Consider the following 70,165-nt stretch of genomic DNA (forward strand, 5'->3'; position numbering starts at 1 on the left):
GGCTATGAGCTCTCCCCAAAAAACCTCTATCAATCTTGCCCTTTGAGCTCATGTATGGGAGACCAATCCTAACTCCTGGTCTTTCAGCTAAATCCTCGCCTCTTCCTGACCATCTGCTTACTCCTTTACTTTGTCATCTCCGTTCTCTTCTATGGGTCTTTACTGACCACTGTTTACCACAGCCACACACTAACCCCTGACCATCTCCTAATAACATCGGGGACCAGGCCCTTTTCTCCCCTCCAAACCAAAGTCCCCCATCTCTTTCTCCTAAATGGCAGGGCCCTTTCAAGGTGATTCTTGTGACCCCCCCCCCCCACTGCTGCTAAGCTTGAGGGTTTCCCCTCACTAGATTCATCTATCTCTCCTCAAGCCTTTCACCCCCTCTCCTCAAGATAATGCCCCCTCCTCCATATCAACTCCAACAGGACCCTGCTCCCTTAAGCTCCAAAAGATGCCAAGATCAACCACCTTGTCTCAGGTTCCAGAGAAATGAGACATCACTACAGCAGCTGTGTACGACCCTACTAGATTGGATATGTATTTTTCCTCCTCTCTCTCTTGCCTACATGGGGATTCCAAGGTAATCCCTACGTATAGAGATTTGAGGTTCAAGAAACCATCATTAATAATAAACAGTCTCCAAATAGGGTTGGAAAATTGCTCTATGGGAGGCTGCCAGGAGCCAACTGAAATAGCCATCACCCTCACATCTATCCCACCTCTCTTATTTGATAGAATTTGTTTGCTTCTTCTTTGATCAAACAAAGGATTATTGCAAAAAATGGCCAGACAGATATGGAGGCTGCCCATATTGGTCTTGCCAAATCCACACACCAACACAGAAGCTCCTTCACCTGTACAAACCCAGATGGGAAGGAGGAAAACTCTACGGCCGCTACACACCTGATTTACCAATAAGTACTGTCCATATCCAGAGAAAATACATCCCAATTACCCAATCCCTGGGGATGGGAGAAGTAGAGAAGGTAATTAAATACTCCTCTAAGTTCATTACCTCTCTAACATCCCCTCTCCTAAATAATACAAACCTGTCATTTCGTCTCCTACTTCAGACTCTGACCTCGACATACAAGCTCTTAATGTGACCCAACTGGGCCATTTTAAAGCTTGCTGGCTGTCTGTCCCACCTGGGACCAACTCAGAACTACCGCTGACAGTTTCTCTGGTGACTCTGTCAAGTAACCTTACTTCACCATTTACTAACTGCCCTGGCTCTGATGTTGCCACAACCCCCGCCCCCACTTTCTTCATATCACCCTCTTTGGCGTGGCAGGCTGTTTCAAGGCATCCAGGACACACTCTGTAGGAATGCCAAGTTCCTTAGAGTGTAATAAAACTATAATCCTTGATTCCCCATCTCAACCCCAATGCCCTACTGCTAATAACACCTCCATTCTTTGTAGCACTCGGGCATACCATCGTCTGCCTGCTGGTTGGTCAGGAGTTTGCACACTCATGCTCCCCTTCCCCGAGCTGGTGGTGATAAATGAAAAGGAGCCCCTACCAATGCCGGTCATGGACTCAATAGCTGCCCAGCCGGATACGAGGGCAATTCAAATCTTCTGGCTGTTGCAGGAATCACGGCAGCTGTCAGGACTGGGACAGCAGGACTAGGCACTTCACTAACTTTGATTATCAGCTTTCTTCCCACTTCATCCAGGACCTCCAACAAGTAGCTCGGACAATAATAACCCTCCAAGGACATACGACTCCCTGGCAGCAGTAGTACTTCAAAACCAACGTGGATTGGATCTCCTCACAGCTAAAGAAGGTGACCTTTGCATCTTCCTCCAGGAGGAAGGCTGTTTTTATGTCAACCAGTCAGGTATAGTAAAATCCAACAACTCCAGACAGATTTACAAAAGCAAAGAAAACAGCTCAAGGCCTGTAGCTCTTGGGCCTTTGAGAACCCCATATGGAAATGGATTCTGCCCTTCCTCATACCTCTTCTGCTTGTCTTTCTGCTTTTGCTTTTTGTACCCTGTGTAATTAACTTCTTCTCTACATTCCTCCAACAACAAATGCAAAAATTCTCTAACCAAATCATTAGTCAGTTACTCTTACAGGATTATCAATCGCTGCCCACAGAACCAGATGACAATGACCTTCCAATGGACCCTGATAGTGGGGACCAACTATGCCCTGAGAATGACAACATCCTTAATCAGCAGAAAGTAGCTTGAAGAGCAAAGGTCACCCCATGCCCTCCCCAGCATCACCCCTTCCTAGCTCCTCACTTTTTAACAAAACAAAAAGGGAGGAATGTTGGCATCCCTAAGCAGACATCTCTACAGCCAGCCCTAAGGGACCAGATGACCGAACTGGTTATCAGGCATCTGTGAGGTCCCCTACGGACCACCTGAAACTACCTGCTCATGCTCTGGGTCACCTTATAAGAGAACAAGAAGCCCTCCTCTCTCTCTCTTTCTTTCTCTCACCTGCCCTGTCCAGAGATGGTCTCTGTGACCCCTTCCCTTAATAAACCTCCCATGTGGAACCAGTCGCGTGGCGTGACTTGTGAACCAGCCGTGTAACCCTGTTGCACAATCTTAACAGTACCCTCTGAGGAATTACGCCACACAGCAGATCTAGAATAAGAACTTTTATTGGGAGAAGGAAGGAGTGAAGGCCTGGAGAAGGAAGGGGTAGAGACAGTGAGTGAACCATGAAGGCAGAGAAGGGAGAAAAACAGAGAGAAGGGGAAAGGGAAAGGGAGGGGTGGGAAGGAGAGAGAGAGACCCGGTCTACACAGGGGTTGGGGCTGGGCACTTGGCAGGCGGTACTTTTACCCCACAGACACCGAGCATACCTGGCAGCAGCTGCTGTGGCAGGTGATGTAAGATGTTTCTAGGACCCTGAGGGCAGGCCAGCAGACCTTTTACCTAGAAAAACAAAAGGGATGTTATAAAACAACAGCTATTTTTAACTGCCGAGCCACCTCAACCGTGGACACTGATGCCAAAGCCCTTTTCTGGCCTCATTCATTAATTAATAATTAATCAGTTAAAAATAAAAACAACAGCTGCTCTTAACTTTAAACGGAATCTCTAATGTTCCTGTGGTCCTGATGCAGTTTTGCTCTTTACTGAGAAAGTATCCTTCCCCGGAACAACAGCTTGCCGATGTAGTTACGCTACTTGATTTTTCCCATTGCTGTGACAAAATGCCCGACAGAAGATTCTGTCACAGCTCATCGGAGATGAGGGTCTTAGCGCCTGGGCTGAGTTGGACCCCTGCATATTCAAACGAGATACTAGCTACTGTAAAGAGCCAAAAGGGTTCAAGAGTTTTGGGGACGGGTTACACAGACAGACTTCTGGGTAAGGCAGCAAAGAGAAAGAATGCGGGGGAGGGGATGACCCGGCGCATGCGCAAAAGGAGCACATGTGTCTTGCGGCAGTCGTGAAAGTGTCGTATTTATGTTGTGCTGGTGGTGATGGGTCTTGCTGGAGGTGGCCACAGAGATGCCTGATGTCACGCTTCTCAGGTCCTCTGGGGGCTGGCCGTAGAGATGGCGGTTTATCAACGCCAACTCCTAACCTACAGACCCAACTACAGCAGATCAAATTGTTTAATTTGGGGGCCTGGTGGGATTCCTTAGACACTGGATTCCCAACTTTTTGGGGGACAGGGTAGATTTTTTCAAGACAGGGTTTCTCTATGTAGCCTCGGCTGTCCTGGACTCGCTTTGTAGACCAGGCTGGCCTCAAGCTCACAGAGATCCACCTGCCTCTGCCTCCCCGGGAGCTGGGATTACAGGTGTGTGCCACCACAGCTGGCTCCAATGGTCCTCCTATATAGCCAGTCTCTTGGAGGCCCTCCAACTCCCAGCAGAGATGCCCATAATTCACCACTAGAGGCACCAAACCTCTATGGATCCAATGTCACAGATCCTGGGTAATGCCAGGGCTGGCTCGGTGGCCTGGGTTCTGGCTTCCAGCTCAAGACCCATAGGGCACACCCTCTTCCTAACATCTTCTTACAAACCTCAGTACCAGCGGAGAAAGCTTGGCAAAGGTTTCACACTGGCAAAAGATGGATGGCTTTACCTAAACAACAGCCTTACCTTTGCCCCCAAACAGTCACTGTCCATCATCTCCAAGATCCATCATTGCCTACACATTGGCCCCAAGGCCCTATTTCAATTTCTAGAGCCCCTTTGTGAGCCCACCAGTCTCAAAGCCCATATTTTACAGGCCCATGTTTCCTGCCCAACGTGTGCCAAGACCAACCACAGGAGGCTCCCTATATGTCCGCCCCTGTACCAGCTCCGAGTACACAAACCAGACTGGCAAACTGACTTTACAAAAATGCCTGCCAACAAAAAGCTCCACTCTCTCCTAACCCTTGTTGACATTTTCACAGGGAGGAGGTTGGCATTCCCCACCTCCGGGGAAACAGCAGACATGGTGGCCCATATCCTCCTATGACGTGTCAGCCCTTGGTTTGGCATTCCAACGACCATCCACAGAGATAACAATGCAGCCTTCACTTCACCTCTGAAGCCTTGAATGTCTCCAGGCAGCTTCAAATTCTGTACCACCCACCGTCATTGGGAAAGGTAGAGAGAGCTAATGGCCTCATAAACAAAGACTCACCAAACTCTCACCTGAGCTCATCTTGGCCTTCCCTTCTCCTCACTGCCCTCACCCGCCTCCGAGACACCCCACCATCTCCTACAAGCTTTGGCCCTTTTGAGGTTCTGTATGGAAGGCTGTTTCTCCTTAATCGCCATCTCCCTGTGCAAACTACTCCATTGGCCAGCTACTAACCCTGTGTCTCTCTCTCTCTCTCTCTCTCTCTCCCTTCTCCACTCTCACAGCTGCCTTCCCAGCCCCACATCAGCGGACTCAAATGCTACCAACCCCTTTTCCCTTTCCTTTGGACCAGGTATGTCTCAAACAATCATCTCCTAAGTCTTCAGAGCCCCAGTGGACAGGACCCTACATTGTGATTCTCACCACCCACTCGGGTGCCAAGCTCCCAGGACATTAGTGTTGGTATCATCTATCCAGGCTCAAAAAGGGCCCGGCCCAGGATGGACGGTCCATCTAGCGGCTGGAAGGCACCACTCTCAGGTTCTGCACACAGCCTCAAAACCAGGCCCGAATGGTCAGACCTGACTATAGTCACTCTGTTTACCTCTTTCTTTTTCTGGGTCACATTCTTTCTCTGTCACCACAGGCACCAGGGACTACGACACCCCTGCCAGGTCGATTCTTTGTTTAGTTGTCTCGATCTTTGTCCAACTGGGGGAAACTGTGCCAGTCAGCTCCAACATACTGCAGGGGCTTCTACGTTCCAGAAACTTGGACTGACGGTGCTATGAGACCCACAGTGGCATCATGGTCCAGTCAGACTGTCCCTCTAAGGGATGTCATGATGTTCTTTCCAGCCCAGTATCTCTCTTAAAATGCACAGAGAGGTATGGCTCCCCCATGCTTTGCTTTACTTATAACCAGAGGGACAGGGCCTGTCGCATCCTGTACATGGGGTATCCATGGGGTTATTGTAAAAAGAACATCCTAAGATGGTGGGGGGAAAAAAAAGAATGTAGCTGATTATGGACAAGGACGGGCCAAACTTTTGGTTGGATATTCCCCACTGAAGTACAACGCTACATTAGTAGCCTAAATCCTTGGAATGACTGGTGGGCTACGGGGTAATATGAAGTGAAACATCTTCATACCCATATGAACAAACAGAAAGCCAGCGAGCCTACATCCTGACCCTGCCCTCTGCCCTCCAGAACCTGGCAAACATGACAACACAGTACAACAACAGGGGCCGCCCCTCCAGTCACACCTGGGATACCAGCTCCAATCTCAGGCAAAACACGGAGGAAAAGAAACCTTTCTCCTGGCTGGGTCTCATCCAGGAGGACACCACCCTGCTGAGCCTCACTAAAGCCTCCCAACCTAAACAACTGTATTCTCTGCTGCTCTGGGTCGCCATCCTCTGCTCGCAGCGCCCGTGACCAGTCTGTTCATGAATCCAAGGGCTGATTCCCCAATCAAGGACAGATACTCTACAAGACAACCCCCTCTTCCGGGCTCTCTTCCGGGCTCTCTGGACATTCATTTCCCTTTCTGCCCTTGGACTCCGGCCTGAGCCATCTCACCGGCCAGGGCAGAGGACCCTGGTTCTGGTGCTACTGAATCTGCCCAAAGTGACGTCCCGGGGGGGGGGGGGGGGGGGGCGGGGCGGGCGGACTCCTCTCTCCCAGGCCGGCAGCTTATCCTCCGGTCCCCCGCAGGGTAAAATGCAAAGGCACAGGGCACCCGCAGAGTCTCCGGAGTACCTGGAAGGATGGAGGTGCTCCAACGTTGGGGCCTGGGTCTCTCCCGGTGTCCCCAGGAAAGCAAGCCTGGGAGCGGGGCTAGGCGCACTGGTCCAGCGCCCTCTAGACAGCGGAAGTGGTGCTGAGTGTACATCCGTCCCCGCCTCACAGAGTCGGGACCAGACTGGTTGGGTTTGAGGGGTGTGCAGGGGGGGAAATGCAAGAGCAAAGTCTCTATACGGTGTAGAGAGAGCCGTGTGGCGCCTGGGAGTGGCACCCCAAGGTCTTCGGCCATGAACGGGAGCGGCGCGGGCAACTGCTTCTCAGGATCGGTGCAAAGTAAGTGCCGGGTGGAGGCAGCTGGACTGGGGCCTGAACACAGCTAGCAGGCCTGGGTCCCTGGGATTGGTTGACCGAACCAATGTATGACACCGCCTGTCAGCCCCGACTGCCCTCTGGGTCAGGAGCCGCCTGGAACTCCTGCAGCACCCGCGGGAGGCTCAGCCAGGGGAGGCCATGTGGTGCAGAGACGTTCACCACCTCCCCTGGAGTTTGGGGAGTAGCGGAGGGAAGGAGAACGTGGGGTGACCCAGGCCAACTAGTAAGGAAACTTCTGCCTCAGTGGTTCAGGTTAGGGGATCCCTGGAAGGGCTTGAGGGAGGGGTTGCAAACCCTTCCCCTTACTCGGAGGAGGGGGGAATGTGGGTGAGGCTGGGGTGGCTTACACTGACTTTGAGGTTCTCTGTTGTTTTCTTGACATCACATCAGCTTTTATTTTATCCCGTGCAAGTTCTTGGTAGCTCCGTGTGCCTTTGTTCCCAAAGTATGGGCCAGGGACTGAACCATTAAAGCCACCTAGAGCACCAGGGTGCACCCTGAGCCAGGCACCTGGCGCGCCAGCATGTGTTTAAAAGCGTGATATTGGTGCGGCTGGGTCCGCCGGAGGCGAGGGTTGGGGCGGGGCCGGAATCACCAGTGTTCCCCTGCTGACCAGAGCACCGGAAGTTTGGAAATCCCTGGACTAGGTTTGCAGACCTTCCTAAGTACTGCTGTTGGAGCCACTGGCTCCCAATCTTGCCAGAGTGCTCCCTGTATGACTTAAGGAGAGGTAGATGTTTTCTAGAATCCCAGTTCTCCACCCTAACCCCCCCACCCCCCCAGCGCTTTGAAATGGGAAATCAGCTCATTTCATCAATGGCGGTCCTAAGAAAAGACCTGCCTTGTCCCCATTTTCCAGGCGGGAAACCCAGGGGTAAAGTTGATAGTGACCATTTCAAGATGCTAAGAAAAGCCACTGGTGTGACTTTTGTGAGTACCGGAAGCATAACTTGGTACCAAAACTCCATCCTGGACACCAATCTTGCACCACCGTGAAGACACTCTCAGCTGTGTGCAAATTTACGGCTTCAATCTCTGTGTTTCCCTGGGACTAAGGCTGTTCCTGTAGCTACCAGAAGTCCAGAGGAGGAAGCCTAGTTCAACTGTCCCCTTCAGCATCACTTTCCTTGGGACATCTACTACAGGACACCACAACACACAAATAAATGCCTTGTCTAGTCCTGGAGGAAATTGGACAGAATTGAAATAGCTTATAATTTGCAGAATATTGCACTGTACAGCCCCTGATGGTATTATACAAATGTGGTCTTTTAGTATTTGACTCCGCTGGTTACAGACATTATTTTATAATGTGTGGATACCGTGGATTACATGTTCCCACTAAACAATTACATGTATGTGGCATGTGGCATGCTCCGAAAGAGCACTTAACTACTGAGCAATCCCTATAACTCGGCAAACGAAAATTTTAAGAATAAAAATTCAGATGTTCATGTTGAGACTTAGTAATTAACTGTTATCCTATTTAATAAACGTTTATACAGTACTTTCTTTTGCTGTTGTTCGGAGAGAGGGTCTAGGTGCTTCAGACCCCAAGACCTTGGAGGAGTCTTAAGAACCTGTCCCCCGGCCTCTACCTCTAGTGTCTGGGATTGCGTTACTGGCCTGTGTGCCTCCACCACCCCATTTTTAGAAGATGCTGGGCATTGATCTCAGGGCTTCGGGGATGCAAGGCCAGTACTCAGTACTCCCGGTTAACTGCCTCTGAAGCTATGTCACTTTCCAGGATAGAACTGGGTACTGTGTTAGATGCTTTGATGTTCTCACTACAGGGTTAACTCTGCCTCATTGCCGTAGAAAGATGCTGTCCCTGTCAGCTAAGGATGAATTTAGTCTACAAGTATCAGAAACCTGAACTCCACTATTCTAACTGATTGATTGACTCCATGGCTTCTTTCAGGGACCAGGGATGTGAGAACAAGAATCAGGGATTTTAGCGTATTTTCTTCTAATTAGCAAATGTCTGCAGAAGTGCCACATTGTCCCTGCCTTCTCGTGCAAAAGCAGAGGAAGCCATAGCTGGCCTTTCTGCTCCCTTTGTCCTGTGTGTGTGTGTGTGTGTGTGTGTGCGCGTGTGTGTGTGTGCGCGCGCGCGCGCTCACTGGAGGAGTTCACACATGTGCGCCCCCATCGTGAACTAGGGGGTCTCAAGGTGATGAGGCGTTTGGAGATGTTGTGTTGGGATGAGGATAGTTTTCATAATGACCTCTCTGTTGGGACAGAGATGACCTCAGGACCCGTGAAGGACTGGCAGAGGCAACCTCGGTATTGTTCCTCGGGAACTTGTTTTGAGATAGGGTCTCTCCCTGGCCTGGAGTCTGCCAAGAAGGCTAGGCCAGCTGTCTAGCAAGGCCTAAGATCCTGCTACCTCCTCCTCCCAATCCCAATCTTACAAACACACCCCACACCCAGCTTTTTACATGGGTCCCAGGGATTGAACTCAGGGCCTCGTGCTTGTATGGCAAGCAATTTGTAGACTGTCTCCTCAGCCCCCAAAGAACTTTCCTGTAAAATATAAACCCCAGGCCCTCGGCGGTACCCATGATCAGCACTTTGTCGTGGGCCATGGCCCCCTTCTGGGGACGCAGCTGCTGGGATGGAATTTGGAGTAGGCTTGTTACTCCAAGTCGTTCCTAGGATGAGACAGAGACCATCCACTGGCAGTGTGGATGCCTCCTACCATGAAGCTGGTATGTTTGGAATTAACCTGTGACTTTTCCTTTGTCCCGTGAAGTCCCAGAAGGCACCACGGTGCTGGTAGAGCTGACCCCGGACATCCACATCTGTGGCCTTTGTAAGCAGCACTTCAGCAATTTGGACGCCTTCGTAGTCCATAAGCAGAGCGGCTGCCAGCTGACCAGCACGCCTGTGACGGCCCCCAGCACCGTCCAGTTTGTGTCGGAGGAGACTGTGCCTGCCACCCAGACCCAGACCTCCACAACGACCATCAATTCAGAGACCCAGACCATCACAGGTACATCCGGGCGTGGTGGGGAGGGATGGACAGAGCCTGCATCCCCCACCTCTTCGGGACCTGTTAAGAAGGCCTGCCCAAGCTAACCCCTCAGTCGCCAATTCTGTTTCCTCATTGTCATTATCATCATCATCGTTGTCATCACCACTATTGTTGGGGGTGTTGAGACAGTGTTTCTCCATGTAGCCCTGGCTGTCCTGGAACTCTCTTTCTGTAGACCAAGCTGGCCTTGAACTCAGACATCCACCTGCCTCTGCCTCCAGAGTCCTGGGACTCATTATTTTTAACCAGCACCACTGAGAAGCAGCTGCCAGGCCAGGTCTGAGAGCTGCTGGGTTCAGATCAGGAGCGCAAGCAGAAGCAAGAAATGTCAGGTGTTTAAGCAAAGCAAAGGTCAGGTCCCTAAAAGCCGAAACCTCTGGGAACTGAGAAACAGGGGTTTGGGCTGTTAGCATAGTTGTTTGACAAAATGGGAACTTCTTGGGTTTAATCTTGTTTTGTTTTGTTTTGTTTTTTTCAGTCTATAAGTGAACAGCTGTCTCCCCTCCTTGTACAGCCTCCTCACTCCATGTAGTCGGTCAACATAAATTACAGAGGCTTACAAAAGTTGAATATAGCTAGAGGAGGGGGATGGACATGTAATCCCAGAGGTGGAGGCAGGAAGATCAGGAGTTCAAGGTCATCTCTGGCTATACAGTGAATTCAAGGCCAGCCTGGGGGGAAATTTTAACTAATTAAGAAAGAAATGTAATATACAGAATGAAACCATAAAAAGTTCTGGGGTCTGTGGCTGGAGAGATGGCCTCATGGTTAAGAGTGCTGGCTGCTCTTTCAGAGCACCCACTATTGGCAGCCCCCAAATGCCTGGAACTCCAGCTCCTGGGGATCCAATGCCCTCTTCTGGCCTCCGAGGGTACATGTGCGCACATATATTGATACACAGGTAGACATAAATAAAAATAAATCTTTTGTGTTCTAAAGAGCATATCATCCATACAGTGACAGATACACACACCCAACACGTCCATAACCCGCCTTAGAAACTGTAAAAGTACCCAGCTCTGAGATGCTGGGTGCTGTAGGAATTATTTGATAATGCATTCCTTCATGATTGGACTACCCTCCCCAGAGGAAGAGACTCATAAATGTGACTGCAGTGAGGTTACTTGCTTTCTTCCCAGAAAAACAAAATCTAAAGATGAGCATGTTGAGAGAAAGTTTGCAGCATCCTTCCTATATAAAGAACATCTAAAAACCAACAAAGTGGAAGAAAAGAAGCAAGTGGAAGAGTCAGTAAAAGACAGCAGAGAGATACAAGGATGTGCTGAGCACATCATAGGGTGGTGTCCCCCCAGAATGAGAGCCAGGCACATGAAAACCAGGCATGTGTTCTGCAGATGGAAATTCCTAGACCCTGGACAATTTTGTGATATCTTTCAAATTTGAATTCTTAGGTTTTAAAATTCTCTGTTTTAAAACTTATTGGAATAGTGGGCAGAAGAGATGTCTCAGAGGGTAATGGGACCTGCCAACAGGCCTGATGATCTGAGTCTGATCTGGGCAGACCTGAGTTTGGCTCTCCCAAGGGTTGTCTTCTGACCTCCACGCAGACGCACTGTGACATGTGTATGTGCACATACATGCACACACAAATAAATAAGTGTGAAAGAATTAACAAAATGTGCTTAAATTCCTTTAAAGGGTCTGTTTCTAAGTATTTCTCCTGTAAAACTTGACAGCATATGAAGGTTGTTCGTTACGTTTATCCTGTGGAGAAAGTCGTTTTTTTATATGTAACCGTCAGGAGAGAGGTGGATAAACCGTGTCAGACATGAGTACAGTGCAATGTACTTGAGCCTCAGAGACAGGGACCAGGTCCCTGTGAGGAGCACGTGGAACAGTGCTGCACCCAATAAAGGCTTCTACAACAGGAAGCCGAATCAGTGAGAGTCCACAGGGTGTGGTAGGGTATAGCAGGAACTGTGCTAAGGTGGAAAAATCATACACAAAGCAGCTGATCATTGGGTCTGGCCAGTTCTGTGTTTTGATTTTTTTTTTAGCTACAAAAAATGGGAATTTTTTTCCAATTGAAAAATTTAAATTACAGTTTTTGTGCATGTGTCCTAGCATGCATACTATGTCACACATGTAGAAGCAAGAGGACAAGTTAGTAGGTTGGTTCTGTCCACCGTGTGCATCCTGGGGCTTGAACTCAAGTCGTCAGCCTTGGCAGCAAGCACCTTTAGCAGCTGAATCATCTCAATAGCCCAGATGTTCTTAATTTTTGAGACGTCATCGGTCAAACAAAATACATCAATAAGCCTGACCAAACCTACAGGCTTCTTCTAGCTGACTCTCAGAGAATGTTCACCAACCAGATCCACTGGAGCTGAGGAGCAACCAACTTCCACTTTATCAACTGTTCATGTGCTGTTTAAAATTTGGGGCACGTGGGCTGGAGAGATGGCTGAGTGGTTAAGAGCACTGGCTGCTCTTGCAGAGGACCTGGGTTCAGTTTCCGGCTCCCACATGGCAGCTCACAACCTAAAACTAGTTCCAGGGGATCCAGTGCCCCCCTCTTGCTTTCTGAGGGCATGGCACGAACACAGCACACGTACTACAACTCAGGCCCACACACATGCACATAAAACAACATGGAGTAACAGCAGAATTCCATGGGTGTTTTTAATCCTCCCAACAGGTGTGTCTGGAGAGGTTTTAGAACTTGAAAATAAAATAAATCTTCAATGAGGTGATCAAGAAAAGGTAGAGACAAGAAGTCAGCTTGGAGGTGGCCTGCCGTGACCTGCCTGTTTCTCAGACAGACAAGGAGAAACTGCCCTTCTGAAGAGCTGTGTCCAGGAGGACCCCACAGACCCAGGGCTGTCCTGGAACGGGTGCTCAGGCATTTCCCTGAGGAGAGTTTGGCTTCCCAACTAGAAAGAATTGAAAACAAATAATGAGGGAGTCCACCATGTGGAAGGCCCTGAGCTACACCCTGCCTGAGGCCTTTGCAACACTCTGGCTTTGTTTTTGTATTGTTTTGTTTTTAATCTGTTCCCTCTGCAGGAAATGTCTTTCCCAGCTTTGGCTGGCTGATGCCACCTGGTGACAGACTCTGGCTTCCTTAGCACCCGTGCACTCGCGAGCACACACGTGCACACACCCTCCACATATGCAGCAGCACCGTGAAGTCCTTGCAGTTCCTTCCAGTGAACCCCATTTCTTAACACCCTAGAGCCCTGGCAGGCAGTTTTCCTCTGCCTAGAACTGGCTTAATTCTTATGCTCGTATCTGAGTTTTCTGAGCTTGGCTTGGGGCCATTTCCTCAAACACACACACAGTGTATTCCCTCGGGCCAGGTCATTTTTCCTGGTGAAATGATCATTGGAGAAGCAGAACTCAGGTCTGTCCACCTCTACTCCGTGAGGTCACGGCTGTGGCGCTCCTTAAACTCTGTACACCCAGGGCATTTATTATGGGCTCTGGTGGGAGAATTTGTTGCTTGTTGAGTGTAAACATGGCCTGTGGGAAGCTGACCCCACAACCAAATAGCAGCCTCCTCTTCCGTCCCTGTAGCTCTCTCTTCAATGGTCTACGTGTCCTCTCAGCATCGCCTGCCTTGCAGCCTACGTGTGCCCCGTGGTTTTTGCACAGCAGGCCAGGCATGGGGTCCTCTTGGTACCCAGCTCAGTGAGCCGCAACAATCTAAGCCCCGAGACAGACCCCAAGTATCACATCCCACCCGCAGTCTGATGGCTCCAGCCACAGCTAGAGTCCCTCATGCCTGGGCTGCCACAGGACTTCTGTGATAGTCCACTAGAGGGCACAGGTGGTCGCCGGGGTCCGTGAGCTACTCCTGTTCATAGTGCAGTCTAAAGCGTTAACTCAAACATCGGGCCTCTGCCTAACTAGCTGCCCCTCTCCAGACAACCAAATAGGCAGAGTCCTGCTTGCCTTTCTCTGCCACAGTGGTCTGTCACACCCACCACCAGTTTGGGCTTAGCTGTCAGTTCCGAGACCCACTTGTAGACCAGGGTCCTTGGGGAACTTATTAGACCCCAACACGCAGATTCCATCTCAGAAGGAACCAGGATTTCTAGGGTGGAGACTCCAGCATCAGTGTAATAAGTTCCCAGGGGACCCACTCCTCTACCAGGTTGGGAAGTCAGTCACTTGGCTCAAGGCCTCAAGGCGCTAGCTCCCTCAGGGCTATAGCTCCTGATGGCTCCCCTGCCCTCATCCTGATACTGCCCTTGATGAAGCCAGGCCTTCCCCTGGGCAGTCCTGGCTGCCTAGGAGCCATGGAGCCACCGGAAAAGTGACAAGGGCATTAATTAAATGTTTTCCATACTTCATTCCTAACCCTCCCAGTTACCCCAAGAGATAGGGAGGGAAAAGCCCCATTTCCCAGATGAAGTAACTGAGGCCAGAACCAGCAAAACGGCTGTGTAGGTAAAGGCACCTGTTGTAAAGCCTGAAAAACCTGAATTTAATCCTGTGGAGGACCCATGTGGTGGAAGGGGAAGACAAATTCCCACAAATCCTCTGACCTCTCCATCTGTGCCATAGCACACACAAATAAGAAATGTAATGGAAAGAAAAGGTGAAGCCTCACAGCCCATTCTCCTTAGCCTGTGACTCTGCCTTGGGGTGACTCGTGGATCCCACATAATTAGTGCCATCGCTAGAATGACCCCAGCTGGTGCCCAGCTGTCCCTGCTGGGTTTCACCTGCCCTACCCCTATGCGTCCATCTGATGTCAAACCCTGACATTCAGAGCATTGGTGGCCACAAGTGAACCAAAGAGCCACCTCTGGCATGAGAAAGAAGATAATCAATCAGGACTCCAGGAAGGGGTCAGAGCTAGACTATCACCGTGTCCCCACAGGCCTGTAGGCAGAGACGGGAGGCAGGTAGGAGAAGCCCACTAGAAGGCTGAGTCACGAGGCCCAGGCTTGCCTTTCACCAGGGTTGTGAGCATCTCGGGAGCGGGCCGTAAAGTCGAACAAACACTGCCCTCGTTACCACACTCTGGGGGCTTTTCCCCACAGGGGCCTCCCTGTTCAGACAGCTGTGAGACAGAAAGTAGAAGGTCACCTCAGACTGCCCCGCCAGCCTGTTTTCAGTCCCAGGTCTCAGGGAAGCCCTCAGCCCCACAAACGGCGATCGTGAGCACAGTGGCTGAGAGCTCGCTGTGGTGGGTCTAAGGTCTAGGTCAGTCCAACTTTAGTGGCTGGGGTTGCTGGCCACACCCAGAGCCACTACATTCCCCTCCTTCAGGTTTTCAACAACTTTATGAAGTGTGGACTTGAATGGTCCCATTGACAGGGGAGGAAGCAGGCTCAGTGTCTCAGTTAGGGTCACTGTTGTGATGAGGCACCATGACTAAAGTGACTTGGGGAGGAAAGGGTTCATTTGGGTTCATCTGGTTTGCACTTCCACATCACAGGGCCTCATCAAAGGAAGTCAGGGCAGGGACCTGACAGACGGGAGCTGGTGCAGAGGCCATGGAGGAGTGCTGCTTACTGGCCTGCTCCTCGTGGCTTGCTCAGCCTGCTTTCATTTAGATTCTCAACCTGTGGGTGGCGACCCCTTTGGGGCCTGAACCACCCTTTTACAGGGGTTGCCAAGACCATCAGAAAATACAGATATTTAAGATTCATAACAGTAGCAAAATTACAGTAATGAAGTAGCAATGAAAATAATTTCATGGTTGGGTTGGCACCACATGAGGTGCTGTATTAAAGGGTCGCAGCATTAGGAAGGTTGAGAACCACTGTTAGAGGACCTAGGATGGGCTGGGCCGTCCGACAGCATTCACTAATTAAGAAAATGCCCAACAGGCTTGCCTACAGCCTGATCTTACAGAAACACCTTCTCAATTGAGGTTCCCCCCCCCCCGATTGCTCTAGCTTGTGTCAAGTTGACATAGAATTGCCAGCACAGCTGACCCCTTGTCCACTTGACAAACTCATCACTTTTCAGTTAGGACCTTTCATTTATCATTTATTCCCAAGATGGCGTGTTACTATTACCACCCTATAAAACATGCATAGTCCTTACAGATTCAAACACAGTCTGTGTTTAATCTCTTTAAAAAATATCCAATTTCTTTAAAAATCCCAAATCTCTTTTAAAAGTTCAAAGTCTTTCAGCTGCGGACTTCAATAACAATCAAAACTAAGTTAAATATGTCCTTCAAGAGGGAAGAACCGGGGCACAGCCACAATCCGAGCAAAGTGAAACCAAATTCCGACAATGTGAATAACTCAATGTCCAGTTATCTGGGATTCACTCACGGTCTCCTGGGCTCCCCCAGGGGCTCAGTCACTCCTCCAGCTCCGCCCTCTGCAGCACACACAGTCTCCCAGGCTCTGACTGGCTCCACTTCACTGCTGCTGCTGTTCTTGGAGGTCATCCCCTGGCGCTGGCCTCTCCAAAGGTGCTGCAGCTGGGCCGCCAGTAGCCTCTCCTGGGCTGTCTTCAGGGCCTCCAGCCTAGCTACACAGGGCCGAGAGCCCCAGCTGCTCTCCGTGGCCCCTTCACACCTTCAAAACCAACACCACCTGGGTGACTCTTAACGCTACCAAGCTCAGGCACCAGCACGGGACGCAACCTTGGCCGCCTCTAGAACACAGCCTCTGTGCGCTGACTTCCCAGATTTCACCTGAGTGACGATGGGTTCTGCTTAATCACCATTAATTTCTCAGCTCCACCTGACCACCCAAAGGTTTTACTTCAGGAATTCTGGTCTCTTGTTAATCACAGCTGATTCTTCAGCCCCTCTGACTGGGACCACAGATCCTTCACACAAAAGGCCCAGGAGAGTCTTTGGTCCCCTCTAAACTTCACAAGCCAAGCCTCCATCTTCCGCACTGCTCTCAACATTCTTCTCTTCCAATCTTCCACAGAGCTCTTGACACTCAATGGCTTTTTAGCCCAAAGTTCCAAAGTCCTTCCACAGTCCTCCTCAAAACCTGGTCAGGTCTGTCGCGGCATATCCCATATCCTAGGACCAACACCAACGTGTCTTAGGCCAACGTGTCTTAGACCATGACCAAGGCAACCTGAGGAAAAAGAGTTTATTTGGCTTACACTTCCACAGCACTGTTCATCAAAGGAAGGCAGGACAGGAACTCAAACAGGGCAGGAACCTGGAGGCAGGAGCTGATGCAGAGGCCATGGTTTATACCCAGACAGATGGAAGAAGCTGTTCCAAGCAGTGGCTCTCATACCCAGCAAGTGCTTTTTAGAAGCCACATTCCTAGAGACACCCGCAAATGTCTGATTCAGTAGGTCTGGGGTTCAGTCCTGAGGAAGCTCCAGCATGAGGACTGAGGTGGCGTCTCTACCATGTAGCTCCAGCTCTCTGGTACTCCAGATGTAGACAAGGCTGGCCTGGAACTCTGCCTCTGCCCCCTCAGTGCAGGGATTAAAGTTGTGCCCCACCACATCTGGCCACTTGATTTTTTTTTTAATTAATTTTACTAGTAAAAAAATAATTGCAAAGCCGGGTGCAGTGACGCACGCCTGTACTCCCAGCACTCTGGGAAGCAGAGGCAGGTGGATCTCTGAGTTCCAGGACAGCCTGGTCTACAAATCAAGTGCAGGACAGCCAAGGCTACACAGAGAAACCCTGTCTCAATAAATGAATGAATGAATGAATGAAGTAGCAATGATGATAATTGCAAATAAAAAATCACATAGCAAAATTAAACAATTTCTTTAAGGTTTTTGTTTTGTTTTAATGTTTCAGAGTGTTTTCCCTATGTGTGTCTGTATTCCACTTTCATGCCTGGTATCAGAGCAGACCGGAAAAGGGCCCCAGGTCCCCTGAAACCACAGTTACAGGTGTTTGTGAGCCACCATGTGGGTGCTGGACACTCTCGAAGAACAGCCAGTGGTCTTAGCCATTGAGCCACCTCTCCACCTCACACACATGATTTTTGAGTGAGAAAGGAAACTCTTTCCACAGATGTTCTCTCGTGCTTCGATAGCTGGAACGAGTTATGTCATTATTCGTCATGATCCTGTGGAGATTGGTAAGCACTGTGCTCTTTAGTTTCAGCTCCAGAGTTCGTCTTTGAACATGGCTATCAAACTTTCCTGCCCACGGAGAGCAATGAAAACCAGACAGCCACCGTGATCTCTCTCCCGACCAAGTCACGTACCAAAAAGCCCACAGCGCCCCCTGCTCAGAAGAGGCTTGGCTGCTGCTATCCAGGTAAAGGGGGCAATGTGCACTGTATGTGCCCAAAGGGTTCTTGGGGTTAGTTCTAATGGCGGGGAAGCTGGAGCCTGACACTGTAGCGTGAGCAGACCTGGAACTCACTACATAGCTTTGGTGGACCTCGAACTCATGAGTCTCCTGCCTCAGCCTCCAGGTGTTAGAGCTAGAGGCCTCTGCCACCATACCCAGCTTCTGCACATAAGTCTATATACCACATGTGCCCACCGAGTCAGAAGAGGGCATCAGATCTTCTGGAACTAGAGTTTCAAGTGGTTGTAAGGCTCCGTGTGGGGGCTTGGGAACTGAACCTGGGTCCTCTGGAAGAGCAATCAATGCTCTTGACTGCTACATCATCTCCAGCCCTCGCTGGTTCTCATGAGTCTTTAGTCTCCTCTAAACGGTGAGTCTGTCTCTTTCCCTCCTGATGGCATCTCTCTAGCCTATGGGCCATGTTGTAAGTTGAGTCCGTGTGTCCATCTGCTGGCTCCTTGTGGGTTTTTTTAGGTTGTACCAGAGCAGTGCTGTTTTGTGTCAAGCATGTAACATCAGTGTCTTTCCTGCATCGCTGGCCGTCTCCATGTGGTGAGGGAAGTCTCTGCCCCTCCGCTTCCCTCCGGACTTTTCCCTTTTTTCAGGTTGCCAGTTCAAGACTGCCTACGGCATGAAGGACATGGAGCGACACCTGAAGATCCACACGGGTAAGTGACATGTCGTTAGCTAGGGTACCTGAACACCCACCCAGCGAGGAGCTGGGGACCCAGAGATGTCAGCCATAGGGCAAGGCCCAAGCCTCATGGAGGCCACAGGAACACAGGTACAGAGTAAAGAAAGACACTGTTTGTGCGTGTGATTTTTGTTAGAAACATATTTAAAGCAATACAAAGCCAGCAGTGGGGTAAGTAGGCGCTCAGTAGGAGGGCTGGGGCCTGCCATAGCCGTGTGAGAACTGGTCTGCCATAATTCATTAGCAGGTGGCTGTGTGCTGAAGTAAATGCCTGTGCGTGCTTATCACATCAGTGACGAGAGAAAGAGAAGAATTTTTTTTTTCAGTGCTGGAGATCAAACCGGATAATACACATGCTCTGTTTTGGTTGCTTTTATTTGAATTGTTGTTGATGTTGATGGCTAGAAAAGATCTCACTGTGTAGCTCAAGCTAGACTAGAACTGCTGTATAACAGGCTTCCTTCCAACTCCCTATACCCCGGCCTCACTGGGGTCATAGGTGCGTGCCACCATGGACCTGGTCAAGGATAGTAGTTTTTTGTTTCTTTTGGTTTTTTGTTTGTTTGTTTTTAAGGATAGTAGTTTTCATGCGTCTGCTTTTGTTACCTGTGATGCAAAGGGTGTGTGTTCACTCTGCAGTATCAAAAGGGGAGAGTAGTATGGTTTATTTTAGAACAGAAGAAAAGGCCAGAAAGATGCTCAATGGGCAAAGGAGCTTGCTACGAAGCCCAATGCCCTGAGTTCAAACCCTGACACCCACATGGTAGGGGGAGAGAACTGACTTTGGAACATTGTTCTCTGACCTCCACGTGCGCTTTGTGACCCACGAGCTCGAATGCACACACGCAGATTTTAAGGTAATCAAAAGTTTTAAGGAGAGAAAAACATCCAGTGCATAGAAAAAGAAGAATGAAGAGTTAGGGTGTTTTCATTGTCTTCATATAGTCCTTCTTTTAGACCCTCCTGGGGTTTCTTTCAGGGAGCCCTCCCTCCCCAGAGATGCCAGAAACTAAGGCTGTTCACTTCCTCAGATAAGAAGAAGCGGCATCTGCAGTGGCCACACTGGCCCTCGCAGACAACGCTGACCCTTCCTGCCAGAGTGCCAGCCCCCCGCCGAGAGCTCCTGTGCTGTCTTCTCAGTGCCGTTATTGCTTATACTTCAACTACTGTTGAACGCACAGAGGCAGGGCCAGCGGATTCCCATTAGACCTCATCCTGTCAGGTCACGTGGATTTATTCTAATTACTCCAATATTAATTTTCATAAGCAAGCAGTTACTTTCCCCATATGAGCCCCGTGGGTTAAGGTTTCGTCAAGTGAATTGCACTCATTATCCCTGACAAACTGGGAAAACGAGGGCAGAATATAAACGAAGGTGGATAAGTTACTTTATTGATGACTCGAGAAGTTGTCTGGCCAGTGCCACTTAAGGAAGGAAGGAAAGGTGGGTTTGTGGGTTTGTTGTGGCTCGTGGCTTGAGGGTACCATCCATGGTGGCCGGAGCATGGGGCAGCTGGTCACATGGCATCCACACTCAGGAAGCAGAGAGAGATGGATGCTGGTAGTCAGCTCACTTCCTCCTTTTTATTTAGTTCAGGGCCCCAGCCCGCGATGGGGCCACGCTCCCTTCTCAGTTACAATCCTGCACACACCCTCACAGACAGGCTCAGAGGGGTGTCCTAGGCTTCTCCTAAGTTGACAGCGAAGATGGACCCCCGAGTGGTGTGGCAACCTTAGATCCGTTCTGTACACCTTCTGGACACACCCCTGCCCAGCAGGACCATTGACCTGAGGGTGTCCGTACTGGCCGCTTTAAGGATGGTGGTTAATAGCCGCTGGGGGACACATGGTTCCTGCCCAGCAGAGCCACTGAAAACCAGCCTCTTCGTCACCAAGAGCCAACAGCGGCCAGTGCAAACGGCAATCCAGTGGGCACAGGCAACCACCAGGCAGCTAATGGTGCTGAGAGATGAGCCATCCAGGAATTTGTAATTTGATTGCTAGCAATTTCAGTAAAGTGATTTTACTTTTGCAATGTTGAGGCATTGTGCATGCAAGGCAAGTGCTCTACCCACTGGGTTACAACCCCAGGTCAACAAAAGTATCCCATTAAGGAATTGTCAGATGTATCCTTTTTTTCTCTATGTAGCCTTGGCTGTCCCCATACTCTCTCTGTAAATCAGACTGGCTTCAAACTCATGGAGATCCGTGTCTCTGCCTCCTGAGTGCTGGGATTAAAGGCATGCACCACCATGCCCAGCCTGTCAGATAGATTAAGTGGCAAACCCTCTCTGACATGATGGTGATCAGCTCTGGCAGACAATGTGTCAGTATGAGGCTCTGACCCACAGCTGTAATCCCAACACTTAGGTGGCACAGGCAGGAGGATCAGGAGTTCAAAGCCAACCATGGCTACACAAGCAAGATCAAGACCAGCTTGAGTTACATGAGAACCTACCTCAAAAAAGGAAAGGAAAGGGAAGGCTGGGCTGGTCTACATGGTAAATTCCAGGACAGCCAAGGCTATGGAAAGAGATCCTGTCCTTGGGGGCAAGAAGGGGCTGAGGGGAGAGAGGAGGTAGGAGTAAAGATTTCCTACTTACAACACCTTACTTCCTAATCTACCTCAAAGTCAGCAGCCTTTGCAGTCCACTGTGCAGTATTCTGATTTTTTTTTTTTTTTGCATGCAAATGTAAGCCTAAGACAGATACACTTCTTTATTTATTTATTTTGAGACAAAGTCTTATATAGCTCTGGCTACCCTGGAACTCATGCAGATGAGGCTGGCCTCGGAGTCATAGAGATCTGCCTGCCTCCACCTCCCAAACGCTGGCATTAAAGGCATGCGCCACTATGCTCAGCTCCAGACACACAATCTTATCGTCTCTTATTAAGCAGATACGGTGTTCGTCTTCCCACTGGATAGAGTATGTCTTTATTATTTGTAAACTTTATTTTGTGCACATGTACATGCATGCATATCACTGTATCCTTGTGAAGGTCAGAGGTCAAGTATCATGTTTCTGCTGCATGGGCATGGGGGTCTCAGGAATTGAACTTGGGTCACCAGACTTGATGGCGGGTAAGCCATCAAGCATCTTAATGTTGCAGTCTTTGTTCGGCTGTGTCTCTCTCTGCTTCATTCTTTTTTATTGTCAACTAGGGAATTGATTCAGTAATTTATGGGACCATCCATAAAGTAAAATCACTCAGCCTTAGCTGTTTAATGATGTGGAAATGACAGAAACGACTATATGAGCAAAACGAAGTCAACAGGGAGTGGGGTAGAGTCTGCTGGAAAAGCAGGAGAGCCCCGGAGTCTAGTCCCAGCTTTGTAAAGAGGATGAACTACAGCAATCCACATTTGAACAAGTGTCTGAATAGATGTAAAAGGCCGTGGCCCAGGGTGTGTGGCTCAGGCAGTAGAGCACTAGCCTGATGGGAGTGAGGTTCCCAACACCTTGGAGATAGAGTCACACTGTCAGAAGTTGAGGGTCATGTTTGGCTTCTTAGCAAGTTCAAAGCCAACGTGGGATGCCTGAGACTCTGTCTCAAACAAACAAACAAAAAGACATTAGCTGGCAGGGTTTATTGTAAAGGAAGAGTAAGCCTGTGTAAAAAATAATTAATTAAAGGAGGTGGGACTGCAGCCAGCTATGGAACGCTTGTCCAGCAATTCCAAGACCCTAGTCTGTTCCCTAACAACACACACACACACACGCACACGCACATGCACACGCACACACTCACTCACTTGCTCACTTAATAAATAGGGTGCCACAGGTCAAAGTGAGCCATTGACTGATATGTGTCATCAAGGGTTAGATTCAGCTGCCTAAACAGAGAGACCTAAACAGCACCTTAGGCAAGATAGCTGTGTCCCTCACCTGACTTCAGGGAGGAAGCAGGCAGTCGAGGAAGGCAGGCCACTCTGTGTAAAGGGAGTGGAGAGAAGACGTGGCTGTTTCACATTCCATCAGTGTCCTTGCATAAATGTGTGTGTGTGTGTGTGTGTGTGTGTGTGTAGTATAAAATAATGCTGTAGTGGGGGCTGGAGAGATGACTCAGAGGTTAAGAGCACTGGTTGCTCTTCCGGAGGTCCTGACTTCAGTTCCTAGCAACCACATGGTGGCTCACAACCATCTGTAATGAGATTTAGTGCCCTTTTCTAGTGTGCTGGGCTATATGCAGACAGAACACTGTCTACATAATAAATAAATAACTCTTTAAAAAATAATAATACTATAGTATCGGAAATATTTAAATACCAAAATATGCAGCTAAAAATATATGTCTGGTATGGTGGTGCACACCTTTAATCTCAACACTTGGGAAGCAGAAGGAGGTGGGTCTCTGAGTTCGACGCCAGCCGGGGCTACATAGTGAGAACCTGTCTGTAAAAGAAAAAAATACAATAGTCAAAATTAATAAGATGATAGAAGCGGGGTGTTTGAGTGGACAGAATGTTTATACCAGACCTTCCAAGGCTCAGAGACGATCAAGTAAAAGGGGCAGAAATAACAGCCAAGCCAGGAGGTGAGCTAAAAGGCTGCCCCAGTCTTATTTTAAAGCCTGGGTAGTGAGCCATACCCCAAATAAATACCAGCCCTCAGGATTTGGGGGCAGGAAAAGTTCAAAGCCAGCCTGAACTACAGGATCCCTGTCTGGAAACAAGAAAATATTTTATTCCTGTTCTAGTTGCTGTGTACTTTTAACTAATAAGGAATTCGTATTCATCTCCTGAGAAGTTTGAAAATTCTAATAACGCAGCAAAGCCATCACCACCCCCAGGCCTCTGAGGTTTCACCCTGGGGCCCGAGGGCAGCTCCCCTCCTAGAGGCGCTGGGAAGTGAACGGTAACTTTTCCATCTTTCTCCCACCGCGGCTGGCGTGCGCACCCAAAGGTGACAAACCCCACAAGTGTGAGGTGTGCGGGAAGTGCTTCAGCCGGAAGGACAAGCTGAAGACGCATATGCGCTGCCACACGGGCGTCAAGCCCTACAAGTGCAAGACGTGCGACTACGCGGCGGCCGACAGCAGCAGCCTCAACAAGCACCTGCGCATCCACTCGGACGAGCGGCCCTTCAAGTGCCAGATCTGCCCCTACGCCAGCCGCAACTCCAGCCAGCTCACGGTGCACCTGCGCTCGCACACGGGTAAGCGGGCTGCGGCTCTGGGCATGCGTGCCTGCGCGCAGAGGGGGAGGGGCTGGGGGCGTGGCCTGGTGGGTAGCGCACTTAACCAGCCTGGGCCGCCTATGAGGTTGGCGGCACACACCCGGAATCCCAGCACTGGGGAAGTGGAGGCAGGAGGGTCAGGAGTTCAAGGCATCCTCAGCCGCCTATCAGGTTCAAGGCCAACCTGGGCTGGGGGAAACCCTGTTTTCTACAAACTAAATTAAAAGGAAAAAAGTCACTGCTACTGTCGTTATTTTTAATTTGGGGTCTGGGAATGTGGCTTTATTGGGAGGATGCTTACCTAGCATGTGTGAAACCCTGGGTTGGGTCCCCAGCACCACCTAAACCAGGCCCGTTGGCAAGAACCTGTTACCTCAGCACTCAAGAGTTTGGAGGCGGGAGGGTCGGGAATTCAAGGCCAGCCTGGGCTACCTGAGACCCTGTCTCAAAGAAACAATTTTAAAGGCCACTCATCCTTTTATTTGCCTTTTCCTTTTCATCTGTGTGAAAGAGCCTGTCCCAGTGACACTGGAGCAGCTTGTCAGGCTGATCAGTTTCTGTGTGATTTTACGTAAGTGTGTAAGTGTGGGGTTGAGGAAACATATTCCGTGAAATAGATACAGACGATGCATTTTTAATAATCAGCCCAGTTACAGTCAGTCGGTTCAATAATTTTTAAATGATGCGCAGACACGTTCAGAATAGGATCTGGAAGCATGACGCACACAGCAGGGCCTGAAGGAAGTGACTCTGTGATGACACTTGCCTGGCATGTGAGAGGCGCTGTGTCCTCAGTGTCTCAGAACATACAGGCGCATAGCAAGGTCAGCAGAGGCAGTGGCTCAGAGTATGTAATTGGCGTTTCTTTCGCTGTGTGTATCAGCAAGCTGACGGCGAAGTGGTACTTAGTGACAACCATGCCTCGACGGTGTATTATAGCAGAGCATGTGAAAAGGCTAGACGTCTGCCCACCTCTGCTGGGAGCAGCCGAATGTAGGTTTGTCGGCTGGGGCGATCAGGCCGTGCTCCGCCTGTCTCTGAGCCTCCTCTCAGGCCTGTGGCCTGCCCAGGCGTGGCATCGTCATGGCTGCCACAGAGGAACATGCAGGCAAGCCCAGTGTGGAAGCTTACCACAGCTTCTGATTTCGTGTGTCCGCAAACACCACATGGACGCCTAAAGCAAGTTACAGGTTGGAGCTGGTGTCAGGGGTGGAACTGAGCTCACCCATGGGACAGGCCACCACCAGATTACTCGCCAAAGGCCCAGGACAGGAGTTGGGTGAAGATTTGAAACCATTAATGCAAATAGTCACTGTCCACCTTTGTCCCTGCCGTGAGGCTCATCTCCCTGGCATTTAAATCATCTCCAGGACCCCCATAAATGTCAACCAGCTGTAGGATCAGGCCAAGAGATGGGGATTGAGTGAGCCTCCTCCGGTCAGAAAAGGATAAGAAATCTGGTTCCGACATGCCATGTCACAGTGGAGTCCCGACAGTGACAGGAATCCTGGTCTTGAGCAGGAAGTGGATGGGAGCCCTTTACTGGTTCTGAACTTTGTCAGAGCCTCTCTTGACATATCCCCCCAGGTCCCTTTGTTCAGGGACACTTCTTGGTTCTGGGTGTTAGTCATAGCTTTGGCTTATCACTCCTCCATTTGGGACATCCTTCCCGGCTACATTCTAAAAGGTCCTGGCAGGAAGGTCAACACATATTCTCCTGAGTTCCATCCTCAGAACCAACACAAAGGTGATGGAGAGGACTGACCCCACAAGGGTGCCCTTTGACCTCCACATCTGTGCTGTAGCATTCGTGTGCTTGCTGCGTGCAGGAGGGAGCGTGTAGACGCGCACACGTGCAAAGACCGGAAGGAGCTTTTTCTGTTCTGTTTCGGTGTAGAATGGTTTGTGCCATTTGCGGCTAAAACCATCTAAGCTGAGAATGGTAGCACACACCTTTAATCTCAGCACTCCAGAAGCAGAAGCACTCAGATCTCTGCGTTCGATCCTAGCCAGAACTACACAGAAATCCTGTCTCCAAGAAAAAACAAAAATTGAGTTTCCTGCATGCTTGTTTGATTTAAAATTAGTTGTGGGGATGTGGAGGAGCAGTCTGCCCCTTCCTGGACTCCGCTGTAGAAATTCTTCCTCTGATATTCACAGGGAGGCACAGTCTGGAGGTTTGGACAGAATCTTACATTAGGGTTCCCCTTTCTCATTTGGTCTTCATTCAGAGTTCATTTTCTTAAGCATGACCTTGGTCTCCATGCTTTTGTTTCACTTTTAAAAGCTAGTCGGAGGAGCTGGAGAGATGGCTCGGGCTGGCTTTTCTTTTAATCCCAGGTGTGGGACATGGGGCTGCTTCAGGCTGACCACAGCGGCTAACCATAATTTGTCATGTGCTCTGGCTAAGAGTTCTGGCTCCTCTCCCAGAGGACCAAAGTCCAGCCCCTGCTTCAGGCAGCCTACAACCAGCCACCTATAACTCCAGCTCTGGGGGATCCATAGCCTTCTCTGGACTCCGTGGATATAGCCCGGCTTTCGGTTACTTTATTGGATTCTTTTTCCTACCTCCCTACACCACGCCTATCCCTTCCAATCTCTTCCTACCCCCAACATTAGGTAGGAGAGACAGAAGGGGAAAGAGGGTATTGATCTCGTTAGACTACTTCCTGTTGATTAGGGGCATCTAGTTCCTTGGGGTGAGTTTGATGTTGGTCCCTGTCGGGATGTCTCCAACCAGCAGTCCAGCAGGAGGCAACAGCAGCAGCAGGAGGAGGAGCAAACAGAGGCCGTGGCAGCAGCAGCAGCAGGAAAAACAGCAGCTCAGGCCTGCTCGGGACTCTGGCATTTATACCCTCTCAAGAATCCCCAGAAATCCAAACGTAAACTATCTTCCGCTGGCAAAATTATTCTCTTGCCAGAGCGCATGACAAATCAGTGTCAGCTGCTGTGGTCAGCCTGAAGCAGCCCCACGTCCCACACCTGGGATGGAAATAAAAACATGCACATAACATTTCTATGTTTTTAAAGAAACCAGAATTCTCACTACACATGGTTACACACGTACACAAAATGCACTTAAGTAAAACTCTCAGTGTTTTGTTTTGTTTTGTTTTGTTTGGAAACAAGGTCTTATCATGTAGATCCACCTGCCTCTGCCTTCCAAGCACTCAGTTAAAAGTGTGTGCCACCGTGCCCAACTAAAAAATACTTTTTAAAAAGCTAAGTAGTAGGAGATGAAGGTCATGGAAGCGGGCTGGAGATCTTATGTCTAGATAAGCGTCTTTCCCTCCAAACTCTTCTTGGGAACCACTGGCCCTTTAGTGACCTTCTCTTCTGGTACAATTATTAGCACCTGATAAGCCCCAACCTGCCTGGGTGTATTTACCAGTGTGCAAAATTAAGGTGTGTGTGTGTGTGTGTGTGTGTGTGTGTGTGTGTGTGCTTGGTGTGTTTGTTTGGTTGGTTTTGCTTTGTTGTTTTTTTTTTTTTGGGGGGGGGGGGGTTGTTCTCTTCTTTCCTTTTTTTTTTTTTTTTTTGAGACAGGGTTTCTCTGTGAAGCCCTGGCTATCCTGGCTGTCCTCGAAGTCAGAGATCCGACTCCCTCCCCTTCCTGAGTACTGAGATTAAAGATTAAAGGCGAGCACCACTACCAGTTAGCCAGCTGAGTTAGATTTAACTGAGAGATGTCTGCTGTTACGTGTGAATTACCATTTTTGCAGCTTGATTCCCCAAGCCCATGCTGAAGATTTTGGTCCTCTGCTTTGACAATCTATCATTCTCAGCTACCTAATAACCTCTCTAAATGCAGCAGCGTCCTCCTTTCCCATGCTGAGGATCCCCTGAGGTAACTCTGTCCTCAGCTGGGCTTTAACTGAGAAGCTGCTGGCTGTGACTAGAAGTCCCTGTCCCCTGGCCTGGAGTGATCTACCTGAGCACCATATGTCTGTCAGCACTCTTCCGGGACCAGTGGGCTAGCCAGGAGCAAGACAGTCATTTCAAAGTGCCTCTTGGGACTGGTTTCCTGTTATCCCAGCACTCTGGAGGTGGAGGCAGGAGGATCAGTAGTCCGGGGTCCTCTTCAGCTCTATCAACAGTTCAAGACCATCTTGGGCTACATGAGACGCTGTGTCAACAACCCCTACCAAACAAACAACAAGTAAACCTTTGTGTCACGTTCGCTCGATCCTGCTAAACAGTAGTGGCCAAATCCAGTGACCTTTGATCCCGACGTGTGTCACAGCACATCACCCCGCCCTTGCTTGTGTAATGATATGAGTCAGAGGCCACAAGGAGGGGCTAAGGAGATGGGTCATTAGATAAAGTACTTGCTACGCTGTGGACAGAACTCCAGGTAGGCAAGGGTGGCGGCCCGCCTGTAACTCAGGACTTGGGAGGAGGGGATGGAGGAATCCCTAGGGCAAGCTGACCAGCCAGACTAACCAAATAGATAAGCTTCAAGTTCATGGAGACCGTGCCTCAGCAAATGAAACGGAGAATGGTGGAGGGAGACGTCAGCCTCTCCCACATACAGGCACACACAAGAAAAAAATAAATAAAATATATACAAAACCAAGGTGAAAATGAAGAGAGCAGAGCCAACGGTGGCTACTATCGGTACCTGATCTCACACACCACCACCAAAGGCCCGCTTTGGCATACATGGTGGAGCCCGGTCATTAGTGGCATCTTTAGATGGCTGCAGAAAGGTGTCTCTCCTAACACTTTAGATGTGTGCCAGTTAAGTGTCGCCTCCGTGGACTGTTCATTTTGTTTTCTGCTTGTGTACAACGTTGAGTTGAGAGTACTCTGTGTCAGCTGCCGGTCAGTCTGAGGCTTCATGCGCCGATCGCTTTAGTAACTCAAAGTTAAGAAAGCACTGTCGGTGTAAATGCAGCTCATTCACTCAGCAACCTTAACCTTAAACCCTACTTAAACCCTACAACCCTGCCCTGGGTTGCTGGGATCATTGGTTACTGAAGAACTTACAATAGGGCTTTGACCAGTATACTTTATTTACGAAGTACATTTAGGGCCAGGCGGAAGTGACGAAAGCCTTTAATCCCAGCACTCGGGAGGCAGAGGCAGGCGGATCTCTGTGAGTGCAAGGCTAGCCTGGTCTACAGGGCTAGTTTCAAGACACAGCCAGGGCCACACAGAGAAAAACTTGACTCCAGAGAGAGAGAGAGAGAGAGAGAAATACATTTAGGGCTAGAGAGAGGTCCTCAGGATCCACATGATGGCTCCCACAGTTGTCCTCGGGGCACCACACAATTGGTAGATAAACAATAGTTTAAAAATGCCCAGCTATAATAAAAAGAAAGTTAGAGAGCTAGTTCCAGGGTTAGGGTGTTGTTTTGGCTGTGAGCACAGAGTGTGAGCCCCGGCATACATATGAAGGCTCACCCCCATGTGATGCCAGCCCCGGGGATCTGTGGCCACTGCACACATGTGGTGCACAGACACACATGCAGGCAAAACACCTATACACACAAAATAATCAAATAGACTAATTAAAATAAAATGTGACTGAAGAAAAAAATAGGTGTGACGCAGTGATGCACAAGTATAACCACAGCGCTTGGGGAAGTGAAAACACGAGTGTAAGGCCACCGTCAGCCACATGGGAAAGCCTGGGCACAAGAGACCCAGTCTCAAGAAGCCTCAGTGTCTAGAAAAGTGATGTTAATCAACTCTGCAGCCTACCTGTGAGATTTGGTTATCTTTTTCCCCGTGGATTTTGTCACTAATGGAATTGATTAAAAAAAAGAGAGAGAGAAAAGAAAAAAATGAAATGTCCGTCCTTCAAGTGGGAGCAAATGCTATGAACTTGTTGCCCAGGGAACTCACAGGGTGTCAAAGCAGTCACTGCTGTTGGGTTGCAAATACACCCGTTCGAAAACCTCAAGATGCAGTAGTTCCGAGACCCGCCGCTAGGGGGCTGCTGAGTCACTGCTGCGGACCATGTTGCTCAGTGTAACTGTCTCTGCATTCCTGTTGTTTTTATTTTAGTTTGTTCGTACTTTTTGTTTGTTTGTTTGGTTGGTTGGTTGGTTGGTTGTTTAGCTTCCTGTAGAAGAGTTCCATGAGCTCTGCCAAACTGCCGTAAGGGAGTGACAGTATATAAAGGCAGAGAAAAAGCTAATGTTTATTGAAAACACCAGTTAGGGGCGGGGAGGTAGGGGAGAGAGACGGCACAGCCTATGCTTGCCACTCAAGCACGTGGACCTGAATTCGATTCCAGCACTCAGCATAAAAAGCTGGGAATAGTAGACACTTGTACTCCTGGCAGTTCGGGCAGGGGCAGGAGGATCCCAAAGGCTCACTGTTGGTCAGCCTAGCCTACTTGTTGGTCCCCAGGCCGATGAGAGCCTGGTGGTAGTGGCTCACACCTTTCATCCCAGCACTTGGGAGGCAAGAGAAGGTGGATCTCTGAGTTCTCAGCCAGCCTGGTCTATAGTGCCAGTTCCAGAACTGCCAGGTCTACACAGTGAAACCCTGCCTTGAAAAGAAACACACACAGTTGCTAGCTCCTGAGGTACAGTGGCAGACCTTGGCCTGCACGTGTTACATTGTTACTCATTAAAAAGGCTACTTGGGAAATACATTGGGCTATAAAGGGCCGAGTAGCCACTGACCCAGCAATTCGAATGGTCGTTTTCATTTCCTTTGTTGCTGTGTTAACAGTATGGCCTAAGGCAACTTGAGGGAAGAGAATGCTTACACAACCCGGGTCACTGAGGAAAGTTGGTCAGGGCGAGCACTGAAGCCGAAACCACGAGGAGCTGTGCAGACTGGCTCAGTCCCTGCCTTGCTCTCTGCTAGCCTTCTTACACAGCTCAGGCTCCCCTGCCTAGGGATGAAGACGCCACGAGAGGCGAGAGGGCCGAGCCTCCCCCCTCAGTTAGTCGAGACAGTTCCTCACAAGCCGATCTGATGGGGGCAGTTCTTCAGGTGAGGGCCCCAGGTGACCCTAGCTTGTGTCAGGTTGACAATAAATAAAAACGACCAATAAAGTAGTCATGTGAAAGTAACCAGGTCTAAACAACTGTGCTGCCCTAGCATGGGCGAGGCCTGGGTTCAGTCTTCAGCACAGGAGAAGATGGCCTCGACCCGGTAAGCTTTATTTATGAAACCGCCAGTGGCCGGGGTTTGGTCCACAGGCTGGAGTTTTCCACTTCTACCCCAGGAGTGAGTGTGCCTGGCATCCTGGTTTCCTGGAATTGAGTTAGGCTGATCCCTGCAGCCTCTAGTTGGGTGGTGCATTGGGCAGCTCAGGGTGACCCTGCTGGTCTTCTACCAAAAGTGAAGCCTGAGAAGTCTTGGAGAAGCCCGAGAGAGTGAGTGCTGGTTACACGGTCAGCCCAGCCTATCACCTGGCTCTGGAGTCAGCATGGCTTGGAACCAAGCCCTGCCGTGTGCTGCTCCGTGACCGTCCGAGGACCCCACCGTTGGTATGATCTGGCTCAGCTCTGTAGGGCCCGGCTACCTTGCAGCGATGTTGCCAGCAGGGACAAGCCCACCCTGTAGTGTGCTTGGCGTGGCTCCTGTGTCCCAGAACCAACCTAGGACCCTGAGCAGCTGTTCGCTCATTTGCTTAAGCCATCAGTCAGTGCTGGGAAAATGCCTCAGCTGATAAGAGATTGGCTCCTGGATTCCACATAAAAATGTCAGCCAAGGAGCATAGTTGTGGTCCCAGCACTGGGTGGGCAGAGGCAGGCGGGTTCCTGGGGACTTGGTGACCAGCCTCACTCAGTTTGTGAACTCCAGGCCAATAAGAAAGCCTGTCTCAAAGGAGGTAGACAGCATTCCTGAGGGTGAAGTCTGAGGTTTTCCTTAAACCTACACACACACACACACACACACACACACACACTGCATATGAAAACACACTGCACTAGAGAGCAAGCCCCTTGCTCGATAATCGCTGCCTCCACTAATTTGGACCTGGCGTCCATCGAGTAAATAAATTTGGGATATCACATCCGCTCAGATGTTTGCAATATCACTCTCCCCGTTCATCTTTCAGCAAATACAATTTTAAAAAAAAAGCAACTGGGGTGGGTAACTCCTTTCCAAGTAGAGAGCACAGCTGGCAGTAAGTGAAAACTAAATCTGGTGCAATGAACACGTCTCTATTAATAAAAATCTCCAAAACTATCCTTGGGTGTAGCCATCATGTGTCGGGAGCAGGGAGGACCTCATGAATGCAGCCTGGCACTGCCCTGTTGGAAATGTCTTAAGTCTGTGATGTCACTCGGTTCAGTCAAAACTCAGAAGGATGCAAAGTTGCCCAACTGTCAGCCTCTAACTAGCAAACCGTCTTTCTTGAGTAGGCTGTGAAAGGGGGCTGGAGAGATGGCTCGCAGTTGAGAGCACTTCCTGCTCTTCTAGAGGACCTAGGTTCAATTCCCAGCACCCACACCAGGCAGCTCACGGGAGATCCAGTACCTTCTTCTGGCCTCCATAGACACCCACGTCGGCACGCACTCGCGCGCACGCGCGCACACACACACACACACACACGTATGTAAAATTAGAAATGAAATCTTTTTTTTTTTTTAACAACTGTAAGGGAGCCAGGTTTAGGGGTGCGTGCCTTTTGTCCCAGCACTAAGGAAGAAGAGTCAGGCGGATCTCTGTGAGTTAGGAGCCAGCCTGGTCTGCATAGTGAGTTCCAGGCCAGCCGGGACTACATAGACCCAGACTCAAAAAGTAAGAAGGAGATATGCCCATGCAGGGCATTTAAATTGCTCTTCTCAAACCCTCCCCCCTCCTTTTTCTAGGGCGGGGGTGTGCCTGCACTCTGGGCGATGGCTCAGGTTTGGGGACCTGAATCCCAAGGGCTGCTGGGAGTTGCAGTGGGGAGGGGCCCACCCTCCTGCCTTGCTGGAAGCCTCTTGCTGGTGCGCGCTTCAGGGGGTGGAAGGGATCATCCTCTGTCGTCGTTACCCTGCCTGTTCTTATGGAAACTCACCTTGTGTTGACAGGGGACGCCCCCTTCCAGTGCTGGCTCTGCAGCGCCAAGTTCAAAATCAGCTCGGACTTGAAGCGGCACATGCGTGTGCACTCGGGGGAGAAGCCTTTCAAGTGCGAGTTCTGCAACGTCCGCTGCACCATGAAGGGGAACCTCAAGTCGCACATCCGCATCAAGCACAGCGGGAATAACTTCAAGTGTCCGCACTGCGACTTCCTGGGGGACAGCAAATCAACGCTGCGGAAGCACAGCCGCCAGCACCAGTCAGAGCACCCGGAGAAGTGCCGCGAGTGCAGCTACTCGTGTTCCAGCAAGGCGGCGCTGCGCGTGCACGAGCGCATCCACTGCACCGAGCGCCCGTTCAAGTGCAGCCACTGCAGTTTCGACACGAAGCAGCCCAGCAACCTGAGCAAGCACATGAAGAAGTTCCACGCGGATGTGCTAAAGACTGAGGCCCGGGAGAGGAAGGACACGGGCAGGCAGAGCAGCCGGCAGGTGACCAGGCTGGATGCCAAGAAGACGTTCCACTGCGACATCTGCGACGCCTCGTTCATGAGGGAGGACTCGCTCCGTAGTCACAAGAGGCAGCACGAGCACCACGACGGGAAGAACTCGGACGTGGCCGTGGTACAGCTTCAGCTCGAGGGCGGCAAGCAGCCAGCCGCGCCCCTCGCCGTGGAGCGTCTCCAGGTGCCCCTCCAGCCCAGCCAGGTGTCCCAGCTGGGCGAGGGGAGGGTCAAGATCATCCTGGGCCATCAGGTGCCTCAGACCAACACCATCGTCCAGGCGGCTGCCGCGGCTGTCAACATCGTGCCCCCAACCCTGGTCACCCAGAGCCCGGAGGAGCTCCCCGGCAACGGCCGGCTGCAGATCCTTCGCCAGGTCAGCCTGATCGCGCCGCCTCCGTCCTCCGAGTGTCCCGTGGAAGCGGGTGCCCTGAGCCAGCCGACCGTCCTGCTGACCACCCATGACCAGACGGTGGAGGCCACCCTGCAGCAGACTCTGATCCCCACCACCCTAGCCGGGACCCAGGATGGCACGGGAAACCAGACGTTTATTGCCAGTTCGGGGATCACGTGCTCGGACTTGGAAGGCCTTAACGCCCTCATCCAAGAGGGTACTGCCGAAGTGACTGTGGTGAGCGACGTGGGCCAGAGCATCGCGGTGGCCACCACGGCGCCCTCCATATTCTCCTCCCAGCAGGAACTGGCTAAGCAGACCTACTCCGTCATCCACGGGGCGGCACACCCCGCCCTGCTCTGTCCGGCCGACTCCATACCTGATTAGAGCGAAAGGAGGGGTGACAGACAAGAAAAACTGCTCAAGGAGTGCCGAAAGAGGCCTCGGGTCCCTCCTAGTAAATTGTATTTTATACGGTTTATGCAATTTTTTTTTAACAGGGTGACAACGCGGAAACCGTCCTCTTTCAAGCTCTTACTCTGTCTTAACTGTTACCAACACTGATCCCAATAAGGATTTGGAATTCACTGCATTGGGGATGGAATACATCGTTTGTTTCCGATTTGATTTTCCATGTTTCGGATTTAATTTTTCCAACTGGAATAAAGGTGTTTGGGTTTGGGTTTTCCATCGTATTTGGTTTGTATAGTGTAGTTTCTATGTACTTAGCTTCTCCGGTGCCCTATCCCAGAATTAGGAGAGAGAGAGAGAGAGAGAGAGAGAGAGAGAGAGAGAGAGAGAGAGAGAGAGGTACTGTGTACTACATAGATCCAAATCTATGATGGGCTGTTTGTTTGTTTGTGTGTTTTGTTTTCCAAGGCAGGGTTTCTCTGTGTAGCCCTGGCTGTCCTGTAACTCACTCTGTAGACAAGGCTGGCCTCAAACTCAGATATCCACCTGCCTCTTCTCCCAAGTGCTGGGATTAAAGGCGTGTGCAACCATGCCAGGCAAAGGACCATTTTCTAAGGAGTGTTGGAGACGAGGATCCAAAAGGAAGTGTCCTAACACCTGGTTAAAATATACTAAATAGCGATGCATTGTTACGGTTCAAGATATTAGGGTAAAAAGCTGTAACGTTTAATTGATTTTAATTATGTGCATGTGCGTGTCTCTGCCTATGCGTGCCTGTGTGTGTGTGTGTGTGTGTGTATCAGTGCAAGTACCCACAGAGGCCAGAGAGGGTGTCAGCTTGTCCTGGAGCTGGAGTTACCAGTGATTGTGAGCTGGCTTGGGTCCTCTGCAAGAGCAGTCCACAGCCTCTTAACCGATTACCCATGTTTCCAGCTCTGTGAACTGATTTGTAATTGAGTGGAACCTGAAACGGTAGCAGAGGGTGACCTCAAGATCCCTGAGGATCAGCATTCTGGGGTCCGGGATGAGAGGCCCTTGTGCTGCTCCTGGCTCCCCGCGACTGTTTGAAACTTCAGACTTGATGAAGGTTCTGACATTTGTGCTTAGATGTGAATAGGATGTAATAGGATGTGGGATCCTGCTAAGACTTGACAAGGCTTTTCTCAGACATGGTTTCTCTGCTCAGGCTCAGGGTCCTGAATGGGACCTCCTGGAAAAGCGAGAGCCACCGGGAAAGGAGAGAAATGCTCTTTTGAACTGAAATGCTATTTTGGTCGTTAGGTGGCACCAGAGAGCAAGCCAGAATGACCAAGAATGTGAAACAAGGAGTGTCTCTCCACTTTCCAGGGTCTGCTGGGAATGAGGGCAGTCAGTCACTACTCAAAAAAAAAATGGGCAGGCATCATAGAATGTTGTGGGACTGTCACATCTTGCCACAACTGCCTGCTTTTATTCAGTAACGTGAATTTATTTATTAAAAGTAATCACATAATCACCTCACTTTTATATTGAAGAGGTGACTTTTGCCTTGGGTAATACAAAACTGGGTGAATACAAAACAGTAGCTAGAAACCCTGAGGTTGTGGGCTCAATCAATACAGTGTCTCATGTGCAGGAAGACCTGGGTCCTAGCATCCCACCCCCCCAACCCAAGGCACATGCTTGTAATCCCAGGGGTTTAGAATTAATGGCAGGAGGATCAGAAGTTCAAGGTTAACCCCAGCTCTGTAGCAAGTTGAAGGCCAAGCAGGGCTACCTAAGACTGGGGGGTGGGGGGGGGGGATCATCACATTGAGGTAATTGCAAAGTTCAAGTTCCCGGGAGAGCCCTGCCTTGGAGCTGGGTCTGTCTACACCCTTTGTTCCTTGATATCTGAACATGGTTCTTACTACTTCACTTCAGGTCTTTGCCAGAAATTCTGTTTTCCTATGGGCAAGAATAACGACTTACTCGCTCTGATTTAAGAAAAAAAACAGAAGTCACAGCATACAGAATTAGAAATTCATTTGCCTACTTCAGACTCTCAAAGCTTCCCTGGAACCCACATCTGTAAACTTACACGGCATATCCTCCCAAATGTCCAGCTACATTTTAGGGAGTTGCTTGCAGGAACTTCGATCTGGAGGCTAAAGCTGCATTCCCTAGTTTTTAGGTAGTTCAGATTTGGAAAGGCATATTTTGGGTCTGCTCTCCTGGTAGCTTGGGGTCAGAGGATGTGACCTGGGAAAATGTGGGGTTTGTAATTATTTATTTTGTGTTTTGGAGTGGCAGGGGTGCTTCCCATGTGTCACAGGATCCAGTGGTGGCCAGAGGACCGTGTGCAGGAGTCAGTTCTCTCTCTCCAACTCAGGGAGAAATCCAACTCAAGTCATCAAGCTTGGCAGCAAGTGCCTTTAAACTATTGAGCCATTTGTCAGGTTTCTTTTTGGTTGGTTGGTTTTGTTTTGTTTCATTGCTTTTCTTTTTCTTTTTATAATGTGGCCTTAGACCTAGGTTAGCTCACTCATTGCTTTTCTTAAATATTTACCCTTTTATGTTTTTTTGTTTGTTTTGTTTTTGTTTTTTGTTTGTTTGTTTGTTTGTTTGTTTTCGAGACAGGGTTTCTCTGTGTGGCCTCAGCTGTCCTGGACTCCTTCTGTAGACCAGGCTGGCTTCAAACCCACAGCAGTCTGCCTGCCTCTGCCTCCCTTGAGTGCTGGGATTACAGGCATGTGCCACCACACCCAGCTCTTCTTTTCTTTTCCTTTTTTGTTTCGTTGGGGAGGCAATTGTTCTGTTATTCAAGAGACAGGGTTTCTCAGTATAGCTCTGGTGCTGTCCTGGAACTCACTATGTAGACCAGGCTAACCTCGAACTCACATGATCTACCTGCCTCTGCCTCCTGAAAAGGCCTGTGCCACCATCGATGGCTCTCTTCATTTTTCATTTATGTGTGGTTTTGCCTGTATGTGTGTCTTTGGAGGCTGGAAGAGGGCGATGGATCCCCTGAAACTGGAGTCATTGATGGCTGTGAGCCATCTTGTGGTTCTGGGAACTAAGTTGGGGTCCACTGCAAGAGCAGTAGGCACTCTCAGCCACTGACCATGTCTCCAGCCCAAGTATCTGTCTTTTCCTTCTGCCAAGACAGGGTTTCTCTGTGGAGCCTTGACTCGTTTTGTAGACCAAGCTGGCCTCAAACTCACAGCAATCCCCCTGCCTCTGACTCCCTGATTAAAGGCATGCACCGCATTGCCTGGCTCAAATCCGTCTTCTTTAACAAAGTGTTTCCCGGCACAATGTATATACCCACTAAAATCAGTACAATTCACCAGTTATTGTTTCTACTTTAAAGTAGTCACAGAAAGTATTAGAGTGTAGGAAGAGGAGGTGTTGATTACCCGTAGCCAGAATGGTAACTAATGTTCTGGGTTAGTCGCTCTTGTTGGTCCCTTCTACGAATTTTCTCCTAATTATTTTTTTTTTAATTTTATGTGTTTGTTTTGCCTGTGTGTATGTTTAAGCACCATGTGCATGCAGTGCGCATGGAGGCCAGAAGAGGGCATCGGATTCCCTGGGACTGGAGTCACAAATGACTGTGAGCTGCCATGTGGGAGCTAGGCACTGAGCCCACGCCCTCTGGAAGCCCTTTTAACTGCTGAGCCACCTCTCCAGCCAGACGCATTTTCCCGTAATACTAGAGAAAAATATTTTACAGCTGAGGAACCTGGGGCTCGGGGAGGTTAAGAGAGAGCTGGGGCCACAGCTCAGTGGGCAGAGCCCTCCCCTAGAATGTGCAAGGTTCTAGGTTCAAGCCCCAGCATCACACGCATACACACACACACACACACACACAATTAAAATGTGTTTTCAAACCAGTCTTAGCCCACCATGAGCCTCTGTGTTAACTCTTCCATCCTCATGGGCATGACCACTCCTCTGCCAATGCAGTCTCTCACATTCCCTTAGGCCAGGAGTGATTAAGTCACCTTCCTAACCCTGGCAAGATACCTGCCTTGGGATGGATCTAGGGTTCAGCAAGAGAGGAGTGGGCGCCTTCGTCCGTTTAGGGGCCATAATAAACTGCCACAGACAGTTAAGCTTACAGACAACAGAAAACCATCTTACGATCCTAGAGACAGGGAAGTCTGAGGCTGAAGCACTGGAGCAGATGTCAGCATCCAGGCAAAGATTGTCTTCTTACAGACAACAACTTACAGTTTTGTCCTCGCCTGGAATTCCTGAAGTCTCCTGTTTACTTACTTTAAATGACATTTTTTATTTATTCCTTGAAGTTTCCATTGCACTTAAAGTGTGCCTTGAGCATACACACACATACACATACACATCATACACATACACACACACACACACACACACACACACACACACACACCCTTGGAGTCTCCCTGAGGACAGTGATCCATCCAGTCGGGCCCCACCCTCATAAGGTAAACACTTCCCTTCTCAACAAACATTTTCGACCTCCAGAGATGGGACAGAGAGGGGAGGGCAGTTTAATGATGTTGTGAGGCCCGCACAAAGTCCCTTATACCTGCTCCCCACTTTGTCCTTTGTCTCAGCTAAGAATGTTCCTTTCTAGTCTCTTAGAGGCTGTGTTGTACTGAGGAGGGGAGGCGGGTATTTTTTTGTATTTCTTTGCTTTTGAGACAGGGTCTCAGGTAGCCCAGGTTGGCTTTGGATTCTCTAAGTAGTCAGGGATAAGCCTGAACTCGAGATTCACACTGCCTCCGTTTCCTGAGTGCTGAGATCACAGGTGTGAGGCACCAGTTCATGCCCTGCTGGGGATGGCACCCAGCGCTCTGTGCATGTGAGGCTAGCGCTCTCCCAGCTGAGCTGCACCCCCAGGCCAAGCACCCCCACTTCAAAAAAACTCTCTCTTATTGTGTAGGAGTATGGGGTTCGTGCATGCTACAGTGTGTATGTGGAGACAGAGGATTATTTTGTGGAGTTGGTCCTCCCCTTTCAGTATGTGTTTGGCGGGGCTTGGGATGCAAAGACTTTTACAAAGCCCCTAACTATCGTACCAGCCCCCCACCAAAAAAAAAAAACAAAAACAAACAACTATTTTCTTTTTCACTTAAAAGACCATGAGCTGATAAAACCACTTTAGAAGAGAGTGGAACATTTCCTAGGAAGGCTGAGCGGGATCCACGACCCAGCCGGTCAATGCCAACATGACACTCCGGGGACCTTGTTAAAAAGCACGTTGTGATCTCAGCGTTTCTCATATTTGAGTCACCCGGGGAGCTGGTTCAGTGCAAATTCGGGGTATGGAGAAGCTTCTACATGGACCTGGGCAGGAATGTACATACCCACATTGCTCATAATTACCCAAGTGCAGAGCGCCCTTTGGCAGGGCAAGGCTCGCCGTGTGGTGTGTTCACACACCGGATTATGGGGGGATGAAAACAGGCTGCCTGTGGTAACATGTTGAGTCCCAGGCTTCCAGATCCCGGGGAAGGAAAAACACTCAATGAAGGAGGCAAGACTGTGCAGCGTATTGTTTATGTATGAAATTTCTAAGTAAAGCGTACAAAAAAAAAAAAAAAAATCAGAGGTAGTGGAAGAGGCTGGCAAAGGAGGGAGAAGCTGACGGATTTGTTGACTCCAAGAATGCGCCACACCTCGAGGTGGGAGGGACCTCAAAGGTGGTTTGGTTTTTGTTTTTCGTCTGGGGCCAGGGGTTGCCCCGAAATGGCACAGTTATCATTCTTACACGTAAACCAAATTTTACTGCTTACATCTTTGAGAAGTGTAGGGCCTGAAGAGATGGTCCTTAACCAAGGATGTGAGTCCAATTCCCAGGACCCATATTGTAACTCCGGCCCCAGGGGGGTCTGACACCTTCTCCTGACCTCCAGGGGAAACTGCATGCATGTGCACACACCCTACACAGACATACAGACATAGGCACACAGTTTAAAATGCCTTATGTATGTGGATGTTTTGCCTGTATGTATGTTCATGCACCACATGTATTCAGTGCCCATGAAGGACAGGGCAGACCAGGACATCAGATCCCCTACAGCTGGAGTCACGGATGGTGCGAGCAGCCACACGGATGCTGGGAACTGGACACTGGTTCTCTAGAAGAGCAGCCCATGCTCTTAACTGCTGAGCCATCTCTCCAGCCACCCTTACCTTTTAAAAAATTCTTTTTAGAGACTTCAAAGATTTCGAAGATTTATACCAACATGTCAGGTACTAAACCACAGCCTCTCTGTGCTTTTTTTTTTTTTTTCCTGTCCTCATCCCCAGGGACAAGTCACAAGCCACCTCTGAGGCCTCTCCTGCATTTCAAAGTGTCTCTGAATGTGTGTGAAAAATCTGTGCACTATTGTGTGTGTTTCTGTGTACATATACAGTTGCACAGCAGTGTCAAGCACCTGCTTCCTGTCCTTTGGAGAGCTGGCTTGATACACCCTGAAGCGTTTCCGTGTCTGTGAGCACGGAAGTCCATCATTTTTGTGTTCTCCTAGCTGTGTCTGGGTGGAAGCAGGTATGAAGCTGTAGGAGTTGTGCAACCCAGAGGAGGAATGTCACCCCACGCTTGCTTGCTTCAGGAGTATTTCCAGGGCGAACGGTGTCTCGCCTAGTTAAGGTGGGCTGAGTTACAGCTGAGTGCTAGCTGTTATTAGGGATAAGTCTAACACTCACCCTGTCATTACGAATAATTAGGAACACGAAGAGCACTGCCTCAGTAGCAAGCATCGTCTGTTGCTCACCAGTCCTCTCGCTCTGGCAGCATTGTCACTCCATTGATGGCCTCCTCTAGACATGTGTGCACCTGGACATACGTGTGCAGACACACACACACACATACCTGCACTCTCAAAAACTGTCAGCTGGATTTAAACAAACAGAAACAGCTGATGTGAAAACTGGGTGAGAGGTAACAGCCACAGACCCTGAGCACAGGCCCTGTGGTTTGCTCTCTGCAATTTTTAGTAATGACCCTTGAAACCAAGTCGTTAAAACTCGCTAATAAAATATAGGTGATAATCGTGGGAGCAGAACTTTGAACAGGTGTCAAACAGGCTTGAAATCCCAGCAGGGAACAATGAGGCAGGAGGATGGCTGCATGTTCTAAGACAGCCTGGGATCCATAGGGAGACCCTGTCAGAAAGAAAAGAGAGGAGAGCATAGAGAGAGAAAAAAGGAAGGCAGACAGACTGGCTAGAACTTTAAATAGGTACTTTGTGAAATGGTATAACCTAAACACTGCCTAAGATGACACACGCCTTTAAATTATTTTATTTGTTATTTTTATTTTATGTATATGGGTGTTTTACCTGCACATGTCTGTGCACCACGTTCCTGGTACCCAAGGAGGCCAGAAGATGTCATCAGACCCCCTGGAACTGGAGGTACAGGTGTCTGTGGGTGCTGGGTATTTAACCCAGGTCCTCTGGAAGACTGGCTAGCGCTCTTTAACTGCTCCTGCCCTGGTCATCTGGCATTACCTGTACATGCCTAAGTGAAATGGCCACTAGGAAACCAAAGGGAACTTCAGTCTTGTCACTCAGGAGGCAGAGGCAGACAGCTCTCAGCAAGTTCAAGGAAGGCGAGCCTGGTCTAGACGGAGTTCCAGGTCAGCCAGGGCTAGACAGTGAGACCCCCGTCTCAATAAATGAGTAGATGCTACTCAGTTCTTGCTCTTATGTTGGTGTAAAATATAATTCCCATTTTATTCCTGGCTGGGGATAAATGCAAATCATATAGGCAGGGGAAATGCAAATTACAATGGTAATAAGTGGCCCTTTTCATCAGTACACTTCCCAGCTAAGACAGCAGGTAACACTGTGTGGCAGGCCACGTCAGAGATGGAGGGAGCATCATTTACTCGGAGAAACAAGGACACTCTTGGGAAAGATGATGCATGCTGGCAACCCAGTCCACACAGGCCTGGCAAAAGCACAGCTGTCCAGGAGAACAAACAAGAAATTATGCTTTTTTTTTTTCACACCATAATTATCCCATATCAGTCAAAAGAGGGAACAGTGACAACAATTTGAGAGACCTAGCCGAGATTGATGGCACTCGCCTTTAGTCCCAGTAGTCAGGAGGTAGTAGCAGGTGGATCTCTGAGTTTGAGGCCAACCTGGTCTACAGACTGAGTTCTAGGACAGCCAGGGCCACACAGGGAAATAATCCTGTTTTGAAAAACTAAAAACAAAAAGAGAGAAAGAGCGAGAATCATATAACGTGCAGTAAAAAGGAAAACAGAATTCCTCCAGTCCTGATGTCTGGATAGGTGACGGGCTGATCCCATGGCCAAGTGTGATAACATAGTATCAGCTGTCCCTGGCTTCCTCAAAGTAGCCTTTTCCAAGTTTCCCAGAGCGGATTTCTGTTCCCAGCTTCTCTTTGATCCTTAGGTGGTCTGGGAGACCGTAAACTAGATCGTGTGTGTGTGTGTGTGTGTGTGTGTGTGTGTGTGTGTGTGCGCGCGCGCGCGCGTGTGTTCATCTGTCTGTATACAGGACAGGGAGGTAGAATGGTTCAGCAGGCAAAGCACTCACTAATCCCCTTCCTGACAACCTGAGTTGGGTTCCCAGAACCTATATCGTGGAACAAGAGAACGAACTCCCACAGGTTTCCTCGGACCTACACACAATCAGCTGCTAAGCCATCAGAGCCTGTAAATCCATCTTTCTCTAACCTTTCACATCTGCCTTGATTTAAAAATACAGAGTCTCAGGTCCCCACCGCAAAAAAAAAAAAAAAAAAAAAAAAAAAAATTGGCGCTGAGCAGTGCTGGGTCTTTCTGAGCCATGGCCACCACGTGATTCTCAGGTTTGGGCAGGCTTGGGGCGCAGCCCTGTTTTAAGTAACTTCCCAATCTTAAAAAGCAAACACCTTGGGGGGACGTAGGTGGCTTTCCCGATCATTGTTGGATGTCGTTCAGAAGGAGGGGTCCCCCTCGGGTCTCCGCAAGGTCCCAGCTAGTCTGAGCACGAAAAGTCAATTAACCAAAAGCCCCGGGAAGGGACCGCACCTCAGTCACAGAGCGGGTGGGGCCTGCGCCCTGCCTGGCCCCAAAGGCCTCTCCTGTGTGGTCCTGGACCTGGAGTCCTGTGGCAGGCAGGGAGGGCGGAATAAAAGAGGGCAAGTTATGGGCCGCGCTTCCTGAATCCAGTACTTCGAGAATCTGCTTTATAATTTGTTATTGCGTGTGTGTGAGTGTGGGCCAGAGGACATCTTCCAGGGATGAGTTCTCTCCCGCTGAGCTACCTTGCCAGGCCAGGCCAGACCTAGTTTTTTTTTTTCTTTATTGACTGCAGGAAAAAGAGTGCACCCTGCAAACTGGAGCCACCCTGTTCTCCTTAAATTGTATATTAGGATGCGCAGGTGAGAGGACGACCAGCCCAGGCCACCTTCGCCTGCGCGCGACAGAATCCCTGAGCGCTTTTGCCAGGAATCTCCCAGTACCGCGGTCCCAGGCTGGACCAATTAAGAGAGAATGTGAAAGCTCTCCAGCCCGCGCGCGTGGCAGCGGCCACGGCCTCACGTGGGAGCTCGTTAGAAACACAGACGTTCGGGCCCCACCCCGGACTCACCGAGTCAGAATCTGCATTTTAACGAGCTCCCCAGCGACTCCCGGAGCACATTAAAGTGGGAAGAGGGCTGGCGCTTCTGCAATTTTAATGAGCCAACGAATCACCTGGGATCTCGTTAAAATGCAGACAGGGTTTCTCCGACCTGAGCGTGCGCGCGCATCACCTGGGGAGCTTGTTAAAATGCAGATTCCGGTGGGGCCGGGCCAGGGCGGAGCCGGAGCTCGTGCGTGGGAGCGGGGTTCCCGGGACCCCTGAGGTCCTGGCTGCCGCCCAAGCGGCTGTCAGGACGCTTGATAAATCGTCCTCGCCGGCTGACGGGCGGCGGGGCCGGGACATGCGCGATTCGGCCGGTGGGGGGGGGGTGTGCCTCCGAAGTCGGGAAGCGCACGCCGTTCGGGAGGCCACTCTTGGGGACTCGCCGGGAGCCTCGTGTTCGCGCCATGTCGCGGCGCAAGCAGGCCAAACCCCAGCACCTGCGCTCCCCGGAGCCGCAGCCCGAGTCCGAGGAGCCTGGCGGAGTGGCCCCGCGCGTAGCCGGGGAGCGGGGTGAGTAGCCCGGGAACGCCGGCAACAGCGGCTCCGACGTCTCAGTTTCTCTGGGGTACTCCCCGCCCCGGAAACTGTGTGTAGGTGTTGGGTCTGCCAGGGGAAAGGGGCGCGTAATAGTGCTTGAAGCTTCCAGCCCCTGTCTTGGGACTTGGGGACTGCCTCTCAGATGTCCCCCCAACACTCCCCAGTCCCTGGACCTTCCCGTGGATGTCGGATCTAGGCAGGGGATGGTTGGGGTGCGTGGAATGGTGCAAGCAGCTTCTTCCAGCTCCAGTCCTGGGACTTGGAGACGGTTGCTCTGACATCCCTGTCCCCGACCCTCGTAGGTGTCAGATCTGGCAAAGGGGTGGGAGGTATTGACGATGGTGGGCAAAGCTTCCAACTCCGGTCCAGGGACCCACACCTGGGCGCGTCAGCGGGTCTTTGTGAATTACGCATGGCGTTCCTGTCAAGTTCACCCTCCCCTGGTCGGCTGCTACTCTCCAGGAAAGCGCTTAGAGCCGCGAGTTCGCCTCCCACGCTCGCCCCCGAGGGATGCTTAGAGCCCGGAGGCTGTTTGCGGGGCACCTGGGCTTCTGCTTCCAGGTGGACATTCTGGGAACACACTTGGCGCCCTTGCGAGTGATGTCAGGGAGGGACGAAGCAGGAGTCAAAGACAAGATAACCAGCTCTTCACCCAAAAAGAGAGAAAGAGAAGTCTTTAGGACCAGTTTGGAGTGGGTTAGCCCACCTCCCTGAGAGGGGGGGCTTTCCAGGGACCTGAAGGGGGTGTGAGGGGTGAGTGGCTAGGGGAACCGTGCTGTGAAGCAGAAGATGGGGCAGCTTGGGAGGCTGAAGCCGGTCAGAGGTTGGGATGCCTCTGGGAAGTGCCTGGAGCGGTAGGGGATGGGGCGGGGGGGGGGGGGGAGCTGTGGACCAGTTGGAAGCTATGAAGTGCCTCAGGTCGTGTGCCCCCTTCCCGCTGGAAGATCCCCCGTTTCTGAAGAGCGTGGAGAAGGGGAACCTTTATATGTCTACACATTCCTCAGTCACCCTCAGGCACACGCTCCCTGGAAGGTTGGGGCTCGACATTTCTAAAGCACTTCCCCTTTGATTTCCTTAGGCTTTGGATGCTGTAGATTCCTCCTGTCCCTTCTTTTTGAAGCTAGGGTTTGGGGAGAGGATTTTTAAGCGGACTTTATGCCCTTCTCCACTCACAGCTTCCAGCAGGCAGGGGTTGGGGGGGGGGGAGGGATTGGGTAGTCTTTGCTTTCTTAGTCTCAAACTCTATTCCACATCCCCCATCAACCTCTGGAAAGATTCTTGCGTGGGCTCCGACAAGCCCATCTCCCCAAGGAGGCAGGCGGTGGAGCAGAGTAGTTTGAGGCTTTTCTAAAGAGTTTAAATTCTAAAACCTAGTAAGGAGTATCATAAGCCAGCCACCATGAAATCCGGATGGCATAGGCCTGGCACAAGCCTTCCTGCTAGTGTGGGGCAGGGGGAGGGGAGCAGAACTCTGTAGGAAAGGATTTCTGAATAACACAAGCAGGCAGGAGTTCAGAGTCCAGTATGGTAAGCAAAGCTTCCATCCATCCCTGCAAACAGCTCCCAGGGTTCTGCACTCTAGGGAACCTGAGGTCTCCCGTTCCCCACCTCCCAATCGGGAGTGCTGGCTCCCAGCCACCCAGTCAGAAAATGCAGTCTGAAGACTGATGGTTCTTCCCCCGTGTCTCATGGGTCCGTGTCACCCAGCAAAAGGACCTCTGTGTTCTCTTAAGACTACTGTTGATAGCCCACCACCCTTACAACCTCCTGAGCTTGGGAACCCAGCCTTTTATCTCAGCACAGGTAGGCAGAGGGCTGTAAATCAGAGGCCAGCCTGGTCTACATAAGGCCAGCCAGGGTTGCATAGTAAGACCTTGTCTCAAAAATAAGTACTGAGAGCTGGCTGGTGGTGTGCAAGCCATCCCAGCACTCAACAGGCAGAGGCAGGGGGCTCTCTGAGTTGGAGGTCAGCCTGGTCTGCAGAGTGAGTTCCAGAACAGCCAGGGCTACACAGAGAAACCCTGTCTCAAAATAATAATGACAACAATAAATAACAATAACTTTTTAAAAATTGGTAGACGCCCATTACATCAGTGAAGTAGCAAAGGGAGCCCTAAACAACAGGGGACACCAGAGGCTTCATAGGATACCAACCTAGTGTGCAGAAGGGGCCCACAATTCCAGACTGACATGGCCTCTCAGCCCCTGGCTTTGTTGTCTCTCTTTAAAGCTTACGATGGAACTGTGCTAACGTGCACACAGAGTTCTTTCACGCGTAATAGTGAACTTAACCCACAGCTAACCTATGAGATAGGAGCCATGATTTTCATTCTACAGGCATGGGAGTCGAGAAACAGAGCTTGAGTTAGTGATTCAGGGCCACACAGCTAAAATGACAACCAGGATCTGTAACTCGTTGGCTGGCCACCTGTTTATTGTCCAACGCCTCATAGGGATTTCCGGCTACTGTGAAGCTAACATTCCCCTGAATCGCATGCTTTTCCTTTTTAATATGCGAATTGGTGAGTAGCTGAGATTTACCGCTCACTTCCCCTACTTGGTTTGAATAATCCAGCCTTTTTGGCCTCTAGACTTTCCGAGCCACTTTTCTTCATTTCTCATCAATCACAAACTATCCGGGTGTCATCCTGGACCAGCAGCAGCAGCTGGGAACTTGTGAGAAATGGGAAAATATCAGCAACTTTGGCATAGCCCTCCTGAGAGTATTGTGGGGTCCGACAAAATCCAACTTAACTCAAACACCAGGTCAATGAAGATTACAAAAGTTTGTTGTAATCGAGCCATTACTGATCAATCAGGGCTGCAGAGCAGACTTGGGAGCTGAACTGCGACCCTAAAGGGACATTGTACTATTTAAAAGGTGAAACCATAAAGCTAGAGGGAGTGGGGTGGGCTGTAGCTTGTCCAATCAAATTTTGACATAAGGGGTTGAGCAGGTGAGTTTCCATCAGTCAGGATAGGAGTAGGTTCCAGGCCCTGGGAACATGAACTTGGTTTGACCCTGCCAACAAGATGGAGAAGCTGCCCTTGAAATGGCTGGACTCAGACAACTGTTTCCTTACAAGCTGTCCCTGAGATAGCTGGCCTCAGGCAACTGTTCCCTTACAACAGAAGCTGTTCAGCTATTGGGAAGTCCCCAGCTCCTCTAGGGCCTGGGACCTTGAACTTAGTTTCTCCCTATGATTAAATGAAGTCCAAAAATGAAATGGTAGAACTTAGAATAAGCTTCTCTTGCTTGTTCCCAACAAGAGGATCATTTTTGAGGTGGCGCAGGCCTCCTCTAGGTAGCTGCATGCTCACAGTTTAGAGCCACTGCCTCTCTCTCTCTCTCTCTCTCTCTCTCTCTCTCTCTCTCTCTCTTTCTCTCTCTGTCTCTCTTTCCTCCTCCCTTCCCCTCCCTTCCCCTCTCCCTCCCTCCCTTTGGTGGTGGTTTGCAGAAACTTATTAAAATGTGAAGGGTATTATTTAATCTTTCACCCCCCTGAGTGCCCACCCAGATGCTTTTGACAGGGCTTCAGGCTGTTGACTTGCTTCTGACACTAAAACCCTGGTAGTCCTCAAGATGGCCAAAGAACTTCCCGGACATCTCCAGGCATGAATTCTGATGTGTGTATGTAAAGACCCAAGGTTGGTGTCAGGGGTCCTCAGGACACGGCCCAACTTGTTTTCTAAGGCGGGTTTTAGGGATCTCTGCCTCCCTGAAGCTGGGATTGGGAGTATACCCACTCACACACGCACAAGGCTTGCTTCTTTTTTTTTTAATTTTACTCATTTTATTCTATGTGCCTGTATATCTGTGTGCCATGCACTTACAGTGCCCATATAGGTCAAAGGGAGTGTCAGGTTGGAGCCCCTGGAACTGGAGTTACACATACTTTGTGGGTGTTACAGTCATCATGTGGGCGCTGAGAATCAAACCAGTGTTCCCTGGAAGAACAGCCATTGCTCTTAACCACTGAGCCATCTCTCTAGACCCCTGCTCTGTTGTTTTTAATTTGTATGTAGGTCTGTGCATGTGAGTGCAGGTGCCCAGTGGGGCCAGAGGTGTCAGATCCTGGAGGTATAGGCTTTTGTGAACTGCCTGATGCTGGGAATTGGACCCAGGTCTTCTGCAAGACCAGTGCCTGCTCTTAACTACTGAGCCACCTCTCCAGCTCCCTCCAACTGTTTGTTCTGTTCTATTCTATCTTGTTTTGTTTTCCAAGACAGAGTTTCTCTGTGTAGCCTTGGCTATCCTGTAGCTTGTAACCGGGCTGGCCTCAAACTCACAGAAATCTGCCTGCCTTTGTGCATGCGCACCCCCTCTCCCCCCAAGTGCTGGGATTATAGACATGCATCAACATGCCTGGCTGTTTTATTTTGTTTTGGTTTTAAGCAGTTCCTGGGGATTGAACTAAGCGTTTTGCTGACTCAGCTCTCTCTCCAGCCCCCATAAATTTTTTTTCTTAAAGGTTTGTTTATCTTATTTTATGTGTATGAGTGATGTCTGTGCACCACACTCAGGCCTAGTGCCCCCAGAGGTCAGAAGAGGGCATTGCTCCTCTGGGAATGGAGTTACAGACAGTTGTGAGGCCCCGAGTGGAACCCAGGTCCTCCTCAAGAGTAATGCCCATAGCTGCGGAGCCAACTCTCCAGCCACCACCACGCCTACACACACACACACACACACACACACACACACACACACACATACACACACACACACAGTCTTTTGAGGCAGGAGTCCTCAGGCTAGCTCCTGCAACAATATAAAGGCAGGCAGTGGCTTGCGTCTGTAAGCTCAGCCCTGGGGAGCTGGGGACAGGAAGATCTCGGGGGCTCACTGGCCAGGCAGTCTAGCTAAACAGGTGAGCTCCAGTTCAGTTGGAGCCCCTCTCTCAAAAAAATAAGATTGAGAGTAACTGCAGAAGACAGCTATCAACCCCTGGCTTTTACATGTGTGCATACCTTCACACACACGGACACATACGTATATGCACATGCACAAAAAACCATGTTAGTTCCCCACGTACCCCAAGTTACATGCAGACCCACTGCTCAGGTTCTGCAGGTCTCTGCTCAGGGCCAACCCTGTCTGTCCACCACACAAACTCTTCTCCCTTCTTTAATTGTGTTTGAATGAGAACACAGTACCATTCGGCTGGCAAGCGTGTTAGCATTCATCCCTAAAGCATGAGGATGCTTAAAATTTCTTCCTTTTCATCTACGCACCCTGCCCCTAATCTAAAAGCCATCAATCAACACAGGATGCTTCACCATTTCAGGTAGCTTCTGTGGCATGTTTGATTCAGAGCCAGATAAGGACCCTGTGTGTCAGGTCTCGGCTTGTGGCGATCTCTGCTTTCTCTCTCCACCTCCCTTCTCTCAAGTGATTTGTTGAAAGATCTTTATCCTGGAGAGCCCAGCGCCTCAAGTGTGGCGTGTGATCCATGGTGGAGCTGAAGCCAAACAGCTCAGCAGTAAAGCGAGCTTAAACATTGCAGAACTGCTTCATGGGCTGGCCAGATGGCCTGACAGTCCTAGTTCAACCCTCAGAACCCACATGGTGGAAGGGGAGAGCCAACTCACATAGGTTATCTTCTGACTTATGAATGCAAGCACGGACCCACATGTTCACACACACAAAATAAATGTAAAATAATAATAGTAGTAATAACAAAACCACTTGGTGCCTCCGGTATTCTATTGTACCTAATAAGAATTCTTGGGCTTTTTTTTTTAATTTCCATTTTATCATTTGTGTTTATTATTTGTTACAAAAATACTAGCCAGTGGTGGATAGGCTTTTCGAGACAGGGTCTCTCTGTGTAGCCCTGACTGTTTTAGGACTCACTCTGTAGACCAGGCTGGCCTTGAACTCAGAGGTACACCTGCCTCTGCTTCCCAAGTGCTGAGATTACAGGGGTGTGCCATCACCTGGTTAGCAAGTTATTTTTAAACTATATGTTTAAGGGAGGCAGAGGCAGATCTGAGAGTTCAAGGCCAGTCTGTTCTACAAAGTGAGTTTCAGTACAGCCAGTGCTATAATAGTGAGACCCTATCTCAAAACAAAGAAAAAACAAACAAACAAAACAAAACTACATCCTCAGTGGCTAGAAAGGTATCTTGGTGGTTAACAGCAATTGTAGGGTTCAGTGCTACGTGGTGGCTCACAACCATCTATAGTGAGATCTGGTGCCCTCTCCTGGTGCGTTGACACACTTGCAGGCAGAATACTGTATGTGCAAATAAATAGATGAAGGAATATATTTAAAAAAGAAAAATAAAATCTTAAAAGGGAAAAAGGAAGCTACATCTTTGAGAATTGATGGAACATGGCTGGATTCAGAGGCAAGAGGATCACTGCTGTTTCAAGAGCAGCCTTGATCTAGGCTGTTTAGAGCTAAGACTACACCATGGGAGCCTATCTCCAAACAAACCAGATGTTAGATCCCGCATGTGAGAATTTCCCTAGAGGTGTTGTCACATCAGCTTTTTGTTTGTTTATTTGTTCTTGGAAACATGTTGGGGAGGTTGTTTTTGGGTTTTTTTTGTTTTTGTTTTTTGTTTGTTTGTTTGTTTGTTTTTCATTGTTGTTGGGGCTTTTGTTTGGTTTTGGTTTTGGTTTTTTGAGACAGGGTTTCCCATTGTAGCCCTGACTGTCCTGGAACTTGCCCTGTAGACGATGCTGGCCTCCAACTCAGAGAGATTCACCTGCCTCTGCCTCCCCCAAGTGCTGAAACTGAAGTGTGTGCCACCACTGCCTGGTGGAAACAGGTTCTTCTGTAGCCCAGGCTAGCCTTGGATTCACTATGTAGTCAAGGATGATCATACCCATCTTCCCACGTGCTGGGACTCTGTGCCTGTACCAGCAGGCCTGGTTCGTGCAAGAACAGAGAGTGGTTGGAGGGCTTCCTGAATTCAAGGCAAACGCTCCACCAACCGAGGCCCTGGCCCAGCTCTGGCTTTTAAGGAGTCATGTTATTTTTATGTGTATGTGTGTAGCTATGTATCTGTGTGTGTGCATGGGTGTGCAGGTGTCTGTGGAGGCCAGAGATTTCCTCAGATCCCTTCAGGCTGGACAAGCAGCTGTAAGCAGCTGGACATGGGTGCTGGGAGCCCAACTCCAGTCCTCTGCAAGATCCTCAAGATCATCACCTCTCCAACCCCTGGTTTTTGTATTTTAAAGTACTTGTTGGGAAACTGGCAAAAGAAAGATGAAAGCAGCTCAAAGGCAGCCTCTTCTCAGACTCTTCATGATAGCTGTTGTGAGCAATCAAGCCAAACTTCTGTCTCCGTTTCAGCCTCCGAGCTAGATCGTGATGTCCCCAAACCATCGGGCATCTCTGCTGAAGACAGCGATGCCCAGCGGGCTCCTGCAGCCGTTCTGCTCTCCGAAGCAAAGGAGCAAACGGCCACCCTTGGAGAAAGGACCTTTAACTGCTGCTACCCAGGTAAAGGGTCAAACAGGGCCGAAGGGGCCCCTGCCCTGCCAGGCACTGATGCATGAAGTCTCTGCACCTATAATCAAATTACGCTCCAAGGTCACTCAAGAAATGGCAAATGTCCTCTTGGGGGCCAGCAGGGCACGGGAACGGAGCAGGGTGTTCTGTGAGTCCGGCTGCAGCAGAGCGCCTTGAGAGACTATAATTCAATTTGCAGCTGCTCCTCAACTCCACGTGTAATTGTTACAAAGCCATTTAAAGCTGAAGCACCCCTAGGTCATAAATGCAGGAGAAATGGGTGTGGTGGTATGCCTCTAGAATCTCAGCACTCGGGAGGCAGAGGCAGGAAGATTACTGCGATTTTGGGGGCAACCTGGTGTATGTGGTAGGTTCCGGTCTAGCCAGTTACCGTAAAAAAAAAACAATAATTAATAAATAAGGGAAGAAAATACAGGAGCTCTGAGCCACGGGGGCGGCACACGGGTTCTACCCCACCCCCTACCCCCAGCATATGGCGCAGATGATGACGTAGGGCGCAGGTGATGACAATAGCGCGTTGTCAGGACCCTACAGTCCGCATAGGGCAGGCCAGCGGAATTGCCTGCACACCGACGTAAGAGGTGAGCCTTCATCAACGTCAGCCGTGGCCATCTGGGGAGTGAGCATTTTAAGAGACGGCGTCTCTCTTTCTAGGTTGCCGTTTCAAAACCGTCCACGGCATGAAAGATTTGGATCGCCATCTGAGAATCCACACAGGCATGTATCCGCTCGCTCAACAGTTGAAGACAAGTTCAAGGAAGTGGGTTGAGTCGAGTGTCGGGGACGGGTTGGAGGTGTGTGGGGTGGGGGGTGGCTCTGTGTGGTCATTGGATGGGCTCACAGGAGGAAGGAAAGGGGATGTGAAAACAGCCTTCAGAAAGCTGGGCCTGCCGCGAGGCTCTCGCTTCGAAATGCCTCTGGTCAGCCAATCACAGCCGATAGAAGAGAGTAGCTAAAGCACAGGAGGGTCTGGGTCTCCCTCACTGGTGCGTCCAACCTTTTGACACAGTGGCAGAGTAGAAAGTTCGCGCTCTAGACCTACATGCTACAGTTACAGGGGCAAAAAAACCAAACCTCAGACTATTTTGTTGGTCCGTGTCCGTAGCTTGGTTGGAGGGCTCTCGGCTGGACACAGCTGTCCCAGAAACAGACGCAGTTAGCTTCAGCCCAAGCACGTTCAGCCATTGCCACGCCCTTTGTCCAGCTGAGGGCAAAGAGCACTGCCCCAAAGTACAAAATGGCCTGGCCCCTTAAAGTGTAAAACCATCTGAATGCCTGGGTCAGAGGATTGGTGCATTTGCCGCTAATGGAAACAAGTTGAGTGGCTTAAATTGTTGCTGTCCCTGCAAAGGTCACGGGCAGATAGATCCCTGTGAGGTGAGCAGGCATGCGGTCCATGTTCCTTATTCATTTAAATGCAATAAAACGTTGCTTAAAAATAAGAAGAAGAAAGTGTCCACATGACAGTTACCACAACAGAGCTTCAGGGGTGGCTAAATCGAAACTCCCTTGCAAAGTACATGGGGCACCTCTATCATAAGGAAGGGTTCTGTTCACCAAGACACAAAGATTAGGGCCTAAACGTGATTGTTTGGGGGACTTTGGTGTGGGGAGGATTCAGGTGAAGGCTGGCCGCATACAATAGCAAAAGATCACCAGGTTGGTGGACACCCACTCTAGCCTTGCAGGTCACCAGACATCGGTTGCTTTCTTCCTTTGAAGAAAAAAAGCCTGCCTGTTTTAATAGTTCTGGTTTTCCCTAATGCTTTCTGTCAACTGTGCCTCCTCCGTTAAAGATAGCCCCATTCTTTCCTGCACAGTTTTAGAGACTTTACCATCTCTGGGACCAAGGCAGTTGGTCTCCCGTCTGGGAATCCCTTCGGTGGAAAACAAGATTGCAGCTGGGGATGCCTAAAGCGTCCCCGCTCCCTCTGCCCAAGACCAGCGCCTCTTCTGGTCTAGTGAAATGAGTGGAGATTTAATGGTGTTCCCCTAGCAAGGCATAGCTCCGGGCATGGCTGGCCACTACCCAGCTCAACCTTGGAGCTACAGCATTGAGATCACAGAGCCTTCTGGACCTCTGCAAGTTTCTGCTGCCCATGGGCAGGGAGCTGTGCCAGGGGATGAAGGAAAGCCGGCCTCACCCTCTTTAGTGAGGAAGATCATGCCTCAGCAGATGAGGCAGCCAGGCACCCCTGGAAACATGGCAGGGATGAGGACCAGGGCATGCTGCCAACACGGAGGCCTACTCAGGGCCAGTAGGTAGCCTGAGGATAGCTGGAGCTGCCATCCAGTGGCAGGAGAAAACCACACCCAAAATCCGTTGAGCGAGGAGTTCTTGCACCAAGGGGGACCTAAAGGAGCGGACACCCTGCCAGCGTTTGAACTGCTTGGTACAAGCATGCTGCAAATACAGGGGCTGGAGGAGGTCCATCCTTGAGGTAGGGAAACAGGGCTAATTTCTTGAGTTCACGGCATCCGGTTTTGCTCTTGGCATCTCTTAACTGACAGTAGGAGGAGACAGGGCGTAGCGGTGGAGCCCTGCAGCTGAGCACTCTTCGGGCTAAAGTAGGAGACTCAAGAGTTAAAGGCCTCAGTCAGGTGTCACACACCTTTGATCCCAACCATTGGGAATCTGTGCGGGGAGGGGGGGAGGATTTTATCACACCAGCAGGAAAAGGAGCTAAGACATAACCCCAACCAAGAGGTCTTACAGCCTCCACTGCTTTCTGTGTCTGAAGGTGACAAACCCCACAAGTGTGAGTTCTGCGACAAGTGCTTCAGCCGGAAGGACAACCTGACCATGCACATGCGCTGCCACACGAGCGTGAAGCCACACAAGTGCCACCTGTGCGACTACGCGGCTGTGGACAGCAGCAGCCTCAAGAAGCACCTGCGCATCCATTCGGACGAGCGGCCGTACAAGTGCCAGCTCTGCCCCTACGCCAGCCGCAACTCCAGCCAGCTCACGGTGCACCTGCGCTCGCACACGGGTAAGCCCCTCCCCCCGGGAGCTCCCCGCTCTGCTTCTCCTGTTTCTTCCCCCAAACCTCCACAAGACACAAGCAACGGCAATGAGCTGATGGTAGAAGTGAAGGAACTGGGAGTCTGACCCGACGCGGCTTGTCCAGGCCGCCTTTGCCAGAACAGCAATTTTCAGTAGAGCAGTGTGGTGGTTTTATTTTATAGCTAGGTAGAACACAAGTGGGGTGGGTGCCCGTCACAGCAGCCAGGTGTCAAAAGTGACCGGCCAACTACATGCTTTTAGTGTTTTGCTTCGCTCTCTGCCTTCTCGGCTATGTTCATTCAGGAACATAGCGAAGTCAGTTGGTTGCAATTGCCAACCACACACGTCTTGTTCTGGAAGGTTTCCCTTCCCTCTCCACAAGACTAGCGTTAGCTGTGTAAAAACAACCCGTTATAGTGCACACCTGTACACACACGGGTACGTGGAGTGTTCAGGGATTCACGGGAGACACGAGCATTTCAGTAAGCCCGTAGAGGATGGCAAGACAATGGAAATATGTTGGCGTTTCAAACTGAGCTAAGAAGGGCTGGGAAATGTAGATAGCCGAGTCAGCAGAGCAGTTGCTTAACGTGAAGGAAGCCATGGGTTCCTGTCCCCAGCACTGCATAAAAATCACACCTGTAATGCCAGCACACGGGAGGTGAAAGCAGTGGGGATCAGAGTTGAAGATCAAGGCCAGGCCAGGATACCTGAGATCCCATGTCACAAAGGGACTCCGAACATATAATTCTGTAGCCAACAAAACTGTCCCACATACAAGAGTGGGACGAGAGTCTAATCAAAGACTCAAGATTTGGAGTAAAGTAAGCTGTATTCCAGTGGGCAGAATGGGTCCTGGGACTCGTCCTGGGAGCCAGCCTTACCAGCAAACATCTCAGTGCCCTGAAAACTCTGGACTTGGAACCGGGGTACAGGTCTCCAAGGCCACACCATACTCAGGGAGAAGCCAGTGCCCAGCAGCGATGCCGCTCAGCCTGCTCAGTTGCAGGTGAAGCCGCACATGAGGTCGTGTCCTGCTTAGGGCAGCCACCTCCTCCCGGGTACAGCCAGCCAAGGATTCGGACTCGCTCAGTCTAGTGGAAATATGGTAGGCCGAGCAATGAACCCTGGCGGGCAGAAAGTACATAGGAGTTCGAAAGAGGGTTCTGCCTTTGGATTGAAGTCTACTGCCAGCAGAAATGCAGGTGCGAGTCAGGAGAGATAGTAAGAAAAAGAGGCATGAATTCAAAATGGAATTGCCAGGGAGTGGAGGACACCAAGAAAACAAGGCCCTCTAAATTGGTAGTTCTCCACCTTCCTAATGCTGTGACCCTTTATATGAGTTTCTCACACTTTGGTGACCCCCAACCATAGTTACTTGCTAATTCATAACTGTAGTTTTGCTACTGTTAGGAATCGGAATGTAAGTATCTGTTTTCTAATGGTATCAAGCCACCCCCGTTGAAAGGGTCTCTTGACCAGCAAAAGGGTCGGGACCTACAGGTTGAGAACCAGTTCTCTACACCAAGGTCAAGGCACATAGGAATTCTAGCTGTCCTGAAACTCACTGTGTACACCAGGGTGGCCTTGAACTCAGAGACCCACCTGCTTCTGCCTCCCTAGCACTGGGCTTAAAGGCCAGCAGCACTCTGCCCAGCTCAGAACGGAACTTACCTATAAAGTTAACACACAAAGGCAGCCCAAGCACTGGGGACGATTGGTGAAAAGCCACAGCTTTCTAAGGTGCCTCAGTTTTTAGTCTTAACTCTGAAGGCCTGGCAGAGGTTTTGGTAATTTTGGAGGTGGCTACTTTAGTCATTATGAGCTGGCAAAAAGTAAGTCATCCTTGCTCATCCTACCCATTAGCTGTGTGGCCACAGCTAGAGCCAGAGAAAGAGAAAGATTCAATGTGTAATTAGAAAATTTTAAAAGATTGCTGCTATATGCTGAGTAACTGTGTCAAACACAAAGTAAGCATCGCTGTAAACTTTCATAGCTTTTGGCTTGAAGGTCTATTTATTTAAATTGTACATGGATGCAGTACTTGTGGAGACCAAAAGAGGGCATCAGATTCTCTGCAACTGGAGTTACAGGTGGCTGTGAGTCACCACGTGGGTGCTGGGAACTAAGCATGGGTCCTCTGCAAGACCAGCTGGCTCCTAACCACTGAGCCATCATGCCAGCCATGTGTCTTTAAATCTTATTTGGAGAACTCACATGGAACATATATTGCACTTCTAGAACTCAAGCGTTACTGAGTGTGGACTAGGGGGAGGAAGGGAATGGTGTGTGAGTTTGGATCCCTGCTACCTGAGCCCTGTGAGCACCAGCTGCTCCATCTATATATAGAATAGGCTAACCGTACTGCATGCGTGATCGTGCATGGTTGTCGATATCGGTAAATTACAAGCCAGAGTTGAAAAGACCCAGCTGCCTGCTGGCCAGGTATGGGGTACATGTCTGATGGAGAATTGTGTTGCGTGCCCACTCTGATGTAATCACACCTTCCATCGGTAGGGGACACCCCCTTCCAGTGCTGGCTCTGCAGCGCCAAGTTCAAAATCAGCTCGGACTTGAAGCGGCACATGATCGTGCACTCGGGGGAGAAGCCGTTCAAATGCGAGTTCTGTGACGTCCGCTGCACCATGAAGGCGAACCTCAAGTCGCACGTCCGCATCAAGCACACCTTCAAGTGTCTGCACTGCGCCTTCCAGGGCCGGGACCGGGCCGACCTGCTGGAGCACAGCCGGCTGCATCAGGCCGACCATCCCGAGAAGTGCCCAGAGTGCAGCTACTCCTGCTCCAGCCCAGCCGCCCTCCGCGTGCACAGCAGAGTCCACTGCAAGGACCGGCCCTTCAAATGTGACTTCTGCAGCTTCGACACAAAGCGGCCCAGCAGCCTGGCCAAGCACATGGACAAGGTGCACAGGGAAGAGGCCAAGACAGAGAACAGGGCCCCTCAGGGCAAGGATGGGCCCAGGGAGAGCAGCCCCCGCCACGGGGCCAAGATCGCCACCCAGAGGGCCTTCCGCTGTGACAAGTGTGGCGCCTCCTTTGTCAGGGACGACTCTCTGAGGTGCCATCGGAAGCAGCACAGTGACCGGGGCGAGAATAAGAACGCGAGCCTGGTCACTTTCCCCCCAGAAAGTGTTGCTTCGGGCCAGCTTGGCGCCCTGGTCTCTGTGGGGCAGCTAGAGGGCGCCCTGGAGCCCAGCCAGGACCTCTGAGCAGCGTGGGCGGTCCCTCGAGGACGTGAACAAAGCTGGTGCCGAGGACCTTGCCTTCTCTTCTGGAGCTGGCAGCCCCGACCCTTACCCCCCCCCCCCCCCCTGGCCTCCAGCCCCAGAGCAGCTGACCCATGAAGGCACAGGTGCCAAAGCAAGGCCACGGGGAGGATTGCCCACAAGCTGCCCTCCCTGCAAGCATTCGCTGAGCTCGCTGCAGCCTGGGTCATTTGAAGGCGGGGTCCACTAAGCCCGCTACTCCACCCCCTCGGGAGAGTAAGGGCTTCATGTGGCTTGTGATTGGAAGACTGAGCGGTCTCTGGTGGAGTTTCTAAGCTGAGCTGTGTAAGGGAAGGCGTCAGTGCTCTACAGGTCGTGTGGTAAAGTTCTGTCTTAACCTGGGTAGGGGCTGTTAGCGTTCGTTCGCCATATGTATGTTTGTGGTTCCTTTTCTGTTTTGTTCTTTGTTTGTTTGGTTTTTTTTACAATAAAAAAGCAAACTTCTCTACAGAGGGATGTGAGCATCTTTACAGTCTTTACAGGCTGTGGTAGAAGGCTTCCGTCCCCTTCCCCAAGTCAGTAACTTGACTGCAAAGGCTCCTAGCTAGGATTTCCCAGCGAAGGGAAATGCATTGTGGACTGATGGTGGCGCCAAAGCTCAAGCTAGCCCGACTCGCCCTGCTGTCAGATGTTACAGAATTTGAAATGCAAATTGAGCAAGAAAAGTCTGGGGCCCAGTGAGTCCTGGGCAAGGTTCTGGGGTGTGTGGTGAGTGGATCAGCACAAGACTTCACGTCATAAACAGTACCCCGGATTTGCTTACCAATGCACAAGTAAAATTAACCTAATCCTCCAATCAGATCTGTTACCTAAAGCCTGGAAGCTCCAGGATCCGACTGACCTGTCAGTCATCCGGAATTTTGTGTTTTCTGCCTCAGTCTGTTTTCTTCAAACACTACCCTTGCTTAATATAAATTTTTATGTGAGCTGGTGGGCATGGTGATGTATTTCTCTAAGTCCAGCACCTGGGAGGGGGGAATCAGGAAGATCAGGAGTTCAAGACCAACCTGGACTACATGAACCCTTATCTAAAAAAACAAAACTGTGGCTCATTAGCTACATGGCTGGGCTTTTGGAATTGGGCTAAACACACCTAATATTGGGAAAAGGGACAGGTTGAGACATTGCTATAGACCGAAGAACATTTTACTTAGGAAACACTAAGATGTGGACCGGGGGTGTGGCTCAGCCATAGAGCTCCTGCCTGGAATGCCCCATCCAGGGGCTGGAGTGTGGCTTAGAGGAAGAGCCCCTGTCCAGCTTGAAATCGCTTGTCCTGGGACGGTGACACCGTGCAGCAGCAGGTGACGGCACGATGACACGGGCACGAGAAGACAAGCAGCACAGACAGCTGCAGGGAACCCCTCAGTGCCGTCTCCTGTGTTGTCGCCATCTCACTAAGCTACTGTTGTGTGAGCACGGAGGCCCCTGTGCAGATTCTGTTCTCCCTCCCCTCGTGAATCTCATCTGCGTGTCTAGAAACAGAAGGGTGACGACTCTCGAGTAGCAACTCATAGAAGGGAAACGCCAACCAAATGGGGAAGAGGTCAGCCTTTTCAAAGGCATTGTGGGCTGACAGCTGTGTGACTTCAAGGGCCTTAGACCCAGCCTGATATCACTTAGCAAGTCAGGTTTTGTGGGTTTTTTTGTTTTTTGAGACAGGGTATTTCTACCTAGCCCTGACTGTGGAACTCACTCTATAGACCAGGCTGGCCTTGAACTCACAGATCCACCTGCCTCTGCCTCTGCCCCCACAATGCTGGGATCAGAGGTGCGTATCACCACACCTGGCTCACCTAGCAAATTTGGATTCATGGTACACAGAGGGAGCAGAAAGTCTGGGGTCAGGTATTAACTGTTTTAGGCACTGTGAACCTGCAAACGCTCCCTTGCAACCACTCAGCTCTGCCACTGTTTTTCGGAATCCTGAATTTTATTTTTATATGTATAGTGTTTTGCCTTCATTTATGTCTGTACACTAGCTGTGTGCCACGTGCTTGTGGAAGTCAGAAGAGGGGATCAGATCCCCTGGAACTCAATGTACGGATGGTTGCAAGCTCCCATGTGGGTGCTGGGAACCGAACCCCATAGCCCCAGCACCACACAAAGTAGGCATGGTTGTGTACAGCTAAAATCCAGCACTCAGAAGATGGAGACAGGAGGATAAGGAGTTCCAGGTCGTTTCAGAGCCAAACTGAGGCCAGCCCGGGATATGGGAGTATCTCAGTTAGGGTTTCCATTGCTGTGAAGAGACACCATGACCACAGCAGCCCTTGTAAAGGACAACATTTAATCGGGGCTGCCTTACAATTTCAGAGCTTTAGTCCATCATGGAGGGACTCATGGCCGGGTGCAGGCAGACATGGTGCTGGAGAAGCTGAGAGTTCTACCTCTTCCTCCAATGGCAGCAGAAGGAGACTGTCCCACACTGGACTGGCCTTCAACATAAAAGACCTCAGAGCCCACCCCCACAGTGACACACAAGGCCACACCCACTAATAGTACCACCCCCTATGGACCAAGCATTCAAACAGACAGGTATATGGGGGCCACGCCTATTCAAACCACCGCAGGGAAACTTAGTCTTTCTCTGTGTACACGCTGATGCATACCTTCAAGGCCAGCCGGAGCTACAGAGCGAGGCCCTGTACAGTATGGGGGGAAACAAAAAGAGAGACTCCATAGAGCCTTGGAAGCGCTTCGGGAAGGGCTGCTTCAAGCAATAGCCGGCAAGAGTCCAGGCTGTGTGCTGCAAGACTGGCTCATTTATCTTCCCTCTGCTGTGAAGTCTTCAAGGCAGAGCTAGGAGCCAGCAGGGAGCAAACTCTCCTTCCTTTCCCAGGGGTTTCTGGCTGCCTTATGGACAACATCCAAGAAGGAAGCTGCCTCAACTCCTGGTGCCATCATGACCAGGTGACCCAGAAGCGCCATCTCTCAATAGCCCTGGCTGCCCCTGTGCCCCTGGATCCTCTTCAGAGCCCAAACCAGGAGAAGGCACCAACAGCAGGTGAAGGTGTTCAGGGGCAAGCAACCCAGGCTCCAAGAAAGAAAATTGACTGTAGGTGGTTGTTGTTTCCTGTTTCTTCTTTTCTCCTCCCTCCCTTCCTCTTCCTCCTCTCCTGCTCCTCTTCTCTTTCTTTTCAGACATTGTCATATATCTCAGGCTGACCTCTAATACGGAAGACCTTGTACTCACGATCCCCCTGCATCCACCTCCTGAGTTTCAGGCACACAGCACCAAGCCAGTTTGTGTGGGCTGGGGATGGAGCCAGAGTTCCACCTATGCTAGACAGGTCATCACCAACTGAGCCACATCTCTAACCCTGAGTGTATGTGTGTGTCTGTGAGAGAGAGAGAGAGAGAGAGAGAGAGAGAGAGAGAGAGAGAAAGCAACTAGAGGTCAAATATAGGTGTCATTCCTCGGATGCCATCTGGGCTTTTGAGGCAAGGTCTCTCGCTGAAAAGCTTAAGCTTCAAGCCCCAAAGATCCCACTGATTTCTGATCCAGTCCCCCCATCCCCCACTACCACCACTCGGCTTTCTGTTTTTCGGAGACTGTCCTAGATAGCCCACCCTTGAGCTTCCTATATAGCTGAGGCTAGTCTTGAACTCCTAGTCCTTCTGCCTCCACTCCACCTCTCGAGTAGAGTAAGAAATATGCCGCCTCCCATTTCATTTTTATTTATTTTGTTTGTATATGAGAGAGAATGTCATGTGAATGCAGTGCAGGGAGGCCAGAAGAGAGCATCAGATCTCCTGCGGGTGGTTTCAGGCCTTTGTGGGCCACGTGACACAGGTTGCAGAAAACTGAGGTTGGCTCCTTTGGAAGAGTGCTCGCAGGTAACCACTGAGTGGCCTCTGTAGCGCCACACTCCTGGCTTGGGATCTAGGGACAGGGCTCCGGTCCCCATCCCTTGTGCAGCTGTCAACCAGGCCATCTTCCTGCCCCGACTTTGGTTTTTAACGGGTTTGTCTGAATCACTGAGATTTCAGCCCTACCTTTACTGTGTGCCCGAGGCAGGGCTCAACCACCAGGGCAGCCCCTCCCTGCCCTTACTCTCCAGGAGTGCATTCTTACCCTGTAGAGATGGTGTCGGTCCCTGCCCAGAGCCTCCGGTTTGTCTCTACTTACACTTAGGGGCCTTTAGACTCAGTGACAGCTCTGGGCAGGTAGTGACAGAAACGTCTTTTTAAAACAATCCCAAAGAAACTTCTTTTTAAAAATACCTACTTGACTGACTGTGTGTTCGGCACACCCAGTGTGACTGCCTGGCCTGCCTGAGCACCTGTGACCGGTGACCAAAAGCTGGCAGCCACCTCCATTCTGCTACACCTCCGCCTCAGACCTTTGACCAAAAGCTGTTTCCCTCAGGCCCTGGGAATCCCTGCTCGGCTTTGCCCTTGCCGGGAAGCTACCTGTTGTGATAAGCTAATGGGCTGAAGGAGCAGGAAGCCCTGCCTGTGGCTGGCTAGCTGGCTGAGATTTCACCTCGGGCGGGCACAGGGCTCTCTCTGTCTTCTTCCCCTGAGCAGAGGGTGCGACCTTCCCCTGAACACACCTAGAAAATGGCACTTCAGCATTTGCTCGCCTCCATCCAGTCTCACGGCCAGTGTGCTGCCAAGAATGCTGGGAGGCATCGCTGTGGTGTGTTAAAGCCTGGAAAGAGATGCTGGATGGATGAGTGCCGTCTTCACTCTGAGGGCAATATGGGCTTGGTAAGGCTGGAAATGGCCTTTTCCTTTGTATCTGGAAGCCCGTGTGCCAAATTGTATGTGACGAGGCATGGGCTGTTTTTACCCCTTAGTTCCCCAGGGGAGACAGTAGCTGTCACCCAGTCCTGCTCTTGACTTGATTTGTCATTGGCATTTCACACAGCAGTGTCCACCTGCTGGAGGTATACAAGCTGCCACATTTAGGTCTGTGAGCAGGCAGCGCCTCCTGACGTTTCTATAACCTGGCATGAACCCGCTACAGCAGGGGCGCTTGTAGCGGCAGTTTGATGTAGCAAAACCTTCCTAATGCCGAGTGGCCATTAGTGTGTGGTGCTGGACCTGACACTGGACCATGAGCTGCTCCACCCCACCTAACCCCCACCACCACTCCAGACAGGGTTTCTCTGTGTAGCCCTGGCTGTCCTGGAACTCACTCTGTGGAGCAGGCTGGCCTTGAACTCTGATGCTTCGGCTCGCCCCTACCCCCACCGCACCCCCACCCTGGAGGGCTGGGGTTAAAAGCATGCGTGGCCACCACCCCATTAGGATGAGCTGCTTCTTAGTCTAGAGAGTGATACAGGAGGATTCCCACAAATTCCAAGTCACCCAAGGCTATGTGGATAGATCCTGTCTAAAAGACAGATGAGGGTCGCATAACCCCAAAGTGACGAGCACATTAATTTCTAACCTTCGACCGTCAAGATGGCTCATTGCGTCAAGATGCTTGCTGCCGATACCAACAACCTGAGTTCGGTCCTTAGGACACACACAGTGGAAGGGGAGACCCAGTGTCCTCAGACACTGACCTCTGCTGACCTCCACATGCATGCCAACACACACACAATAACTATGTAGTTGTTTATTTACCCAGATATAGTGGCACACCACTTTAATCCTAACACCCTGGAGGTAGAAGCATTCAGATGTCCATGAGTTCAAGGCCAGTGAGCAGTACATATTGAATTCCAGGCCAGCCAGGGCTACATAGTGAGACCCTGCCTCAAAAAAAGACAAAACAGAAAAACCCACGAAAAGTAAATAAATCTGTGGAAATGGGTGTGCACAAGGGTCACAGAGCATTGTGCAGGGGGAATAGGTACATCCAGAGAGAGAAAGCTGGGCACGGTGGCACACAGCTTTAAGGCAAAGGCAGGAGGGTCGATGTGAGTTCAAGGCCAGCCTGGTCTACAAAGCGTCACCAGGACAGCCAAGGCTACACAAAGAAACTCTGTGTCGAAAAAAAAAAAAAAAAAACAAAAAACTGAGAGTAGAGCAGGTTACATGATGTCACACTCTGGGTGACGACTGCACAGGCCTGCAAAGGAACAGGCGACCCACTTGTATTAGCAATGAGAGTGTTAAAAGGCAATGTTAACAGAAAAGAAAGACAAACCAAAACAGTGTAGTGGCCCAGACGCCTGTAACAGGTTAATAATCCCTTATTGTCTGTCATTTTAAATTTTCACTATATTATCACGTAACTTATCCTGTGTCTGCACATGCATATGTGTGCTATGGAATCTGTGGGAAGGTCGGCGGGCAGACCTCGGTTGATTCTCTCCTTCCATCGTACAGACTCCGGCACTCACTCTTAACCGCTGAGCCCCTTGCGGAATGCAGGCTCAGCCGCACTCTCACTCCAGGGAGGCTCCTGTCTCCGGCGCTGGGTGACAGATTGGTGCTGCTACACCTGGCTTTTTATGGATGCTGGGCTGGAACTAGAGTGCATCTCACCTGCCCCCTAGTTTCTGACATATAATTAAAAAGAATGTCACATTTGTCGTCTGAATCCGTAAAGCTCTTTCTGTAGAAAGGATTATTTCCTTCATCTGGATTCCTCAAAGTTGAGTTACTGGACCATAAGTTCTGTACTTGCCCCGTGGCTCTTGCTTAGTACTGCCAGATTCCTTCCCCCAGAGCTTGAGGCCTGCATGTCTCTTGCATTCTCCCAATGGGTACCATTTAGTTAACTTCTGTGCTAATGTAGAGAAGCTGATCATCACTATAGCCTTAGCAGCTCCATGGCATCAGTGAAGAAGTTTTTGGAGGTTTGTTTGTTTTGTTTTCTGTTCGTTTGTTGTTTGTTTTGAGTCTGGATTTCTGTATATAAAACAGCCCTGGCTGTCCTGGAACTAGCTTTGTAGATCAGGCTGGCCTCAAACTCACAGAGATCCGCCTGCCTCTACTGCCTGAGTGCTGGGATTGAAAGGCATGCATCACTGTGCTCACTTCAGTGAAGAAGTCTTTCAAAGTCCACTCAGGAGCCTGGGGAGATGGTTGGGAGATTAGCCCAAATGCCCAAAGGTGGAAGGAAAAGATCCAGTCCTGCAAGCTGTGCTCTGACCTCCATGAGCGCGCATAGCTGGGGCGTACTCCTTCCCTGCATAGTCCCTCAGGGACAACGGTTTTGCATTAAGTTGTGATGTTTTAAAAATCTCAGGGTTGAAGAGGTGGCTCAGCAGTTAAGAGCACTGGCTGCCCTTCCAGAGGTCCTGAGTTCAATTCCCAGCAACCACATGGTAGCTCACAACCATCTATAAAAGTTATTTCTTGCCCTCTTCTGGCGAGCAGACACACATGCAGATAGAGCACTCATATACATAATAAATCTTTAAGAGAAAGGAAGGAAGGAGGGAGGGAGGGAGGGAGGGAGGGAGGAAGGAAGGAAGGAAGGAAGGAAGGAAGGAAGGAAGGAAGGAAGGAGAAGAAATCACAGGCCATACAGATGGTTCGGTTGGTAAAGGCACTTGCCACCAAGCCTGGCGAGCTGAGTTCAAGCTCTAGAACCCTCCTGGCATAGGAAAAGAACTGACTCTTTCAGGCTGTCCTTTGGCCTCCATTCACACACATATACATGTGAGCATGCCCACACACAATTTGATTCCAGCTGGTCATGAGGTAACCTCAGCATTTAGGAAACTGAGATAAGAGGAGAATTGCAAGTTCAAAGCCAGACTGGGCTTCTCATAGCCCTGTCCAAAAAACAAAAGAACAAAACAAAGCAAAATCAAGACCCAGAGTCTTCTTTTGTGAGAAAAGGTTGGAGGTGACAGGGTCACACATAGCCTAGGTTGTCCTGGAATTCACTGTGTAGATGAGACTAGCCCAGGACTTATGATCTTCCGGTCTCTGCCTCCCAAGGGCTGGAATTACAGGTGCGTGCCACCACGCCCTCCTAGGTTCCAAATGAGGTGTCAATATACAGCTGTCAGATCCGCCAACCCTCAAGCTAACAGTACAGAAAGCTTTATCACCGGCAATTCATTTGAAATTTGGCCATTTTTAATGCAAAACTATTACAGTAACTGTCCGAAAGGCATGCTACTAAAATTTTGGGCTTTTCGCACCAAGAGTGTCGGGAATTTATCCTCCATCCCTTGATTTACTCAATCCTCATAAAGTATCACTTGCATCTAGATCCCAAGACTCAGCGAATGCTGGACCGTCTAATGGGACAGGATGTTCCTCGGGACCTGAAGCTGCCAGCACAATTGGATTTGGATGACGTCTCCACTGCAATTGGCCAGGAGGGAACCATTTCCCATTGATTACCTCTCAAGTCTGCTCAGACTCCCCCATCTAAATGTAAATCTTAACAGAGGAACCAGACGTGGGGTTCCGGAAGGGCTGTGAGAGCTGGGAACCACCATCAAGTAAGTAGACAGATCTGCAGACCAAGCTCATGTGTCAGAGAGAGAGAGAGAGAGAGAGAGAGAGAGAGAGAAGAGAAGAGAAAAGAGAAAAAGAAGAGAAGAGAAAAAGAAAAGAAAAGAAAAGAAAAGAAAAGAAAAGAAAAGAAAAGAAAAGAAAAGAAAAGAGAAGAAAAATAACAGGGGCCCCTAGGGGTTGGAAAGGGAGGGAAGGCATCCTCTGGCAATCTCTTAAGACCTTGGCTAATTTGTTATTGCATCTTATTAATTTATTTTGAGATAAGAATTTCACTATGTAGCACTCATTGACCTGGAACACGCTATGTAGATCAGGCTAGCCTCTGCTTTCTGAGTGCTGGAATTAAAGCACCCAGAGGTGGAACCAGGGCTTCATGCATGCTAGGCCTGCTAAGCCACAGTCATCCTAAGGCGTCCTTCGATGTTCACTCATTGTCCAGCTTCTCTCTTCCGTGTGCTCATGCCCCCGAGGAGGGGACTCTGAGTGGGGAAGGGTCTGGTGAGGTTAGCTTCCAGTTCTCCACCTTGCCTTAAGGTGTCACTAAGTGACTTAGGCTGTGGCTACCTAGCTGGGTGGTCAGGAGCGACAGGAGGAAATGGTGCTATGACAAATCTCTCTCTTCCGCTAGCACCTGGTAGGCAATGTGACAAGCGAGCTGATGTGCCCCACCTGCTCTGCCAGCTGCTGTGGCACCCCTTATCCTCCAAGGCCCTGGAACTTTCTGTTTGAACCTTCGTAAATGGGGCCACACGAGTAAACCACTTCCTGTTCTCACTGATCCTCACCCCCCACCCCCCAGCACACAGGCCCTGCTGTGCACCCAGCATCGTCACTTAGGCTCTAGGTAGACTCCAGAGAAATGTCCCATAGTAGTTCTGCTTTTGGACTGGAGAGGTGGTACAATGGTTAAAAAAAAATGCTGGCTGCCCTTGCAGGCGTGCAGGCGCACGCGCGCGCACACACACAATTAAAAATACAAAATAAACCTTAAAGCCAGCTGTGGTGAAGCACACCTTTAATCCCAGTCCTCAGGAGAGGGGCAATTGTGGGGCCGCTTCCTGTACCTGTACCTCATCTTTCTCCGACTGCTCGGATCTGATCACCTCTAAACCCGGGAGAAGTGGAGTTCCCAGCCCAGGGACTCAGGGCCACACGGGGACTGCTTCTCTCCTCCCACCTCCCTCTCCGCCTGACACAACTTCGCACTGGGTGAGTGTGACCTGCCTGCCAGCTGATGTTGAGAAGTGCCTTTTCCGGGATCCAGGAGCCCTTGGGGACTTGCTCTGTGAAGCCGTGGCCGTGCAACTTCGAGTCTGTCGGAAACAAAATCCAGGTTCCTGTTCTAGGGAACCTCCAGTTTGGTCTGACCAAGGGTTACCCCACCCCGCCCCTCTGCCCAAACCAAATCCAATCCCAGGTTATTGAATCGGGACACCACTTCCGTATTCTCGGGATTCTGACAAAGCCCAGAAGGATGGGTGTTTTCAAGGCTGAGCCTAAATGGGTAACTAAAAACAGTCAAAGTTATTTGGCTCATTTATACTTAATAGACCATGGTCCTCAAACCTGTCAGAGAGTCTGCAGAATAGTACATTTAAATGCAAAACAAAAAGCTTCAGATGACAAAGACTCCAGCTTCTAGTGGTGACTCCAAGGCCTCCAAGAAGATTTGGGCACAAGGACAGATGACTCCACCTCAGTTGTGATACTGGGCAAGACTGCCCCAACTCGCCCACTGCTAAGGCCCTGCCCGAACTATGGATAAACATAACACCCAGAGAGCTGACTGCCCCATTTTGCCTAGACAAAATAAGGTCAGTCATTCTCCCAAATTCCTCCACAAAAAAAGGCCTCTCAGATCTGCTGGGCCCAGCACCTGAAGACTGATGCTACAACACTGCCCTAGGACTTGTGCCCAGAACGAAGCCACTGACACCACAGGAGCCTAGTGGGGAGTGTGTCTGGATAATGAGTACGCTTCCGTCATATTAATCGATACATAGGTGGCTTGGATTATGCTTCCTGTGGTAATTTATCCTTCTCAGGTCTCTGATAGGTCTGAAGTTTAATAACAAAAAACAAGGCTTCAGCTGCCTTCTCAGAAAAGTGTAAAGTGTAAGGTCTGAGGATCTAAGAAAGTGTTTGGGCTTAGAAGTATCAAATGTATATCCTGCTCCTAATATGTACAGATGTTTCAGCACCCTGTTTCCTCAAGAGCTGCATCCAGAACGCAGGTGCTCCAGCTTGAACCTCACAGACTGCTCCAGCTGGGCCTGCAGTTTCCTAGCCACAACGCACGTGGTCTCACAGAGCCTGGGCAGCAAATACAACTGCCTGCTCTTCCCATCCTTGGCCAACATCCCAATCTTTTGCTCCCCCAGCCCTCAAAATCACCTTCATGTCAGCCGGAAGTAGCCAAAGAAGATTCTCGACTGTCATCCATTTATTATCAACAAAAGGCTGGGATGTTCGTTCCCTACCGCCTGCTGGGCGTGGCTGGTATACCCTGCCCTCCAATTCGGTGGGCTCCCCGCCCCCAGAGTGCCTTTACCATATCATCCAGACATTTTGGTTCCTCCAGGCCCCTTTGCCCTTGCCCTGTCCTCTCTTTCCCTTCCCCTTCACCCTGACTTCTCTCTTTTCTGTTCTGCTCTCTGTCTCTTTCTGTGTCTCTCTCTTCTCCCCCCCCCTCTCTGTGCACTTCTCCACTCTCTCCCCCTCCCAAGCTGCTCCTAATAAACCGCATTTATATAATACAGCTCGGTCTCAACATTAGCTCATTCCATTTTAATCAGTCAGTGACCTGTGAGGATGCCTCCCAGCCACTTCTCAATCCAACAAATGACATACTCGCAACAGCTGTGTGAGTGTGGCTACGCGGCGGTGGAGAGTGTGCTTGTGACGCCAGGGGAACTGGGGTCCCCTCCTAGGGTTCTTAGTCTCATCGCTAGCCTGAGAATTCTAAGGGGAGTTCAGTGTCTCCCCAAAGGGCTGCTTACTCTGCCTGGCTCTTCAGTGAGACTTAAGGTGAGGCTCCTCTGACCGATCCAACTCAGTAGGAATGGAAGGTTTCACCAGGCCGAAGACTCTATTCTCTTAATGTGCCTTCGCTGTATGGCTGTGCGCATGTTGTGTGTGGGGGCCAGAGTGTCTTCCTCAGCTGTCTCCACCTTACGATAGCAGCAGTTGTACTAGTACGGGAGACTGGTGCATGCAGGTTGGCGCAAGTGCCAGGGAGTGTGGAGGCATTGGATCCGCTAGAGCAGGGGTTACTGGCCCTTGTGAGCTACACCCAGGGTGGTAGCCGGGAGGCAAACTTGGGTCCTCGGAAAGAGCAATCTGTTTTCCTAACCGCTGAGCCATCTCTCCAGCCCTCTCCACCGGTTAGTCTCTCACAGGATCAGCTGGTCAGCTCGACTGGCTGGCCAAGCACCACCAGGAGTCCTCCTGTCCCCCCTCATCAGCACTGGGGTCACAGCACTGCGCCAGGCTTTTTTATGTGAGTGTTGGGGATCTGAACTCACATCTTCACACTTGGGTGGCCGACGCTTCACCCATTCAGCTGTCTCTGTCTCCGAGACCCTCCAATTTCTTTTTTCCTACCTTTCTTTTTTCTTCAGCTCACAGTGGAACAGTGAGTGACAGTCACCCCTTAGTATCTATCCTGGTCAAGTTTCAGAAGAATCTGTAGTTGCAGGGAGCGGAGTTGTGGCTTTTAAAGTCACCCAGTTGGCTTCAGGCGACTTTTGACTGCACCTGGTGAGGTCCTCCTTGA

At 50.3% G+C, this 70,165-nt stretch overlaps 2 protein-coding genes and 1 long non-coding RNA gene across 4 annotated transcripts; 2 read left to right on the forward strand and 1 right to left on the reverse strand.

The window, feature by feature from the left end:
- Positions 1-2,611: 2,611 nt before the first annotated feature.
- LOC132653733 (uncharacterized) lies at positions 2,612-6,461 on the reverse strand. The gene is made up of 2 exons (XR_009591568.1): positions 6,326-6,461; positions 2,612-2,906 (listed from the first exon to the last, which is right to left on the reverse strand). It is a non-coding gene; the product is annotated as an uncharacterized LOC132653733 (long non-coding RNA).
- Positions 6,462-6,509: 48 nt separating this feature from the next.
- LOC110547353 (zinc finger protein 64) lies at positions 6,510-34,384 on the forward strand. Of its 2 annotated transcripts, XM_021634845.2 has the most exons (6): positions 6,510-6,643; positions 9,438-9,677; positions 17,743-17,904; positions 18,546-18,608; positions 23,540-23,791; positions 32,803-34,384. In XM_021634845.2, exons 1-6 carry the CDS (start codon positions 6,598-6,600, stop codon positions 34,074-34,076), a joined length of 2,037 nt encoding a protein of 678 aa, XP_021490520.1. In that variant the 5' UTR covers positions 6,510-6,597; the 3' UTR covers positions 34,077-34,384. The 2 variants fall into 2 exon arrangements, with proteins under 2 accessions (XP_021490520.1, XP_021490521.1); XM_021634846.2 differs by lacking the exon at positions 18,546-18,608.
- A 9,222-nt stretch (positions 34,385-43,606) lies between these two features.
- On the forward strand, positions 43,607-58,387 carry LOC132646021 (zinc finger protein 64-like). Its single transcript, XM_021634848.2, has 5 exons — positions 43,607-44,206; positions 51,538-51,687; positions 52,372-52,434; positions 54,459-54,710; positions 57,242-58,387. The coding sequence occupies exons 1-5, from the start codon at positions 44,101-44,103 to the stop codon at positions 57,949-57,951; spliced, it is 1,281 nt and encodes a 426-aa protein (XP_021490523.1). The 5' UTR covers positions 43,607-44,100; the 3' UTR covers positions 57,952-58,387.
- Positions 58,388-70,165: the final 11,778 nt, after the last annotated feature.

This window comes from Meriones unguiculatus, chromosome 4, assembly GCF_030254825.1.
Source record: "Meriones unguiculatus strain TT.TT164.6M chromosome 4, Bangor_MerUng_6.1, whole genome shotgun sequence".
Lineage (NCBI taxonomy): Eukaryota > Metazoa > Chordata > Mammalia > Rodentia > Muridae > Meriones > Meriones unguiculatus.

Coding starts and splice junctions, on each gene's coding strand:
- LOC110547353 (XM_021634845.2), top strand. CDS start 6,598: ATGAACGGGAGCGGCGCGGGCAACTGCTTCTCAGGATCGGTGCAAA. Junction 6,644..9,437: donor CTTCTCAGGATCGGTGCAAA/GTAAGTGCCGGG, acceptor TGTCCCGTGAAG/TCCCAGAAGGCACCACGGTG. Junction 18,609..23,539: donor ACACCTGAAGATCCACACGG/GTAAGTGACATG, acceptor GCGCACCCAAAG/GTGACAAACCCCACAAGTGT.
- LOC132646021 (XM_021634848.2), top strand. CDS start 44,101: ATGTCGCGGCGCAAGCAGGCCAAACCCCAGCACCTGCGCTCCCCGGAG. Junction 44,207..51,537: donor GCGCGTAGCCGGGGAGCGGG/GTGAGTAGCCCG, acceptor TCTCCGTTTCAG/CCTCCGAGCTAGATCGTGAT. Junction 51,688..52,371: donor CTTTAACTGCTGCTACCCAG/GTAAAGGGTCAA, acceptor CTCTCTTTCTAG/GTTGCCGTTTCAAAACCGTC.